At 45.8% G+C, this 60,948-nt stretch overlaps 2 protein-coding genes across 4 annotated transcripts; one reads left to right on the forward strand and one right to left on the reverse strand.

The window, feature by feature from the left end:
- Positions 1–22,374: 22,374 nt before the first annotated feature.
- CYS1 (cystin 1) lies at positions 22,375–41,558 on the forward strand. Its single transcript, XM_053285702.1, has 3 exons — positions 22,375–22,928; positions 39,219–39,265; positions 40,405–41,558. Exons 1-3 carry the CDS (start codon positions 22,557–22,559, stop codon positions 40,499–40,501), a joined length of 516 nt encoding a protein of 171 aa, XP_053141677.1. The 5' UTR covers positions 22,375–22,556; the 3' UTR covers positions 40,502–41,558.
- Positions 41,559–42,335: 777 nt separating this feature from the next.
- KLF11 (KLF transcription factor 11) lies at positions 42,336–55,876 on the reverse strand. 3 transcript variants are annotated; one of them, XM_053285700.1, is made up of 5 exons: positions 55,483–55,876; positions 50,824–51,084; positions 47,251–48,232; positions 45,765–45,949; positions 42,336–42,894 (listed from the first exon to the last, which is right to left on the reverse strand). In XM_053285700.1, exons 1-5 carry the CDS (start codon positions 55,525–55,527, stop codon positions 42,826–42,828), a joined length of 1,542 nt encoding a protein of 513 aa, XP_053141675.1. In that variant the 5' UTR covers positions 55,528–55,876; the 3' UTR covers positions 42,336–42,825. The 3 variants fall into 3 exon arrangements, with proteins under 3 accessions (XP_053141675.1, XP_053141676.1, XP_053141674.1); XM_053285701.1 differs by lacking the exon at positions 45,765–45,949 and having other exon boundaries at positions 55,483–55,871; XM_053285699.1 differs by having other exon boundaries at positions 42,755–45,949; positions 55,483–55,874.
- Between the last annotated feature and the right edge of the window lie 5,072 nt (positions 55,877–60,948).

The raw sequence follows: 60,948 nt of genomic DNA on the forward strand, positions 1-60,948 counted from the left end.
TTGTGTCTGTGCCTGTGTGCACTGTACACTCATCATGTCTGAATCGGGATCATGCTACCGAGTCAGGCAGGGGTGGCAGGGGTGTTCCTAGCTCAAGCTGTGGGAAAAGTGAAAAGAACAAGTGTGCCCCAGGGGAGCTAGGAAGAGCAGCCGCAGTGGACAGCAAGGTGGCACCTATTGTGGTGGGGGAGTGGCATTTGGCACACACACACACACACACACACACACCCATACCTCTCCCTTCATCCACACCTGAAGTGACTACCTCAGCCTGCCTCGTAGAAGGTCTGCCCCTGTTTACATAGCGGCAAGGCAGAATGTAGATACTGGCTTACATGATGAGGAAGGAAGAGCAGGAAAGTATTTATTTATTTGATTGATTGATTGATTGATTGATTGATTGATTGATTGATATACCGCCCTTCCAAAATGGCTCAGGGCGGTTAGGAGAGAATAAGAGCAGAAAAATTCACCCCAAAATTGATGATGATTATTATTATCAAGGTTGAAGAAGACACAGAATGAGATATGAAAATCTGATAAAAATAATTGATAAAAATTGATATTAATTATTATTATCAAGGTTGAAGAAGACACAGAAGAATGAGATAGGTAAGGCAATCAGATAAGAGAGACATGAAAGAATCAAAAGGGATGGAAGTGTCTTGGGCTTGGAAATAGACAAGAGTTTCTACAAAGAGTTGAAGGTGATGTGAAAGAGGGATTGCTGCTTGACTCTATTTCATCACACTTCCTTTTCTTGTGAATAACTTGTCACAGGTTTTTATATTTTTGCAAGAGGCAACAGGGGGACAAAAGAAATATGTGCATATCCATGGGATTCAAAACTTCTCTCAAACCAGTTCAACTTTCTAAAACAATTGTCTGTGTCTAGCCAGGGTGTGTACTTTCACAATAATCACTTGCAAATAAATCATCTAGGCTGCTTCTTGAAGTGGCAGAATGAAGTCCTTAACAGTCAGTCAATTTCTTGAGGTAACAAGGAGAATAATAATTATTATTATTATTATTATTATTATTATTATTATTATTATTACCTTTATATCTCGCTCTTCCTCAAAGGAACCCCGAGCGGTGTACTACATACTTAAGTTTCTCTTTCACAACAATTAGAGAATTAGTAAGTCAGAGATAAAAGTAAGGTCAAAAGGACACTTAATGGGCCTCAGAAGTAGTAATGAAAGTCAGTTCTCTGAAAATTAAAGCAGGCAATATTCATTTCAGTGCCTAATAGCTTATCAGTACACAAATCCTAAAGGACAAAGTCTGTGCGCTTTCCTTGGTCCACCATTACTTTGGTACCTCAACACAAAATGTTCAATTATGAAGCATCAGGAGATCCAGACTACCTGGTTGCATTATGAGATACTTCTCAAGCAGGAGCTTGTTATAATGGTTTTGCTGGTGTACAGAATATGCTAGTTAACACCAGATCAGATGGAGGGCAGAGCTCATCCAGGGTAAAAGGGGAATGATTCTCTTACATACTTATTTATTTATGACAATGCTGCCCCCTAGTGGAACAGAAAAAACCTTTCAATGATTTTTAAAACAAAAACAAAACACAACCCCAACCTCTGTGCAGGTGCTTTTTATTCTCTCTCTTGCACGCACGCACACACACACACACACACTCTTAACGGTTTATAAAGGCATGCTTAATACTACACTTTACAAGCCATTAAGAAGAGCCCCAGCCATTCCATCACCACTTACTGCTCTCATCCTACCACAAGGCTCAACTCAGATATTGCTTTCAAAAAGCAGAATACGAGTACAGATGAACCTCATGATTTGCGAGGGTTCTGTACCTACCTACAACCGCAGATAACGAAACAGATAATAACAAGACCTTGAGTCTATGGGAATTGGGGGGGATTAGGTTCCAGGGCCCTGAAAAATGACCCAAAAGTCACAAACATGAAAAAAGCAGAAATGAGGATGGAGTACACAGCACTGTGCCATGGCCACCTCAGCCGTCCCACTCTGCCACTCTCCAGCAGTAGTTCCCAGCTCCTCCAGTAATGGGTAATGGCGAAGTTTCCCCACCCCACAGTTGCAGTGCAACACTTAGCAGCACAAATCCCTGGCCTGGCTGGTTGGTAGGCTGGACAAAGAAGCAGCACAGAATTGGTTTAAGTTCAAGTAAACACACACACAGCGGGGTTCCTTCACTCCACTGCTGAAGTTGGCGGCACTCCATCTCCAGTCTTCTGCTGGCATCGCTTTCTGGTGATGATGGCCACTGCCACCACCCCACACAGGGGCAGAGCCACCATTGCGCAAACGGACTCAAAGAACCCGGGCTGCTCTCGTGTCCCAGCCAAACACCCACCCACCCCACGTCAGATGCCAGACGTGGGGGCCGTGGTTTAGCTCGCAAACGGGGCTGTGCGGCCCCATTTGCAAAAAAAATCCAGCGCAGCCTCGTTTGTGAAAATAATCAGCCAGCGCTGTGCTTGCAGGGAGAGCTGCTCCCGGCCACAAGGCAAACATGGTGCTGGCCAATCTTGCTCACACACAGGGCCCCATTTTCAGGGGGAAACTGGCCAGCGCCATGCTTGCAGCAAGGCTGGAGCGGCTCTCCCTGCCTTCCTTGAGCCACACTGTGGCTGGCCGATCTTGCTAGCCGATCTTGCTAGCAAGCGGGGCCACACAGCCCCATTTGTGAGCTAAACTACACCCCCCACTTCTGAAGTCAGACGCTGACACAGAGGGTGGAGTAGGGGGCTGTGGCAGCAGGCCTCCCTCCGCCACTGACTCCACAGTGTGGTGGTGGGTGTAGCTACCTTTGCAAAGTAGCTGGTGGTGGGGCTTTGCTTGATCTTGCTTTGCAGAGCCCAGTAGGTGTCCTTACAGGGTGCAAAAACAACCTCCAGCGGCCTTTGAAACTTGATGCTGCACTCCATCAGGGGATTATGTTCAAACGCTTTGTCCACCAAGGCAGTCCCCCCAGCTGCAGGATCGCAGAGAGCCCCTTTGCGGTGAAGGGCTTGGGCAGCATCTCTTCCTCTTTCTCCTCTTCTCCCTCACTCTCGGGAGATGCCTAGATCATCTTCTCCAGTTCTTCCTCTGTGAGCTCCTCCTGATGGGATTGGAAGAGTTCCTCCACCTCATGTGTCTCAATATCTCCCAGGCTTTGCACACCAACGGTGTGTGCATGGTTAGTGATCCACTGCACCTCGTCAGCCATAGGGGGAATAGTTGCAGTAGATGAAGAGATGAAGACTGTCCCAGGCCACAACTTCCACACTGCGTTCCATGCATGGGGCTCGATCTCTGAAAGGGATGCTGCAATGTTCTCTAGTCTGCGATGCTGTAGCTCCTCCAGCAATATTGAGCTAAATGGGCCAAATGGTCTGAACTGGTATAAGGCTTGTGTTCCTGTGTTCCACCGACCGACAGAGAGGGATCAGCCTCCATGATATCCAGCAGCCTCCCGAAGGTGTGGGGAGTGCAATATGACTTGAAGGTCGCTATCAGGCCTTGGTCCATCGGCTGGATCGATGAGGTGGTGTTGGGCAGCAAGAAGGCAATCTGCAGGTTCAGGTGTGCAAACTGCAGGCCCCCAGGATGGACAGGGGCATTGTTGAGCAGCAGGAAGACTCTGGAGGCCAGGTTCCTGGAGGCCAGGTATCTTGACTCTCATGCAGGAAGTAGTTGTTCACCTAGGCAGAGAACACACTCTCCTACTGGCTCTCCAGAAGATGGGAAGCTGGCTTTTATTCTTTCCTTTCGGGGCACAAAGGTTCTGTGCTTGGTGCAGGAACATGGGCTTGACCATGCTGCTGTGGCGGACTGGCCAGGGTGTCAGCTTGCCCAATGGCAAGTGGGCCCCTGATGAAGTGGGCCCCCTTAAACATTAGACAATATGTTAAAAATGTTCATGACCTTTTAGTTGTTTGAAAATATAATAGAAGTTCCAATATTATTACTGTATGCAACTAAAATTTACGTTGTATTACTATTTTAATCTAAAAAATAATAATAAAATCATTTTTCGAGGATACTTTATATTTAAGAATATTATGCCCAACCAGCCGGGGGCACCTGGCGGAGGGCAGCGGGCGCTGGCAAGCCTCCGGCAGCATGCCCACCGCGGCCCCCACCTGCCTCTGCAGCCTCCTGCAGCAGTAGCTGCCACCGCTGCCACCACCCCGCTGGCCATCATGGGCCTGATGCCGCTGAGCGACACCATGCAGCTGGCCCTCGAGCAGATCCTCCGTGAGTCGCTGCTCAGCCCCTGCGCCCTCGACCTGCGAGCTATTGCCCCTGCCCACATTGCACAGACAGCAAATATTTTCCATTGCGTCAGCCTCCTCAGTCCGCGTGTGCTTCGTCAGCTCTTCACCTTGTGCTTGCTGTGTTTTATGTGTTCTGTAAAAGGTATGTATTTAATTAATATTTTTAATGTACTGTGGCCCTAATATACTATGGAGACAAAGGGGGCCCACCCACAACTATTGGAATTGTTTCCTTTTGCTTCAAACTTTGATGTATTAAAGCTATTGCTTAATGATGGTGAGAATATGGATTGCAGTTGCAACAAGTGTAAAATTTGTAGCACTTGCCCGTCGTGTGTACTAAAAATTCTGGCATCCAACAGACTTCATGACAAGGCATATGATAACCTTTATGAACTTTATAAAGTCATCTGCACACTACCAGTTACTCAAGTCCAATGTGAGAGGACATTTTCGAAGCTAAAGATCATAAAGACAAGGCTAAGAAATTCACTGTCTGAGGAGAACTTGGAATCATACATGTTGCTATCCATTGAAAAGGAATTCTTAGATGAACTGGATGCCCCTTCAGGAGCTAAGACTGGCGCTGTGTTCGCAACGCAGCCCTGCAGGGAAGAGCTGCTCCTGGGCTGCGCTGTGAATGCAGCACCAGCCTTCGTCTAACTGCTGAAGGGGCCACACAGCCCCTTCAGCAATTAAGCTGCTGCTGAACTCCCGAACGGAGCCTCAAGGCTCCGTTCGGGAGCCAGACCACGCCCCCTGCGCCTGACGTCAGACGCGGGGGCGTGGCCAGGGGCGTAGCTATAATTGAACGAAAGGGTTCAAAGAACACGGGCCCCTAGCTCCTGAGGGCCTTCCAGATCCACCCCTCCCTATTTTCTTCATTATCTCCCTCACTCTGGAGGGGCCGCAAGAGAGAGGGATGAATACAGGCCCCCTCTCCCCTAGCTACGCCCCTGGGCGTGGCTATCCCCTGCATCTGATGTCAGATGCAGGGGGCGGGGCTATTGGGGTGCCTGCCGCAGCCGCACACAGGCCACCGGCGGGCTAGCTGCGCCCCTGCATGTACACATAATAGTTAGTTGTTTATTTACGATCTTAGATCAAACAGTGTACACATAATACTTTAGTCTGTCTATAATCTAAATCATTATCTGGGACTGGAAATGTCATTCACTGGAATCAGTGGCTTCCATCCTGACTAAATTACTCAAATTACTCTGCTCAGTACTACTCAGGACTTACTCTAAGGGATTACTGAATTTCAATAGGACTTCCTCTAGTAAATTTAGGCCAGATGTCAGCCAATGATACTAAACTTGGTGGAATCTGTGTGGGGATTCTATATATGGTATGGATCAGCTTTAACACATGGGATACCTTCCTTGCTGGCAGGGGGAAGATCTTCAGGGTCTTTCAAGGTCAGTTATTTTCCAGCTCTCTTCTTCTGAGTATGCCCTGTCACTAAGCAGTTTCCTCTTCTATTTAAAGCTTCTTTCCAAAAACATCTTACATCTTTAGTTAACAACAGGATAACTTATCTTCCTTTTTCCAGATGGTATGCCCCATTGACTTCAGAACAATTGATTCTTGTGGTGCAGTTGGAATCCCAGGTACGGAAAGGCCTCAAGTCCTTTTTATATCCTGCTAGCCTTGAATTCTGGTCCATCAGCCTGAAATAAAATACTTCATTATGCTTTATGCCTCTTCCTTCTCCCCCTGGTCACTTTTAGCCACTCTAGTGCTTCAAGCGTGGTGGCTGCATATCTGGCCAGCCAATGCTGTGCTAGAGAAGATCCCTTCTGCAACATATAAAGAGCTAGTGAGGTGCAGAGGTAGAATTGTTGGCTGAAGAGTGGGGAGAACTAGGTTCAAATCCCCTTGAAGCACAGTGCGTGACTTTGGGCCACTTACTTTCTCCCAGCCTAGCCTAAATATCAGACTAATGAAGCACATGGCTGCAATGCAGTTTTAGCCCTATGCTAGGTTTGTCTCAAGAGCCAAGCTATGGCTGGTTGTGGGACAAAAATACAGGTTTTGTTGCCTGGTCAATTACTGTAATAATGTAATCAGAAGTTTTGTTGATGATTATCTTTGGTTGGTTGATTTGTCTCTTCACTAAAATGCAGGGGTGTAGCTAGGGGAGAGGGGGCCCATGTTCACCCCTCTCTCTGGCAGCCCCTTGGGATGAGGGAGATAATGAAGAAGATAGGGAGGAGTGGAGCTGGGGGATCCTCAGGAGCTCAGGGGCCTGGGTTCTTTGAACCCATCTGCTCAATTATATCTACAGTACACCCTTGCTAGAATGTACACATGGAGTCTATGCGACTTAAACTACCATTATGTGTTACAAGTACCCAAAAGGCAACCAATACCATCCACATAGAATGATACAGTTGGAAGGTCTGATCCAGCCCCCACAGCTAATGTAGCAAAACCACAGCCAAAGCATCCACAGCAACACTTTTCTCCATCTCCAGCGTGGTGTGTGTTTGTTTGTTTTTTGTTTTGTTTTGTAATCCTGAAACAACAACCCTGTAAAGTAGGTCAATATTATACGGCAGAGGGGTGAGAGAGAGCGCTTTCTCCACAGCTGCCTTGTGAGTTTGTGGCCCAGGAGGGGTTTGAACTTTGAACTTGCTGACTAATAGCTAGTGTATTACTTTGCAGTCCTATGTAAACATACTCCTGTGTATGCCATTTGAAACCAATAGGCTTGGGGAACAGTAACTCACCATTATATACAGTAGCTCTACTAGGCACTGTGGAACACCAGTTAGTAAAGTCTTGCCTTTTAACCAATTAACTAGGAAGATGTATACAAAGTACTATGGGCACGTAAAAGTACAATATATGAGCACTAAGCCTAAGCATTTTTATTTCTGTACTCTCATTGTAATGCTGATCTCTGGCAAAATGTCAGCCCTGAAGTGTGGGGAGGGGGCAGAGAGTTTGGAGAGGAAGGAATACATGGTGAGGTACTAGAAATGGGGTAGAAGTAAACCAGAAATGGATTTTTGTGGGAGATGAACTAAGTTCTGCTTTTCCTTAATATGTTGACAAAAGAAGGTATGCACAGAACTTAATTTCTACAAAGAGATGTGCTAGGGATTGTTGGAGATGGAGTTCCAGTGCATCAACCTTTTGCACCAACTATCCTAATGACCACTAGGGGCACTGGGAGTAGAGGTAGTGAGTGAGGGTCTCCTTAACTGTTCTACCTGTCTATGATCCCTTCCGCACTTCCTGTGCTGAGTCACAATCCTTCCTTTCCTCCTAGAGAGCAGATGGAAACATCTATCTCCCTCCTTACCTATTCATTATGTAGTCCTTTAGATTAGGTTTAGGTCTTTCCTATTCAAGTTTACTTAACCAATAAATACTTAGTATTTAGTTCTACAAGGAACTCCATGTGTTTTCTCTAAATAGCTGCAACGACTAAACCATCCTCTGCTACCCACTCTGTAACTGGGGTGTGTGCTCATTCCTTAGTACTCTGCGATTTCTACCTACTAGGGTTAAAAATTAACAACTCCCAACAGGGATTAGGTCAGTGTGGCAGTAATACTGTATGTCCTTTATGTCTACATTCTTAATTACTGAGGGCATATGCAGAAAGGAAGGATATTTAAGCTGAGGCAAATCTACTTTCCATGTGCTGAAAGGGTCTTCCCTTCATCCCTGTTCCGGTCTCCAATATCATATTTACCTGAATAGAAGAAAACTCTGCATTTATGACAACCACTCCCCTTTAAAAATACAGGTTACATACAGGTTACACCTGTATTTACCTGAAAGGAACAGGACTCTGAATTTAAGATGACACACACCCCACCCATATCTCACATCAAAACACTCGGGGGGAAATTCATCCTGGATTCAGGTAAATATAGTATTAAGTTGGTTCATGTGGCAGAATACAAAAGAGCTACAACTGTTACATTCTACTCCCAAGCAGCTTTAAAAAGCCTAAAATACTTGTCAGACAAGTTGTTCTAGTAAGAACTAATCTGCCTACTTTCCTTTCCCTATCCCTACAACTGGACTATATTTGGTCCAGATTGGTTACACGGTTCACAAATTAGTCCATGTGCCTCAAACATTTACACATCTACCATCTACATTCTAGCTGTGGTGGCCCCTCCCTCCCCCAACTGAATAGGCTGAAGGAGAAATGGGCCTGAGATAAGGGTGAAGAAGATGATACTGTGAATAGAGGCAGCAAATCCAAGACCCATTCACATGTTATGTTCAACACTCATATAAGACTGTACAATAATGTAGGAAACATAGGAAGCTGCCATATACTGAGTCAGACCATTGGTCTATCTAGTTCAGTATTGTCTTCACAGACTGGCAGCTGCTCCTCCAAGGTTGCAGGCAGGGATCTCTCTCAGCCCTATCTTGGAGATGCCAGGGAGGGAACTTGGAACCTAGATGCTCTTCCCAGAGTGGCTCCATCCCCTGAGGGGAATATCTTCCAGTGCTCACACTTCCAGTCTCCCTTTCATATGCAACCAGGATGGACTCTGCTTAGCTAAGGGGACAAGTTATGTTTGCTACCACAAGACCAGCTAGACCAGCTCTGCCACTAGACCAACTCTCCTGCCATAGTATATACAGGTACAGTCATTCACATGCTATGTTGAACACAGGTATGGTATCATTCAATACCACGCATTTGAAGGGTCCGTATCCAGGTTCACTTTTAAAATGAACACAGGTACATTCACACAGACACATGTACAAGTGTACAGACATCTGTACAGTCATACAGCATGATGTCTAAATCGGGCTCTAGAGAGATAGACCCACTTAGTTTGAGAGCATCTAAATGGACATATTTCCATAGTCATTTTGACCATTTGGTGGGCAACATGCCAGTAAAAACAATATCTAACAGACTTTGAACTTTTGAAATAAATGTTGGTCTACTTTTTCAGACTGGGCATGCACCCGCACTTCTAGACGAAGTCCATTTGATATGAGAGGGCTGTGAATGTCAAGCACAATACCTCTTGCCACATACGATCTCTCATATATTTAAACAGTGGTAAAGTCAGTGGCTTGGCATGTGCAAACACGAGTTAATACTAGAAGACAGATTAATAAATAAACTCTGTTCAGTGAAGAGTGACAGTGTTCGAGGAACTCAGTAATATGAAAGCTATTCCCCACGGTCAGCTAATCTCATGTTCCAGTTACCTTTTTTCAGCAGGCTGGACATGCTGGGGATCAGCAAGTAAACCTTGGTGTCCAGGCTGAGCCATGGGCAGCAACCAGTAGGTGACATAAGGCTAGAAACTAGGACTAAGGAGTTATTCGCACTTGGCTTCAGGTTTCGGGGTATATGTTGAGCAAAGCCACTTAGAAATACACTTGCGGCATTGAGGGAAAGGCCCTCCCCTCTGCTCTCAGTTTTCTTTTTGAAACAAGTCCACATGGCATGCTCTGTGTTTTCCTTCCAGCTGATGGTGGGGGTGGGGGGAGAGTGAGCTCCTGCAGAGACAGATCTGCATTTCTGAAGAGAGCATGCCTCTTATCATGCTAATGATTCTACGTCAGTGCCTCTCCCATTAAATAAATAATGCCTCTCCCATCCCAGTGGCTCTCCCATCCCAATAAATTGTGGCTCGGAATGCTGGGAGTTGTAGTTCAGCAACATCTGGAGGGCCGCAGTTTGGGGATGCCTGTTCTATGTGGTGAGCTCTCATGAACAGCTGTGTGAAGTAATAGTTGACTCAGCACAATCATATATGCAGGTGCTGTTTCCTGGTCACCGGGACCTAGTGGCAGTACTGAAAATCAAGCCATACTGAAAATAAAACCACACTGGGCAAGATGTTCTTTCTTTTGCATGCACTGAATGGAGGATTTTCCAGCACCTAAAGCAGCCTGCAATAATAGTCCAGGCAATATCAGAATAAATTTATTTGGAGCCACAGATTGTAGACTACTTAAATACTCTCGTCTGTTTGGTAGCAGACAGATGTCAAAACATAATTCACCTCAGATAACTGCATCTGAGAAACTTGGCTCAGAATTGAGGCACATTGTTTCCAGAGGAGCAGGAGCTACAAGGTATCTGGAAAAGGCAGAGAGGAAAGTCTATATTATTCTTTTCCATGTTAATTCCCTTTGAGTTCTGAATTAAGAATAACTCAGAGGATCTGATATCCGTTTCTTTCATGGTCTAGGGTGCAATCCTCCCACTTCCAGTTTCAGAAGAGAGAAGGGTAATCAATTCCTGTTATTTAGTCTCTGTGTACATTCCAGAGAAAGCTAGTCAGCAAACAGCAGCCTCCGCTTGGCACAAGGGTTCACCCTGATGGAAAAGATTAAACAAACTTACCTCACTTTTTCTTGCTAGAAAGGCTGGAAGCTGTCCCTGTTCTATGGATGTGGCTCTATTTAGAGCGGAATGTGCCACACAAAAGGAATTTCCAGCAGGAGCCCTGAAGTGCCCTAGCAAACCTTGTTGCTGGGATAGAAACAGAAAAACTTGTTTTACAGGCTCGACAATCCATTGGGTCAAGCGAATACAGTACTGTATCTTACAAAGCAGAGGACATGAGGGTGCTAAAAACACATCTACGTGTGATAAATAGTGTGGAAATGTATCATTGGCCGCATATATAGGGACAAACTTAACAATATGCACAGCAGCGTCCACTGACCTTGGGTCAAATCCTGCAGTGTTAACAGAGACTTTAGACAGGATGGCAATTCTGCCATTCCAAGTTGCCAGATGAGTAATGATTTATGTCCCCCAGTTTCGATTTGCAGTAGTCAGGTGGCACGTTGTGTCTGGACTACCTGCTCTCATACCGTCTTGCTCACCCATGGGGGGTTTCCGCTCTGCTCCAGATCCCACTGTCATCTGAAGTGCAGTTGGACAGGAGTGTTCTCATTCATGGCACCAAGATGTTGAAACTCCCTGCCCCAGAAGCAGCCATCTAGCGAGTCCCTTTTAACCCTTCAAAGTTTGGTAAAGAACTTGCTGTTCAGGTGAGCGAACGTTTAACATCGTTTACTACGTCCTCCTGAGTGGATTTCTATGGCACTTTTGCTGACAGAGAGGAGATTCTCACGATTAGCAAAAAGCGGGCTAAGGGAGCCTAGCCGGCTTTTTGCTGATCGTCTGCTGCCATGGGAGCCTCGTGGCTCCCGGCAGCAAACCCTCCCAATTCCCCCTCCCCTTAGCCGAGGTTAGTGGAGCGAGCGCTCCGCTCCGCTAACCCCGTCTTTTTGACCGTGTATTGCCGTGCCGTGGCTCCGTGCCACGGCAACACATGAGGAGACCCCCGCCGGGAGGCTAAAACAAGCCTCCCGAGTCCCGACCCTGGGGGTCTCCCCAGGATGCCCCACGAGCTTGTGAGGGGCATCCTGGAACTTGCGGGAGCTGCGCAGACCCCGATCCCCACAGCCCCTGCTGGCTCCATGACGGAACCGGCAGTTGTGTGGGCAGCCAATTTGGCTGCCCAGGGCTTCCCTTCCAATCATCTGCAGGAAGAGCGGACTAAGCCTGCTCTCCCTGCAAACCCCCTAAAGGCGAGTCGCCTCTGAGACTTTTGGTGTTTTTGCCATGGGGGTGGTACTTTATGTTTTAGGATTTTTATTATGTTGGCTGCTTTATTTACTTTCTTTCTTTCTTATTTACTGACTGACTGACTGACTGCTACCTTGAGGGTCCTATGGCCAAATCACACACACACACACAGTTAAGACAAAACACACACACACACACACACACACACATGAATATGAGAGTGGGTTTGTGGATTTGTTTGTCCAAAAATGCAGTCATACTTCCCGATTACTTACAGATACCAAATTTTGCATACACAAAATCCTAACACTTAGAGTAGTCAAATGCACTATTCGTTACACCAGAATATGCTGGGTGAAAGATTTATTTATTTTTTAGCAGAAATGCTGAATATAATGATCATATTTTAACTGCTATTGTTCTCATCAGATTTTTAACACTCAATAATCAGATCAATAATTCAAAAATGGCATCATGCCCAAGAGAGGCAGAAGATCTTCCTCAGATTCAAATATACTACGATTCAAATTTACTGTGTGGTAATTATTCAATACAATAATGTCTGAAGTTGAAATCCTTCAAATTTAAAACTGTTAATTCACTTCCCCTTTGCAAGCTTAAAAAAAATATTCTATGACATATATTTCATTTCTTCAACTTTCCTGTAAGTTTAATTTATGCAAAATGACTTTGCCTAGTCATTGATGGGCTGCACTTCCTAGTCTTAAATAAATTAATAAACATTGTACAGTTTACTTTGTGTGCAAAGACGATGAGAGTAAGGTTGTCGTCCTATGCACACGTTCTGGGGAGTAAGCCCCATTGTTGTTGTAGTCATGGGTAAACCACCCAGAGATTGAAGTTTGGGACAGTATACAAATGTAACCAATAAATAAATATATTGAACTCTGTAAGATACACTTCTGAGGAAATGCACATACAACTGAGCTGCAATCATTCCACACAGAACTGTTCTTTATGGGCACAGTCCAGAGAAGGGTAGGTGTGCTTATGTCCCCCTGAAATTAAATGGACTTGGACTGCAAAGCTAAGCATGCTTGCAGTGAAGTCATTCCCACTGAACTCAGTAAATAGACATGCTTAGGACTGAAGCATGACTGACCTTGCCTGGATCAACGTCTGTAAGTTTTGCCCTCCAGGAAACCTTAGGAAATATTTATCCTGCTTGTGGTTCTACACAAGATCTCCCTACTCCCATATGAGCTTGTCCATTCATTCGACTGGAAATCCTGCTCCAAGTGCTGCCACCTCGAGAAGTGAGGTGGGTGGTGGTAACCTAACCTGGGACAAGAACCTTTGGGTGGTGGTACCTCCATATGGAATACTCTCCCCAGAGATATTTGCCTGATACCAACTTTATTATTCTATAAGCACCAGATAAAAACATTTATGTTCTCCCAAACCTTTGTTTTGTTTTGTTTTGTTTTTTGCTGCTTCTGGTCATATCTTGATATTTTGACTGCTGTTCTCACTTTGTTACATTTGTGTATTGCTATTTTTATTATTTTATAGCTGCTGTTTAATATTTCATTGCCATTTAGTGTTTTATTGTTGCTTTCCCCATGCTTTTAATTTGTTTTAAATGGTTTCACTATATTATGAGATAATGATGACCGTTTTGCAGGTACCTTGGAAGCCTTTGGCTGAAAGATGACCTAATAATCTCTTAAATAGAGTAAAATAAAATTAGTCCACTATAGCTTGCTTCACGTGAGACTGGCTCACTGCTAGTTCACATTAGCTATGCTGCATTTGTAAAGAGTCCTCTATTCCTTCTCTGCTCCCATTTTGACTTCAGTCTTGCCTTTCCTTGAATTTACATGTGTTGGACGCTGTGGGCTGTCTCTTGAGGTGTACAAATAGCATATTCCTGTCTGTTTAACATTATATCACAAATGCACTATTGTGCAACTGCTCAATGAAGGGGCGGGGGGCGGGGGGGAAGCAATGGCAGATTACCGCATAGGCAGTATAGGCAGCCGCCTAGGATGGCAAATCCTGGGGAGCAGCATCTTGGAGGGAAACTTAATTCTTTTCCCCACAACCTTTTAAAATGCCTCTGTGTAGTGGCAGAGGCTTTGCATGCCTCTTAAACCATAACAGGAGGTAAGGTTAGGCACTGGAGGATGGTGGCAAAAGAGGTCCTCACTCAAGCCTGGCTTAATACACAGAGTGGGTGATTTCGGACCTCTGCACACGTGCGCACATGCGCAGAGGCCTAAAACCACCCGCTCTGCGTCATCTGTGAGTAAGCCAGGCTTGAGTGTGGAGCTCTTTTGCCACCATCCTTCAGTGCCCAACCTCACCTTCTGTGGTGGTTTAGTGTTAGAGGTTGTTGATTTTTACCCACAATAGGTAAAACAGCAGAGCACTAAGGAATGAGCACACACTCCAGTTACAGAGTAGGTAGCAGAGGATGGTTTGGATATTGCAGCTATTTAGAGAAAACACATGGAGATCCTTGTATGACTAAACACTAAACATTTATTGGTTAAATACACTTAGATAGGAAAGACCTATATCTAATCTAAAGGACTACATAGTGGATAGGTAAGGAGAGAGAGAGAGAGATGTTTCCATCTGCTCTCTAGGAGGAAAGGAAGGATTGTGACTCAGCACAGGAAGTGCTACAGAGTCAGTTCAGGGGTCATAGAGTAGGGACAGATAGGGAGACCCTGACTCACTGTCTCTGCTCCCAATGCCCCTAGTGGTTATTAGGACAGTTGGTGCAAAAGGTCGAGGCACTGGAAGTTCATCTCCAACATTTAGGAGGTGGGCGGAGCCTCTGCAACCACACAGTGGCATTTTTAAAGGTAAAAAACAGAATTAAGTTTCCCTCCCTGCCAAGCCCTTACTCTTTTCCCTGGGGTGGCAGATCTTTTGCTGCCTATGGGCAGCAAAAAGATTAATCCACCTCTGGGGTGGGGGAGAGAGAGGAAGAGGTGGGGGTGGGACTGCTACTCAGACAAAGGAGAGCATAAATATAAGATTCCATTTTGCAGGTTATTTTAACATACTTATAGCCTGGCAGCTTGAAGCAGGGAGACTTGGCTCTCTTAGGACAGGTTTAGAAGAACACTTGAAAGTAAGTACAGGGGGAACCGGAGGTTCCCAGTAAGTGTGTTCTCCTAGCACTAGCTGGAAATAGCGCACATTTCATGTTATGTGAAGACACCACGAATGGATAATGTTGGGTCCCCTCTGTCAACCTGACATTCTTAACCAACATTTGAAGTTGTCTTGAGAATGTTGGGAGGCAGAAGGGACCTGACATTCTCCACTCAACACTGGCAGCTTTGGACAACACAAAATGTGTGCTTCTTCAAGCTCATACCAGGAGTGCATGCTTGCAGGAGCTCTAGTTCCCTTCGTACTTCTGGGAGCTTGTCTGAACCCACCCTCAAAATGGTGCAGACAAATTCTCTCATATGTTCAGCATGAACAGAGCAAAGAAAATGTATAAGAAAAGAATATCTCACATTGGCCTTGACACATTAATAAACTGCAAGTAAAGCCCAGGACAGTAATTCTGCAGGGAAGAGGTGTTTCTGTTTGTCAAAAGCTATATAAAAGAGTCTATGCCTTCCACCTTAAGAGAGATTCAAGGAAGAAAGCTTCCTTAAATATGTGTTTCCCCCATTAACATGTTATAAATGCCCTGTGAAGAAAGTATGGGCTAGCTCCTTGAAACAAATGATAATCTCTTAATAATCGAACCAAGGACGGCAAAATCTTCAATCCATCATCTATATCTCAAGCACACAAGAGTTTTGCCAGCATAAGCATGCTTCAGGAGCTTAAGCAAAATACACTAAATTAAAATTTATATATGGCAATTGTTCAGAACTACTTCTGCTTTTCTGCCAGGAGGTTCCATACAGCACAAATGAAGACACTCCTCCTCCTAGTGGTTTCATAATGAGGCCTCCCATCTTGTGAAACCACTCTTTCAGAAAGTAGGTGGGGAGGGGGAGGAACCTATCCAATTTGTCAGCACTAATGCTGGATACAAGCCACCTAATGGTGCAGCGGGGAAATGACTTGACTAGCAAGCCAAAGGTTGCTGGTTCGAATCCCCACTGGTATGTTTCCCAGACTATGGGAAAGTATCTGGTATGTTTCCCAGACTATGGGAAACACCTATATCAGGCAGCAGCGATATAGGAAGATGCTGAAAGGCATCATCTCACACTGCGCAGGAGGCGGCAATGGTAAATCCCTCCTGTATTCTACCAAAGAAAACCACAGGGCTCTGTGGGCGCCAGGAGTCGACAGTAACTCGATGGCATGCTTTACTTTTACTTTAATGCTGCATACTGTATGGAACTTTAAACAGAACTCAGTTTTTCCCCCTCTGAAAGAGCAAGTTTACCTTTCCCTTGCCTTTGCACTGCATTTAACAGATATTTGGCCCACAAACTATAAGTTGACTCAGTGATCTATCTGGTACCTTTCCCCATGTTTCAATGTGTTTTTTATTCTTCAAAGAGCCGGGTCTCATGATCAGTGAGACCCGCTTTCAGGAGCTGCGTGGGGAGAGTGGGCTAAGCCCGCTCTCCCCGCTCTCTCCACACACAAGCAGGGAGGGAGCCCTGAGCGGCCGAATCGGCCGCCCACACAATTGCTGGCTCCGTGACGGAACCAGCGGGGGCTGGGGAGCTCAGGGGCCACGCGGCCCCCAGAAGCTCCAGTATGCCCTGCACGAGCGCGCAGGGCATACTGGGGATACCCCCAGAGCCGAGAGGCAGCTTTCTGCCTCCCCTACAGGGGTCTGCTCATGAGTAGCTGCGGCACGGAGCCGCGCCACGGCTACTCACAATTGGAAAGCCCGGGTTTGCGGAGTGCTCGCTCCGCAAACCCGGGCTTTGGGGAGGGCTAAAAAAGCGTGCTAGCCGCTTGTAAGCCACCGGGCTTGCCTGCGAGCCTGGTGGTTTACACAATCAGCCAAAATCGGGCTAGGCTCTCCTAGCCCAATTTTGGCTGATGGTGAGAACAGCCCCAAAGTGTTGTTTCCTCATTTAAATGAACCACAAGTGCCAGTCAGTCAATGCCACAAAGAGCCTTGTTTTCCTTGAGTTTGAAGGACTAGGATCCCTGGCACAAGACTACAGTGACTCCTTTTTTTAATGTATATCTGTAGACACCTTAAATCATCCACAGAAACTATATTTTCGTCAATAAAAAGCCACTTTCAGCAATGTTTTACTTCCTAGCGTTTTGAAGCTTAAGGAAATGAAGTGAATCGAAATGTCTCTGAACTATAAATCTACACCCTCAGAATTGCAGATGTATGAGCTTTTTTGGTTTTATTTTTTATTTTTGGCTACACCTCACACATCTGGAGGATGAAACCCTGCACAATATAAAACAGGATACAATTCAGCAATCTAGTCTACCCTTTATAAATAAGCACAAAAGTTTGTTTTAAATTTTACTTCGTTCTTCACTCTCTTTTGAGATACAGCATGGTTGAACTTCTTAGCTTCTTTTTCATTGTCATGAATTCTAATTCTCACTTTATAAATGGGGAAAAGGCAAATATCTTCTATAGTTTCGAAGTACTCGTGCACCTTTGTTCATCCAATATATGAAGTGGTCTGAAAGACAGCTTTACAGGCCTTCCTTTATCTTCTCTAATGACAGGATATTCTCTCGATTGGATCAGGGGCAGGATGAGGTCATTTTGTACTGCTTCAGCAATAGAACAATTCTAATAATTTAACTGCAATGTTTGCAGCATTTTAAAATAAATATTGAGCTGTATCCAAATCCTGCCTTGTGACTGCACAATAGGAAGCAGTGTTCCCTCTAAGGCGTGCGCACGTGCGTGTGCTCACAAGTTTTTTGATGTCCGCTCAGTAAATTTTAGAGCCCACTCAGGTTGAATCAGGAAGGCCCCACTCTGAATACACATGCGCACGCACTGCCTTGATACTGCCACCCAGAACAAAACTCATTCCACACACAGATGAAAAAGATTAGAGAGAACACTGATGGGAAGGCACCATTTCTGATGGTTCCCCTTTTCTCTCCAGCCCCCTGCATCAACATCCCCAAATCGGATCCAGAGAATTGGGGTACCCTCAGGAGCAGGTATTTTGGGAGGTGCGGGAAACTGGAGAGAGGAGGAGGAATAGCTGCAACCATAGTGCAAGGTGGGGCTTTAACCACATATTGTCTCTCATGGTCCATACACTATTCTGTACACAGAGATGTGGGTAAGAAAAGTGGCCAAACATAAAACAGTTATAAAAATTAATATCTTAGCCACAACTCAATTATAATTAGGTGCAAGATTGTGAGTATTGTTTGTAATATTTTCAAAAGCAAAGAGCAATTCCTAAATTGCACAAGAGAATCTAATCCTTCTTACATGGAAGAACCCAGTCCATGTTAATAGTGAGGTGATTGCCACAAGCTATACTCTAGGTCAGAAAACAAACAAAAAAGGTATCCCTCTGCTCTATAACTTTATTTTTCTCAGTATTGTTGTTTATTGTCCACATATCTGTTCTAATCAAAGAGACGACTTCAAGAGGTATTGAGCATTTCATGCTACCTCATTTGCTTTCCCGGCTTTCAGTCACAGCATGTTAAGTTCTCATATAGCATTGCTCCCTAATTATGGTCTTTGCCATTCCTTTGTTTCCTCAGATTATTTTTTCTAGAATCACCCCTGCACTGGCCTTGAGCCAACACACTTTTAAGCATACAGGCTAAACACAATGGCTCAAGGAAATCCCCTTGAAAATTTAAAGGACTTTTAATTTCAATTTCAATGGGACTACCTCCAGTAAATTTAGTCAGGATGTCAGCCACTTACTACAGAGTTAAGACCCCCTGGACTTCTGTTCTGAAGGTAGACATGCATAGGACAGCACTATTAAACACTTGGTTCTGATCTGGATTATGGTCATGATATGCAGTTTAGTCCATATAATTTTTTTTTTGCAAGTGCATGCAGTCTTATGGACAAAAAAAGGTGCACTGGGGAAAGGTTATCTTCTCTCCCGCCTGAAGAGTCTGCACCATTTTTGAACAGTAATGAGTTACTTTGCTATACCAATCCAGCAGCTTTTTATTTTCGTTTTGGTAAGATGCCACATGTCTTTGTCCTATTTGCTGCAATATAGCTACTCTTACATAGCTGCATGAACATACTACTAGTAGTTATCCAGCAAAATTGAACTGTACAAAATTGCTGAAGGAAAAAACTTTATGAAAGTTATAGAGTGAATTTTCCTTGATTATTGGAAATACAACATAGCCTGACCAGTAATCTATAATGGTGACGTGGTAGGAAGGAGGCGATTGGCTGAGTTTGCAAGCAGAAGCACCTGATTGGGCTGTGGGGATTCCATATGCAGATAGGAAGAAGGAGCCTGTGAGAGCAGAAGCACCATGGTGATTGGGCAGTGGGGATTCTCTATGCAGATAAGGAGGAGGGGCCTGTGATGGTTAAGGTCAGTTGGAATGCAGCTGTTACTGGTCGGAAGATGTTCTGGATATAAAAGGACAGCAGGCGGGAGTCTGCAAAAAGACAGGTCCTGAGGGAGGAAAGAGCCCCTTCAGGAGGAGGAGGATGCCACTGTGCAAATGAACAAAATCTGTTGACTCAGGGAGGGAGGAGAGAAAAAGAAGGGAGGGGGAAGAGAGACAGAAGGCAAGGGGTGGGCCTGAGCCTGTCAGCAGCCAGACAGGGGAATGAGTGGCCATGGTGGCACTGGCAGCAAGGAAGGGTCCAGGCAACCACTGCTGCTGTTTGGGCTACTGAGGCCATTGTAAGAGGGAGGCAGGCAGCCAAGGGATGGACCTGGGCCTGTCAGTGGCCTGAGGGGAACCAGCGGCCATGGTGGCGGCGGCAGAGCAGCGAGGAACCAGCCCAGTCAAGCACTGCTGCTGCTCCTGAAGGGAGGAGCAGGAGTGGGGCTCGGGTGAGGGTGGGGAGGTCTCTGGGGATAGGGGGCTGCAGTTTGGCCAATAGGCGGCAGCAATGCTGCAGCCACGACCAAGAAGGGTGAGGGGGAGGGAAGCAACGGGATGGAGGAGGAGCAGGAGTGCAGCTCAGGTGAGGGTGGGGAGATCTCTGAGGTGAGGGGAGCAACCAAGTACTAATGTGCAGATGCTCTAGAACGTGCAAGAGTTCCAGCATTGAAGCGGAGAGAAATAGTGGCTGCGGTTAGGATGCAGAGGTGGAGGGCCGGCAGGCGAAGCCCCTCCAGCCAGAAGAGGTGGGTGGACGGCAGGCGAAGCCCCGCCGGCCAGGAAGAGGAGTCGGTGGTGGGGAGAAATAATGGCGATGGCGAGGAGGTGGGCAGACGGCAGGTGAAGCCCTACCAGCTGGGAGGAGAAGGTGGGAGGCGTTGGTGGGATTGCCTGGCCCTGACCCGCCCAATGGGGAGAGCTACGGGGGGGGGGAGCGAGTGGCAGGGGGAGAGCGAGCAAGCGGGAGAATGAGTGGCGGGGGAGAGCGAGTGAGTGAGCAAGCTGTGGGGGGAGAGTGAGCGGGCGGCGGGGGGAGAGCGGGCGGGCGGCGGGGGGAGAGCGGGCGGGCGGCGGGGGAGAGCGAGCGAGCGGTAGGGGGAGAGCGAGCGAGTGGCAGGGGGGAGCGAGCGAGTGGCAGGGGGGAGTGAGCGAGCGGGAGAATGAGTGGCGGGGGAGAGCGAGCGGCTGGGGAGAGCAAGCGGCGGGGGAGAGCGAGTAAGTGAGCAAGCTGTGGGGGGAGAGGGAGCGAGTGAGCGAGCTGCGGGGGGAGAGCGAGCGGGAGGCGGGGGAGAGTGGGCGGGCTGGCGGCGGGGGGAGAGCGAGCAAGCGGCGGGGGAGAGCGAGCGAGTGGCAGGGGGAGCGAGCGAGCGGGAGAATGAGTGGCGGGGGAGAGCGAGCGGCTGGGGAGAGCAAGCGGCGGGGGAGAGCGAGTAAGTGAGCAAGCTGTGGGGGGAGAGGGAGCGAGTGAGCGAGCTGCGGGGGGAGAGCGGGCGGCGGCGGAGAGCGGGCGAGCGGTGGGGGGAGAGCGGGCGAGCGGTAGGGGGAGAGCGAGCGAGGGGCGGGGGGAGAGCAGGCGGGTGGCGGGGGAGAGCGAGCGAGAGAGCTGCGGGGGGGAGCGAGCTGCAGGGGATGTCACAGGCTCAGTACACAACTGCACAGATGCTCTGTGCGGAGTCAGCTAGTTATAATTTTAAAAATGAGAAGAGGCCGAAGTACACAACTCTGCCTTGAAGTCACACCCCTTTACTGTAGCCCTGTTCTCATCAGACTGATGGTTCTATTTACAGCTATAAAGAAAAAAGTATTCTGTACATCCTTGAAGTCAGTATTCTCTTCAACAGAACATGTTACAGGACTGTGTACTACCACTAACATGACATACCTGGGCCAAACCATGCTTTGTTCCTGTACAATTTCCTCAGAAGTAAGTCCCACTGTGTTCAATATGCATAGTTTTGCAGCCTAGTACTGCGGTCCTGTGGGCACTTACTTGGGAGTAAGCTCCACTGAATTTGGCTTTGTGGGACTTGCTTTTGAGTAAACTTGCATGAGATGAGATCAGACTAATGAAAACTTTATTTCCAGGCCAATCAGCACCAGGGGAGGATCCACACGGAACTAATGGGAGCAGAAGATTAACTCCCCCTCCCCCTACACTGCAGTCCTGATCTCGCTATTAAAGTAACATTGTGCCGTAGAGTTGGTGTCAACTCCTGGCAACCACAGAGCCCTGTGGTTTTCTTTGGTAGTATGGGGGGGGGGGGTTACCATTGCCTACTCCCGTGCAATATGAGCTTATTTTTTAAAAAAAAAAATTTAAGCAGGCTAGTCTCAGTCATGTGCTTAAGGTAACTTCTAGTTGACCCTTAAGTCTTGACCCTTTTGCATTCTGTGCAGAAATTCCAGCCATCCGAAAAGGGAGCTAATATCTAGCTTGGTCATTTTGTGTAACCCGCCTTGGTAAATGTAATGATAGGTTGGCAGTGTTTGAAGACATTAAGGAGTTGAATTGTTATGCTGTTTTAAAGGAAATATATTTCGGGGCACCAGGGAATACAAAGAAAGGCTAAATTTCCCTCAACTGAACTGTGGTTTGGCTCTTTCTTATATTTTTCATTGGCATTTACTCAGGATCCTAGGAATCTGTTTACTTTGTCACAGTTTCTGCTTTCTACATGGTTTCTATTTTCTAGAATCTATCACAGATATGCTCGTGAGCATTGCCTTTTGCTATTTCCTTTTTTAAAAAACCGATTCTTTAAAAAATATTTATTCAGAGCGATTTTTGAAACCAGCCTCATTCAGAGGAAGAAGGTTACACCCATTTGGTTTCTTTCAAGGCTAAATTCTTGGAATTAGGAGAGAGAGAGCGCGCGCTCGCCAGAGAGGGAGAGAGAGACACACGGGGGAAATAAATGAATACATGAAAAGGAACTCTGCCGTTAAAAAAGTGTTTGTATAATGCACTGGAAAAATCCAGAGACTGATTTCCAGCTACTAGATCTTAAGTGAACGCGGGAGGGTGGGAGTGGGGTCTTAATTTTATAAGCAAGGGATTGAAACAAATCTAGCACAACAAGGAAGAGAGAGGAACCGAGATCCCACCATTGTGGTCTGCCTGCTAAGGCACAGCAACAGTTAGGCGTTGGAATCAGAACAGTCGCGGAGCTCGGAGGAGAGGAAGGGGCCGGGAGGAGCTGCTCTGCTGCTACTGCGGCTCTCCCCGCGCCGCTGGCATGGGCACCGGGAGCAGCAGGGCAAGGAAGACACGGAGCTGCAGCTGTAGCCCGCCGAGGCCCTGGAGAAGAAGTCCTCGATGGGGCAGCGGGAGCAGCAGCGCCCCCGCCGGCCAGGAAAAAGAGGCAGCCGCGCTTAGAGCCCCTTGCCACCAAGCCCCAGAAGACACCTCTCTGCCGCCGCCGCCGCCAGGGGAGCCAGACTCGGTCTTGGAGGAGCTAGTGGACCAATTGCTGGAGGAATGTAGGGACGAGGGGCTGCCCCGGCTGTCTCTCGCCGCGTCCCGCCACCCCGCGCGCCTTGCCGGAGATTGCCGCCCCAGTCTGGCAGGGGGCCCGGGTGCAGGAGACGGAGTCCACAGGGATCAGCAGGTAGGAGGAGCTGAACGCACTGGAAGGTGGACGTTTGGACGAGGAGGACTCCGCCTAACGGGTGGTGTTTTTACTTTATTTTTAAAAGAGACAGAGAGCGGGGGTGGAGGCCAGAGCGCCCACGAGGAACTCTCCCTGTCACACTGATCTTAGAGGTTCGGGGTAGGTTGTGGTTGGATTAACCCGGAGTCACAGAAAGGCACTCTGCACGTGCTCAGAAGCATCTTCTCATTCCAAACTTGAACTCTCTAACTGAGAAGAGTTTTCTGGGTTTTATCCCTCAGATTAAGCCCCTTTATTAGGGCTATTAAGCTTCCCCAATCGCCCTGCAGACTGTGTAGCTCAGGCATCTACCCCAGCTAGGGTTGCCTGGTAAGTTGTGTACAGTTACAGACACCCTTCAGTACACCAGGAGGGTCAAGGGGCTTGTAGCATTGATCACTCCTGGCACCTCTTGTTGATGATTACCTCATGTTGATAATTAAACACAGAGTTGAGAAACAGGTTGCTGAATGCCTAGTTGTCATTGTTGTCCCTTATTAGCCTATACAGCATTTTAGCTTTCAGAGGAAGATGACAAACAAAACAATAGCAATATGCATTACATCTGTACAAAAAAGCCATAACTTTTTTTACACCCACTTTCTGTTGCTCTTTGTTGCTTCTGTCAGGCCTCCCACCCCATTTTTCTTTGTAAATGGAAAGTGGGGGATGATGGGTTAAAATTTGCTGAGAGTGTGACATTTCATATTTATTTACTAAAACCAGGGCCGGATTAAGCTAGTGTGGGGCCTGTAGCATATGTTATGAAGGGGCCCCAAATTTAAAAAATGCACATAAATATTGAAACATAAATTATTTACTTGCATAGTAAAGTAATTCAATTATTTCATTTGCCTAGTGCGCCCCCACCAACCGCCCCATGCCTCCACTCAGCTGAGCCAGCCAGTCAACAAACTTTGCAAAACACACACACATACCCCCCCACACACACTTTTGTGACTCCTGACCGTGGGTTTTCCTTTGGAGTTATTTTCACAAAGAGAAAGGGGGTGGGGAACCAAACTCTGAATGTTTAAATTAAAAGGTTCTCAGGAATTCTGTACTTTGAGAAATCTGAACCTATTAGCAATTTTGGCACACAACAGTGGATGTTTGATTCCAATGTGTGCAGAACATATTGGATCCCAGCAGACATCACATTAAAAGGGCCATTTGACAATATTAAGAATATATGTTTAACCTCTTGTGCAAGCCTGACAGGAAAGCAGATGTATATTTAAAATAGTTGATGCATTGCAAATGAACATGATTATGATGAGGTGCATTAGCAACTTCCATGAAAACAGAAGTATCCAAAAGACAATCTTTTGGCAGGAGGCACAGCCTCTTTCAATCTAAATTACACTAACATGCTTAATATTAAAAGGAAGAAATGCACAAATCATTCAGTGCAACCCTAAGCATGTTTACTCAGAAGTAAGTCCCACTGAACTCAATGAGCCTTACTCTCTAGTAAGTGTGTTTAGGTTTGCAGCCTCCGTTTATCTTTGGACAATTTCAACGGGCATCCCAATGTAAAGCTAATGAAGTTGGCAACGCAGCAGTAGTTATTTCAGTTCTAGAGGAGAGGAAAGGAGCTCACCTTAAATTTGGCAGTTCCTTGAAAAGTAATGATCACAAATTCCCTCCCAACAACACTAGATACTAAAGGAGGATATAAGTGACCTTACCCAACAAGACCATAATATAATCTCCCTCCAAGCTACCCTCAATTGATCCACTAAACTTTGAGACTCCTCTGAGTTACTTCTGGCTTTCTTTTTCCTCTTAAAGGTACACATTCTCATTGTTTATCTTTACCCTCTCCCAGTCAGTCGGAAAACGCTGGCAACATTCAACTAGAATCTTCTTTAGCTTCCTTTCTTCCACCCGGCATTAATAGTTGGTTGTTTTTTAATCTAAACTGCTTTTATTTCTTTTACACTCTCTGTGTATGTTTTTAAAAACTTTTACAGTTTAAACAAATAAGGACCAACTCCCTGGCGATTAAGTTATCTTTGAGAACCCTTTGCAAGCTATCGGTTGCTATTGTTGTTCTTACTACTCCCCTCCTGTGCTGCTTAACGTAATAGATAACCCAATCAACACCATGGTGCCAGGAAGACCTTGCTTAAACGCCCTCGAGCCAGGCGAGAGAATGGGCAGCAGCAGGCAATGAGGAGAGTCAGCAGAGAGCACCAACTAGAGAGCAAAAGAAGGGGCAGACGTTCAAGCCAGGCGTGCGGGGCCCTAGAAAACGCGGGACCCCGTAGCAAATGCTACATTTGCTACTATGTTAATCCGGCCCTGGTGTTACCCTGCCTTTCAGCTCTGGAACTCCCAAGGTGGTTTACAATATAAGAATAATCCGTAACAGTTGAAACAACAATATGTTAGACTAGGACAATTCTAGCTATGCAGAACCAAATGTTTGTCAAAGCAGAAAAGGGTTTGCCGATCACCACCAAAAGGCAGGAAATGAGGGAGCTAGGCAACCCTATCTTGGGAAGGCATTTCAGAGTTTGGTGCCATGACAGAGAAGGCTGTATCCCTAGTGCCCAAACATACCTTTGCCAGGGTGGGGAACATAGATCAAGACCACCAATGCAGATCTGAGTGTGCTGGCAGGCTCATTTGGGTGAAAGTGGTCCTTTGGGTGCTGTATGTTAAACATATGCATGAATACTTTCAAGCAGGCCAGAACTGAGGCCAGTATCTGCTAACCTCTTGACCTGACCAAAGAAGAGTATCTCTTTCTAACTTCCTTAAAGCATATAGATTTATCAGTTGTTATGGCCTGGATGGGGTATATTTTCCCATCGTGCAACTGAAAGACTAGAGATTACTTGTAAGATTTGAGATGACATCAGGAAAGTTTAGACCAGGGGTTCCCAACCTGTGATCCCCCAGATGTTGCTGAACTACATCTCCCTTCATCCTCAGCCACAATTTACGGAGGACCACAGGTTGGGAACCCCTGGTCTAGACCATGGTTTCTCAAGTAGGGCCACCAGGGTTGTTGCTGCAGCCATCGTGCAAGTCCTGTGGCTACCTGTTGCCCATGGGAAGCACTGGTCTGGTCCTAACTACTCCATCCATATTTATATACTTTCTCCAAAGAGCTCAGGGTGTGGTACGTGCCCCCCCCTCCCATTTTAACTTCACACCATTTGCACTAGGTTAGGCTAAGCTGGCTTAAGGCCACCCAGGGTGTTTCATTGCCGGCTGGGGATTCGAATCTGGTCCTAGTTAACAGCTACCACATTGGTTCATTATACACCTCTCAGGCTCTGTCTTCTTATCCACTGAGTTCTTGTCCTTTTGAGTTGCAAAGATTGACTTACACTATGCAGTCCCACCCTTCCTCCAGAGAGGTCAGGGTGGTATATGTGTCTATACACACACTCTTTATCCACTCAGACACATAGACATTGTATCCTCACAAGGTTGTAGCTTGGGCTGCCTGAGAGTGGCCCAGCAAACTTCATAGATGAATGGGAATTTGATTCTAGGACTCCTACTCACTATATGAGTTGGCTCTCACCAGTGATATATTGCCAGTTCCTTAGGCTAGTCCTAATTTGGGGCTCTTATGGACGACACTCACTTAACAGAGTGAGTGTCTCTAGGGGTGTGCACGGAACCGCAGAGCTGGGGTCCGGCACTGTGGGGTGGGTTCCTTTAAGGGCGGGGAGGGTTTACTTACCCCTCCCGCCGCTTTCCCCCCTCCAGCGCTCGTATTTATTGTAATAATTGGGGCGGCAGGATACCTCCCTGCCGCCCCTTGTCCCTCTGCAATGCCGCCTCCAGGACGGGGTGGGCGCGCGCGCGGCACGGCTCTGCAAAGGCTGCGAACGAGAAGCCGGCACAGCACCGAGCCAGCCTCCGGCACCTCTCCACCCGGCAGCTCCCCCATCCTGAGCCGCCGCCAGCAGCCACTGAGAGGAGCTCTGCCAGGGAGGATGCGCCGCCGAGCACAGCCAGCCAGCTGGGCACCGCCTCCTCCGCGCAGAGGTGGCGGCAGCAGCCGCTGCCGCGCCCAGCCCACCCTCATTTCCAGCTTCCAGGCAACTTCCCCCCACATACAGCGTGGCTGCCTTCCTTCTCCTCCTCCCATCGGGCCACACTGTATGTGGGGGGAAGTCGCCTGGGAGCCAGAAGTGAGGGTGGGCTGGGCGCGGCTGCTGTTGCTGCCGCCGCCTCTGCGCGGAGGAGGTGGCGCTCGGCTAGCTGGCTGTGCTCGGCGGCGCGTCCTCCCTGGCGGAGCTCCTCTCAGTGGCTGCTGGCGGCAGCTCAGGATGGGGGAGCTGCCGGGTGGAGAGGTGCCGGAGGCCGGCTCGGTGCTGTGCCGGCTTCTTGTTCGCCGCCTTCGCAGAGCCGCGCCGTGCGTGCGCGCCCACCCCGTCCTGGAGGCGGCATTGCAGAGGGACAAGGGGCGGCAGGGAGGTATCCTGCCGCCCCAATTATTACAATAAATACGAGCGCTGGAGGGGGACAAGCGGCGGGAGGGGTAAGTAAACCCTCCCCACCCTTAAAGCTACCCCCTCCACCCGAACCGGCCAGGTCCGGACCGGTCCGGATGATCCGGAGGCCTTTACAATGGCCTCCGGACCGGTCCGGACCCATCCCTAAGTGTCTCTCCTCCAAGATACTTTGACTCAGAGCATGCAAGATATCTCATGACCCATGGCAAAATTACTACTTCTTTGAGCTATGTCAAAGCTCTTGCCCCTTCTGACCCTCCCCCCACCCATAGGGACCCTAGTAGCCAGTGGCCTGTCTTCCATGCTATTTAACATCTACATGAAACAACTGGGAGAGGTCATCCATAGGTTTGGGGTTGCACTCCCCCTGAAAGAACAAGTTTGGAGGTTCTCCTGGATTTGGCGAAGCTCCTGAAGGCTCAGTGGTGTCTAGGGCGTTTTCCGGACTATGAGATTTGTAATGGGTAAAGCGTTGGAAAATGTGATGGAATAGTGCAACAGTTTAAAACTAAGCATAAAGCATTATTCAATGCTTTGTTGTAGGCTGGGGGCCATTCATATTTTCTGTCTATTGCAACATGTTTTCAAGGCAGGACTGTGCATATTCTCCTTGAAACATGTTTATCTGCCCCTTCTCCTGCTCCACTTGGGCCAGTAGAGTTGTGGGGGCGGGGGTGATGTGAAAGTGTTTTTTTGTAACTTCTCAACTGCCTTGCGCAAATCCACCAGCAGGGGGAAGCGCTGTTCCAAAACAAAAATCTAACTTTGTCTTGCATCATTCCAGTTTTGTGCAAGCAATAACCATGGGTGGGGGGGATAAAAAATTTTAAAAGGGTGGGGTGGGTGGGGTATGTAAGGAGATCCTTTGTAGTGACAAAACAAGGGAACTGCTTATTGGGGCCAGGGAGCGAAAGGGAATCCTGTGGTGAGCCAGGAAGGGGGAAAGACAGGAACTGGCACGCCTGCAAATAGATAGATAGATAGATAGATAGATAGATAGATAGATAGATAGATAGATAGATAAGAGGGGAGGGGAGATGAGCACTCCTCCAATGAGGGCTGTGGGATTGCACAGAAGTAAATGAATCATGATTCAGTTCAGTTCAGGCTTCCTTTTAAGTAAGTGACTATTCTCTCTCCCTGCCCTTTACCTTGTAGTAAGCAATTGGGATTGCACAGAAGTAAATGATTTAGTTCAGTGGGTTTCCTCTTCAGTAAAAGTCTACAAGAAAGGGTTGGATTCAAAAATCTGCTCAGCTGCACTAGTATGAGTCTCTAGCCAAAGTAGCAAATTAAAATGGGACTGTACACAAAAACCCCTGTGGGGGGATGATGATGATGATGATACCCCTCCAGATCTCCTCCTTCCTTCTCCATCTCCCCTCCCCTTCTGTGTTGACAAGCTCAAGTTATAATGGAAGCAAGAGGAGGAGGGAGGTATGGGGTCCATACTGCAACACACTGCAACGCATAAACTCCATTGAAAACCTCCCTACCACAGAAAAATACAGCTACTTTCCTGCAACGCTATTACCACCAGTAGGGAGGGGCACTTATGGGACACGTGGCAGCGTGTAATCTGGAAAACACCCAGGAGTGCCTTCTACGAGCTTCAGCTGGTATGCCAGCTGTGAACCTACTTAGAGAAACCAAAACTGGCCACTGTCACTCACACATTGGTCCCATCCAGATTGGACTACTGCAACAAGCTCTACATGGGGCTGCCTTTGAAGACTGTTCAGAAGCTTCAGCTAGTCCAGGATTCAGCAAAGATGCTTGTGGGTGCTAGTCGCTACACAGGTATTACACCTATCTTGTGGCTGCTTCATTGGTTGCCATTTTGCTTGCAGACCAGATTCAAAGTGCTGGTTTTGACCTTTAAAGTCCAACACAGCTTCAGACCATGTAGTTTTGGGATCACATTCGCCCATATGAATCTGCCAGGGCCGTCAGATCATCCAACTGAGCCCTTCTTTCAGCCCTGCCATTGACACAAATCTGGTTGATGGAGACTGACACAGCTTTAACAGTAGTGGCCCCTTGTCTTTGGAATGCCCTCACAGAATGGCTTCATCAATCTCACTCTTTGCTTAATTTTTTAAAAGAACTCTAAAAACCCCTTTTAAAGAAGCTTTTAAAGACTGGCTGAGATTGTCATATAGTTTTAATCCTGGGCTGCTGTTCTGCTTCTATTATCTGCTCTGCTTCTATTATCTTCTTCTTCTTTTTGCATGAATTTTATGTTTTTATTGTAAGCCCCCTGGAGCAGTGATGCACTGGAGGGGCAGGATATAAATATTTTAAATGAATAAAAATTGTGAGCTAGATATTTGATGTATATTAGAGTGAATGCCAAAAACTTGTTGAACACTGATATTTATGAGTAATTGTTGAGATTTTAGGGAGGAGGAGGAGGGAGAAATGTTAGAAAACTTTGATGTATATAGATAAATGAGTATTCTTGGTTAATGCTCAAATTTAATAACAAATTTCATCATTTGCTGGTGAAAAATAACATTTATCTATCATGGTTGGTTAGCAAATGCTCAAAATATGCCCTCTGATACAAGCACCTTCCCTACCCAGTGAAAGGAGATCATAGTTGTATCAACTGTATCCTCCAAAATGCACTGATCAGGGGTGTAGCTATAATTGAACGAAAGAGTTCAAAGAACATGGGCCCCCAGCTCCTGAGGACCCTCCAGCTCAATCCCTCCCTATTTTCTTCATTATCTCCCTCACTGTGGGGTGCCGCTACAGAGAAAGATGAACACGGGCCCCCTCTCCCCTAGCTACGCCCTTGGCACTGATAATATAGGTGACAAATTGCCACTGCCTGGTCTCCTGTGGCAATTGAATTGCTTCAAGGCATAGAATTTTCATGTTTGTAGACTAGTAATTTTCATTGTCTTATTTGCAATGACATGATAACCGTTAATTTACCTTTACATTCTAGTTCTATGAACACAATATTTTGTGCAAATGATCCTTGGTAAGCTTTTATGAAACAGTGCCACCTTGTGACCAATGGTGCCAGAAGTTAGTGTTTTATTAGTCCACTTTTGGTTGTGTTCTATATTGCATACTACAAATCTGCATGCTTTTTTGTGGTTTTATATAAGTGCATTTTTAAAATCTGGAAACCAGGACCTACCATATGACTTGGACGTATCTCAGTCTGCAGCTTTGCTGAAACCAAGCATATGTGGTCCTGATCGGCCCCTTGAATGCAAGATTGGAAGCTCTGCAATAAATACATGTTTTGAGCAACTGTTGCAAACTAAGGGTACATATGACCCACCAGGGACTTCTGCACAAATCCCACTAAAATGAATGGAAGCTCTGCCACAGCATCAGCAGTGAATTGTGCCCTATTGTTGTGTTTCTGGTGCAGATGTAATGCTGGATCCCTCTTGACTGCCGTTAAGAGTGCATTTAGCAAAAACAAGTGTGCAGGTAGTATTCTGGGGAAATGGCGACATACACAAGCAGAGGTGGAAACTGGCCTTTGCTAAATCACAATCAAGAGAGCAGCAGCAAGCCACAGGAGTGGGTATTTCTTCCTTAGAGCAAGTTATCCCCTCTTGCCTTAACTGTGGTTAAAGGAGAATGTGACAAAACGCTTCATGTTTGTCCCCCACTTTTTGAACAGAATGTGCTTATATATTCATAGGCTGAGATGAGGAACATTTCTCAAAGTAGTCCCATTGAAGCTGGGGGGATACAATGCCCAATCCGTCATTTTTGAATTTCAATGGGACTTCACTGAGTAATTTCCTCCTAATGTCAGCCATATTAGTTATTAACATAAACTCTATTTCTAGCCTTAACGTTCTCCGAGCCACTCTTCTTTTTCTCTTCTCCACCTCATTTGACTGCCTTACTCTACCTCTTGAAGTGGACCACTTCAAAACCTCTAAGCCAGTCAAGAGGCTATGGGTTTGCCCTCCTGGAAGGAGGCAAGTTTCCTGCCCTGGACAGGATAATTTCAAACAGGGTTAAGGCACAAACCTTAACCCTGAGCACTTGTTAGGCTCTCTCAGCCTATTTCAAGTTTTTTTAGCAAGGGAGAGAGTGCTGCATACAGTGTCCCAGGTACACAACCACATACCCCACCCCTAGTGCTCTAGGCCTCTGCATCTGCAAACATTATCAGCGTATTTAGTGCAGGGGTGAGGTTTGAGTGTGTCAGCGGCGGGGCTTGGGAGCACGCTCGTGAGAAGCTGTACACAGGCATAGCACCCCTCCTTTTAACACCCAAAGAGGGCTCATGTCACCAGGGTTTCTTAAGAGACTCCACACCCTGGTTTCAAATCCTGAGAAACCTGGTTAAGGCTGGGCTCGGTGCATCTCTTAGGACCAAAGTAGAAGCAGCAGCAGGCAGTTCTTCCATGTCACAAATAGATCTGCTGCTGAATCCCTGTGATCCAGGGTGGGTGGTAATTCAAGCACACTAGCGGGTGAGTGGGATGTGTGCATGCTGAACACTTTTCCAGCCTGCACATTCCCTCCAAAACCAATTCTCCTCCGCAGTTTTTCTCCTGATAAGATTGGATGTACAGGTGAAACTCGGAAAATTAGAAGATCGTGCAAAAGTCCATTGATTTCAGTAATGCAAATTAAAAGGTGAAACTGATATATGAGATAGACGCATTACATGCAAAGCGAGATAAGTCAAGCCTTAATTTGTTATAATTGTGATGATCATGGCGTACAGCTCATGAGAACCCCAAATCCACAATCCCAGAAAATTAGAATATTACATGAAACCAGTAAAACAAGGATTGTAGAATAGAACAATATCGGACCTCTGAAAAGTATAAGCATGCATATGTATTCAGTACTTGGTTTGGGCCCCTTTTGCAGCAATTACTGCCTCAGTGCGGCGTGGCATGGATGCTGTCAGCCTGTGGCACTGCTGAGGTGTTATGGAAGACCAGGATGCTTCAATAGCGGCCTTCAGCTCTTCTGCATTGTTTGGTCTCATGTCTCTCATCCTTCTCTTGGCAATGCCCCATAGATTCTCTATGGGGTTCAGGTCAGGTGAGTTTGCTGGCCAATCAAGCACAGTAATCCCATGGTCATTGAACCAGGTTTTGGTACTTTTGGCAGTGTGGGCAGGTGCCAAGTCCTGCTGGAAAATGAAGTCAGCATCCCCATACAGCTCGTCTGCGGAAGGAAGCATGAAGTGCTCCAAAATCTCCTGATAGACGGCTGCGTTGACCCTGGACTTAATGAAGCACAGTGGACCAACACCAGCAGATGACATGGCTCCCCAAATCAACACAGACTGTGGAAACTTCACACTGGACTTCAAGCATCTTGTATTGTGTGCCTCTCCATTCTTCCTCCAGACTCTGGGTCCTTGGTTTCCAAATGAGATGCAAAAGTTGCTCTCATCAGAAAAGAGGACTTTGGACCACTGAGCAACAGACCAGTTCTTTTTTTCTTGAGCCCAGGTAAGACGCTTCTGACGTTTGTTGTTCAGGAGCGGCTTGACAAGAGGAATACGACATTTGAAGCCCATGTCCAGGATCCGTCTGTGTGTGGTGGCTCTTGATGCACTAACTCCAGCCTCAGTCCACTCCTTGTGAAAGTCCCCAACACTTCTGAATGGCCTTTTCCTGACAATCCTCTCCAGGCTGCGGTCATCCCTGCTGCTTGTGCACCTTTTTCTTCCACACTTTCCCCTTCCACATAACTTTCTATTGATGTGCTTTGATACAGCACTTTGGGAACATCCAACTTCTTTTGCAATTACCTTTTGAGGCTTTCCCTCCTTATGGAGGGTGTCAATGATGGTTTTCTGCACAACTGTCAAGTCAGCAGTCTTTCCCATGATTGTGATTCCTAATGAACCAGACTGAGAGACCATTTAAAGGCTCAGGAACCCTTTGCAGGTGTTATGGATTGATTAGCTGATTGGAGTGGGACATCTGGAGCCTAGACTGTTGAACCTTTTCACAATATTTTAATTTTCTGGGATTGTGGATTTGGGGTTCTCATGAGCTGTACGCCATGATCATCACAATTATAACAAATTAAGGCTTGACTTATCTCGCTTTGCATGTAATGCGTCTATCTCATATATCAGTTTCACCTTTTAATTTGCATTACTGAAATTAATGAACTTTTGCACAATATTTTAATTTTTCAAGTTTCACCTGTAAAACCCTAAGAGAAAAAGGTATTTGGAGTGCGTACTCAGATGTGCACTTGCACACAAACGGGGAAGGTCCCACTCTTGCCCTCTCATGCTGCTGCTACACTTTAAATTCCTCCATGGCTTTATAGTAATTTGACATGATCCATATCAAGTTAGGCCATCGTCATGTCTAACTTGGCTTCTAACTGGAGCTAGGGGCAGAAGGACATTTGCAACCTTTTCCCAGCATCCCAACTTTCATTAAGAAAATAGTGTGCCTTGGCTTTGTGTCTGAGTCACAAATGCTAATATGTATACTATATATGCATAATTACTGCTCTCCTGCATTTTCCTAGAGAAATGTATTTGACAGCAAGATAAATGGCACATTTTCTTCAAGTTTGTTCCAGTAGATGTTGCACACAGGCGTGCTTGCTCCCAGCAGCTGAAATGCTGCATGGCTAGAATGTCAACAACCCTGTCTCCACTCTATCCATACAGTTAAAACTCATTCTTTGACGTGGTCTCTGTCTTCTACACATATGGGCTATGCACCTGCGCAGGGACTTCGTCGGAATCTAACAAGCTCGATTTCTCCTGCTTTGGGCAGGAACTCCTCCCCCAGCGGCTATATACGGCTGTGCCACTCCTCATCCCCTCAGTCTTTTTTCATCCGCGCTTCAGCAGACATCGTGGAGTCTTCAGCTCGGCAATGAGTAGGATCACACTAACCTTTATTGGTTTTTCTTCTGTTTCTCCTTTCCTAAATTCTTTTTCTTCGTTTTTGTGTAGTTGCGTTTTTTCTTTGGTGTTTTGTTTCAACGGTTTTCCTTTCCCGGAGCTCCAGGCCTGGCTGGGACGGAGCGTGGTGGCCTGCCGGCCTTTGGTGTGTATGCTGGGCACAAAGAACTTTAAGAAGTGTGTCCATTGAGGTTCGAAGATCCCTTCCCCCGATATGCACACTGAGTGTTGAGACCTGTCCGCATTGCCAGAAGTTTACTAAACAGGCTCACAGAAATAGGGCTTCTCACTTGCACTCAGCCCTGTGGGAGTTGGCTCTCCATTCTTCAGAAGTCTCGTCTTTGAAATGGTCATTGAGAATGGCTGCATCGATACCATCGGACCGTGTGGCGTCTGCTACTGCGGAGACCAGAGATCAGGCCCCGGTACCAGTATCAACGCCTTCGAATGCTCGGCCTTCGATGGACTCGAGTGAAAGGACGCACTCAGAGGAGCTCCCTTCATATCAGCCCCCTATGATACCAAAGGCCTCCCTGAACTCATCGGGATCGGCATCGAAGGTCAAGAAGAAGAACCTTAAACTACATAAACAACCGCCAGCTGGTCAGCATCTGCCTCCAGTTCCCAAAAAGAAGAAATCAGAAGACGTCCCGTGGTGACCGTGGTGAGGCGTTTCCCTCGATACCACTGCTACATCAAGATATCATACCAACCCGGGGGTTGTCATCGGATCCCCCAGCTTCGGTACCGGACAGTCCCAATGACACACCGGGCTCCCCTTTGGGTTTGATGCCCGCATCTCAGGACCTGTCGGTCTCTCTGGACCCTGTGTCTGACAGCGGTGATGGCTCTCATGACTCTGAGGTTGTATCCCTGGGGTCATCCCCACTCGATATCCAATTGGATTCTAAGCCGGTCTCCCCATCAGAGGATCTCAAGCTCTACATGGCCTATGTGGCCCATATGGCTTCGGCCATGGGTATGAACTTGGGTAGCCAGCAGAAACGTGAGCTGGACCCCTTGTTTAGCTTGATTGACTCTGAGGCCAAGGTGCCTGCTGCCTTGCCCTTCAACCCGGCCTTATTAAAGGTTGTAAAAGCCCACTGGAAGAAACCTATCTCAACCAAATAGGCGTCTAGAGAACTTCTACAGCATGCAGTTCCAGGATGACATGGCCTTTTTGAAAAGCCACCCCACTCCAAACTCTTATCGTCTAGGAGGCGTACTTACAGAGGACCAGTGGTCACAGCCAGTCGGCACCGAGCGATAAGGAAGGCAAGAAATTGGACTCCTTCAAGAGAAGACTTTATTCAGCTGTAGCCTTACACTTGTGTGTGGCCAATTATCAGGCCTATAATGCCCGATATAACCACTTTCTGTAGGAAAAAGTGGGTCCTTTCTTGGATCTCCTCCCGCAGGACAAAAGGGATTCCAAAAAGGCTTTTTTCAAGGAAGCTAAGAAAGAATTTTACTCAGCTCGACATTCAGTGGAGTGTGCTGTTAAGATGATGGCCACATCTGTGGCACTTAAGACGCCACGCTTGGCTTCGATCATCCAGCCTGCACTGTGAGGCCCCTGCAAGGGTGGAGGACCTGCCCTTTGAGGGCTCTAGCCTCTTCTCCAAACAAACTGATGACATGCTCCAGAAAGTCCAGAAGCTGCAGAGCACTGCATGTTCAATGTCATATGCTTCGCCAACTTCAAAACCACAGAAAACTGCACGGTGGTCCCCTCATCGGGCTCAGAGGCCCCAGCCCACCATCAGCTGCCTTCAGAATGGTCCTTTGGGGGCAACAAGTTCTCACTCAGATACAAGTCAGGAGGCCAGTCCAATAAGCCGGCTTTCCAGAAACAGTGCCCGAGTGTTACCCAGAAGAAACAATGACTCGGGGCACTTTGGGGGGCACCTGGCCCCGTTCACGGCACATTGGGACAAGGTGACTATGGACCAGTGGGTCCTTACAGTTATCCATTTGGGCTATGCCCTGGAGTTTTGCCGGTCACATCCAGGTTCTGGGATTGTGGTGACTCCCTGCACCCTGGAGTTGGACCTGGAGGTTGCTGCTCTCCTGGAAAAGGACATGATTGAGAGAGTCACCAACCCCGACAGCCCCAGATCTACTCCCGGTAATTCCTTATGCCAGAACTGGATGGCAGTCAGCACCCTATTCTAGATCTCAGGGCTCTAAACAAACATTTGGCATACAAACAGTTCCGAATGCTTTCAGTACCAACCATTATGGCCATTCTGGACAGAAACATGTGCATTGTCTCACTGGAGCTCAAGGATGCATACTATCATGTTTCAATCCGCCCACAACTTTGGCGATTACTGAGGTTCCAGATAGGGGGGATTCCCTATCAATTCAAGGCCTTGCCCTTTGGTCTCACCACCGCACCGAGGGTCTTTACGAAGTGCCTGGCCCCGCTGGTGGCGCTCCTGCAGGAGTGAGGTATACAGGTGCTGCCATATGTAGACGATTGGCTGATCATGGTGAGCACCAGACGGGCAGTTTTAGACGCCCTCAAGATGGTGATTGATACCTTGGAGGAACTGAGTTTCCAGATAAACTTCAAAAAACTTAGCTGGAACCCACCCAGCAAATCTAGTTCATTGGGTTGATATTCGACACAACCTTGGAGAATGTCTTCCTCCCGGTGGGCCATATGGTGACTCTCCGGAGGCCCACAGACCGTGCGCTGCATACATCGCCTGTTGGGCCACATGGCATCAAGCACATACGTCCTCCCTCAAGCGCATCTTCAGATGTGCATCATTCAAAGATGGTTTTTGGACATGTTCGATGCTTTTCGGGATCCGGGCCATCTAGAATGCTCACCCCCTCCTTGGGTAAGGGCGACGGTGCAGTGGTGGACAGAGTTTCAGCACCTAAATGTTGGTACTCCTTTCCAAACACCTCCAGCCAGCAGGATTTTTATGACAGACGCATTGGAGCTCGGCTGGGGAGCTCACCTGGATGGGTTTAGTCTGAGTGGATATTGGTCCCCCGCTGAGCGGACTCAGCACATCAGCTATTTGGAGCTGTTGGCCATTTTCAATGCTCTCAAAGGCTTCCTGCCCCTACTGGGGGGGTCGTTTGGTGCTGATACAGAAAGACAATACGATGGTGAAAGCCTATATCAATCATCAGGGAGACACGTCCTCCAGGAGCCTTTTGTTTCTAGCTCTGGACCTGTGGCATTGGTGGCTGGCACATGGGGTATCACCTCAGGCGGTCCATATCCAAGGTGTGCTGAATGTTCAGGCAGACACTCTGAGCAGAATGACTGTGGTCTTCCATGAGTGTGAGCTACGTCGGGTTTTTCTGCGGGACATATTTGTAAATTGGGGGGTTCCAACTCTGGACCTGTTTCCTTCCCAGGACAATACACAGTGTGCCCTCTACTGCTCCAGGGGAGGAGAGGGCAAGGGTTCTCTGGGAGATGCCTTTGTCTGGTCTTGGACGGGCCCTCTTCTATATGTGTGCCCGCTGTTTCCTCTCATCCCGAGGGTCTTGCGCAAACTGAGGGAGGATCGGGCCAAGGCAATCAGCATGTTCTCCCTCTGACCAGCCTTCTTGGTTTAAAAATCTTGTGGTTAAAAGCTTCCTGAAAGGTTTGACACACTTGTTCCCGGATGATCCGGTCATGTCACCGGTCTAGGACCTATCTGTAGTATTGGCTGGTCTTCTACGGCCGCCCTTTGAGCCTCTAGCCTCTATTGGCCCTCGTCTCTTGACCTAGAAAGTCACCTTTTTGGTGGCCGCCACTTCCACCAGGAGGGTGAGTGAGTTGAGGGCCCTGAGGGCCGATCACCCGTACCTGCAGTTCCATAAAGAGGTGGTTGTACTCAGGACAGATGTCAAATTCCTTCCAAAGGTGGTGGCCATGTTTCACCGTTCATCCCCACTCACTTTACCTGTGTTCTTTCCAAATCCTTCATCGGATGCAGAGAAATGGCTACACCGTTTGGATGTTTGAAGGGCCATGTCCTTCTACATTCAGAGATCTGCTGAGTGGAGAAAGTCTCCCTCCTTGTTTGTTCTATATGATGGGCCGCATAAAGGGCTCCAAGTCTCGGCCCAATCTATGTCCAGATGGATAGTCTCCACTATTGAACTTTGTTATCAGCTGGCCCATAAGCAGTTGCCTCCTACTGTGAAGGCACATTCTGGTAGGTCCATGGTGGCCTCTGTGGCCTTTGACCGTGTGGTCCTGTTGAACACTATATGTCAGGCAGCTACTTAGGCTTCACTCCATGCATTCCTTAAGCATTATGCTATTGATGTTAGGGCACGTAATGATGCTGTATTTGGCAGGAGTGTCCTGCAACCTATTTTCAGTTGATTTCGCTTGTCGTGAAATAAATTCTTTCTGGCTGTTTACGTGTTGCCTCTGTTTCTTCCCTCCTCCTTGGGTGCTTGCTTGTTATGCGCCCATATGTGTAGAAGACAGAGAGCACGTCGAAGAACTACAGGTTACTTGCCTCTAACGTTGGTTCTTCTAGTGGTCATCTGTACTTCTACATGTCCTCCCGTCCTCCCCGCGGAGTTCACTGAAGCTGGACTGTGTGACTGAGGGGATGAGGAGTGGCACAGCCGTATATAGCGGCTGGGGGCAGAGTTCCCACCCAAAGCAGGAGATATCGAGCATGTTAGATTCCGATGAGGTATCTGTGCAGGCGCATAGCCCATATGTGTAGAAGTACAGATGACCACTAGAAGAACCAATGTTACAGGTGAGTAACCTGTAGTTTTGCATTCACCAAAGGAAGACAAAATTACTGCAGCTGTGCATTTTACTAATATGGTTTTATCTAGATTGCATTGTGGTAAAGTACTTAATGCTATAATGCTGTCATATTCGTTTATTTTTAGGACTCATTCACAAGATCCACACCAGAGAGCAGTAACTTTGCTAACCAGTAAGTTTTCTTCGTATAAATTACAGTAATCCCAGTAGTATCATACTACTCCACATACTACTAGTATGTGGAACTTCACTACCATCCTCTGTGGAAAGGCACAAACCTTTCATTTTCACGCAGGGGTGTTGCTATAATTGAACAAGGGGAGGGGGAACAAATGTCCCTAGCCCCAAAGTGGGGGGCCCTGGCTGGATGATAGCTCACTCTTCACCCTCCCCAACTTATTTTATATCACCTTTCTGCCTTGACAAAGGCACCCAAAGCAGTTTACTCTAACTTAGTGGCACACTGTTGAATCCTGATTCAAGGACTCCGCTTCAAGCAAGAACCATTTCCAGTTAGTATATACGTAGATAATAGTTATGTTAACAAATATAGTCTATTTCTGAGCCAGGGGAATGCAGACAGGCAAGTGAAAATGTGTGGGGAGGGGAGTGTGTGATATTATTTGACACATGATCCCAGAACCTGAGTTAACAGAGCACTTGTCTCCATTAACCTCGGCTAGAAGCTGGGCGTGAAAGCCGGGTTTAGTGTGGTGGTGGCAGCAGGATCCACATGGATCCTGGCGGTTCTCACAGGAAACCAAGCCCAGGCTTGGCTGAGCGTGAGAACAGCCTCCCTGTGTGACTTTCCCATCCTCATGTTTCCTTTTCAGAAGCACTTCCTGTGTCCCAGTTTAAATTTAAAATAGCAGTTAAAGGCAGGTCATAATGTATTCTAATCTTTAAAATCAGTTTAGGGATTAGTCCCAGGAGCTATTCAAAGAAGAAACAGAAAGAAAATAGCATTTGTTAAACAGGGGAAAATAGACCCCTGCTAACTGGGCAAAGAGGCACCTTTTTAATGTGGTGATTCTCTTCATTTAGCAGGAGGAGAACAACTGGACCTATCCACCCCCAGCACAGTACCCCTCCAGTGACTGTTGCTGGTGTCTGTCTTACAGTCTGTTTTTGGATTGTGAGCCCTTTGGGGACGGGGAGCCATCTCATTTATTTATTTATAATTTCTCTGTGTAAACAGCTTTGGAAACTTTTGTTGAAAAGCGGTATATAAATATTTGTTGTTGTTGTAGAGTTGTGCCTCACCTTGAGTTTTCTCTTCTATTAAGAATGTTTTCTTGCATTAACTTGCAGGCTCCCACTCAAGAAGCCTGAGCGGCAGGCCAAAATAGCCTACGATTACTCTGAGGAGGAGCTGATGGCAACCATTGAGCAAGAGTACTGCCGCTGAAACCAGTCGCAGCTGTCCCAACAGAAGTGTAAACAAGCTCACTTGGGTGCAAGATAGTTAAACTGCTGTATTGCTCTGTAATTTGTCAACTCTGAAATTTTACTCCTCATCCAAGGCTAGCTGGAAATTTGCAAAGCTCACACAGGCCTCTGTGAAATTGCAAAGACCTATGTGTTGCCATTTCCATTGGGTATGTTCCGAGAGAGATCAGTGTGCCGCTTCCAACTGGCCCCAATACACCCTGGATCACCCTGAGCCTTCTACACTCGGCCTCTTGGTGCTTATCCTGCCTTCCTAGTACCAGGCCCTGATAGTCTTATCCGTGGTCCAGCTTGTGTGAGTTAGGCTGAAGTGCTTCCTGCCATTCCAGCCTCCGATTCCACTGATGCTGCCAGAGAATTGCTGCCATCTAGTCTGTACCAGCATTTCATCACACAAATATGGTCTCTGGTGTTACCAAGGACAGCTCTACAATGGTCTCATGAAGAACAAAATTGACTAGGGAAACCATCTTAGTCTTTCACATTTCTTGCTGTCAAGACCACTTCCTTGCAATGAGAGTTAATGCTGTTAAGGAGCAGCAGCTTTCAAATCAGTAGTGCACTTTTAGTATTTGAGAGAAATCCATGGGTAAATCTCCAGTACTTCAGTGAAATTATCCTTCCTTTTGTTTATCATAGAGGACTCAATATATCCAGACTTATAAAGAAGTCCAATACTCACAGTGTAACATTATGCTCTCTCCTTCTGGTTTCTGCTTCGAACTGTTGCTGGTGCAAGATATAATTTATATAGTTGTTCAAAGGGGGGGGGCGGGGAATCAACCTGTGGCACACACATGCAAGAGGAAATCTGATGGGATTAGACAAGTCTAAAATACAAACACTAATAGAGATATTAGCATATCATTTAAATGATTTGTATTCACAGTACAACTCACTCAGAGACCATATGACCATACTGTGTAGGTTTTAACTTTGGACAGTACTTTACTTCCTGTTCTGCTTTTAATATTTATACAAGTTGTGCAACCTTAATAAAACAAAAATTAAGTGTTCATGTTTGTGCAACAAAGTTTGGTTGATATCTTTATACTCTTGGAGATATTTGAGGATTGTCAAAACATTCAGGGCTGGCGTGCACTATCCAGGAAATAAGTTGGGCGTGTATACACACAGATACCTAAAAACAAAATGTGGTTCAGCACTGAGAGCACACAATACAAAAGCCCCTTTTCCTCCTTGTTGGTACTTTTTTTTTTTTTTTAAGTAGACGTTCTCTACAAAATCAGCCTTCCTCCATAAGAGCAAGTTAATAGACATACCCAGTTTTGTAAATAGTCATCAATTCTATAGAATATGTGGATTTCTTCAGTAGCTATCACCTTTACCTTTGATCTGGAAATCATTTATTGGAGATGCCAAGCAACTGTCATTTGCCAGAACATTTACCTTTCCCTCATATTAATGGCCCATCCATCCCACTAAATTAGCATCCTAAATTGGTTCAGCACTGAAACCCCTTTTTGTTTATGAGTTGTCTGTTCTAATTGTTTCCTACTTCTTCAAGTTGTAAATAACCTTTTGCCAATGTGACTGCTCTTAAAGGAGCTTTCTGAATGTTCCAAATGTGCTTATTAAAAAACTAATAATATTTTGTATTTATATAGCACTTTCTGAGATAGATAGCCATTCAGAAACAGTGCAACTGTACAGGAAGAACTTCCAGAGGGGTAGCTGTGTTATATCCTGTTCATCTTTTCTTTTTTGTGATGAAACAAAAAAAAATGAACATCAAGCTGAGGGACTGGGGGAAGAACTACAGCAAAACCATATATGCAAATATCCATTTTACTAGAAGAGGAATTACAAAGGAGCCCTTTGAGAAATACAAACAATATTTGCATACACACACACAAGGATTTCACAATAAATGCTGAACAGAAACTAACAAGGTTTATTCATATAAAATCTTAGGCACAATATTTTACTACACGGAACATATTTTCCCATAATCTTAAGTCAACTAATAATGAGGACCAGAAATCAGGCAACTTAAAGTCGATATCTGGCTCTCAAGTTACACAAGGGGAATCTTAATTTCAGGTAACAATTGATCATCTTCAATGGAGTTGCTGTCGACAACCGTGAACTCCTGCCTGCCTCATGCACAGGAATGATGTGTTTTCAAGCTAGTCAAACTTTTGCAGTTCAGTTATATCCACTGTATTTATGCCACTTCGCTTATCTTCTCATAAGCTCTTTTAGCACACTGAAGAGTGTAATATTTCCTTTCAATTAACTGAACATAAAAAGGGAATCTATTTACACAGACCGTATGCCTGCTGACTTGCTTCTGAGGAGTGTTATCCCACTGCTGTGCTGGCATTTGAACTACCAAGTTAGAAATATATATTTATATAGCAGAATTAAAGCAGCATGTACACATGTATGCAGTTTTTGTTTGTTTTCGCTACCAACCTCAGAATGGAGAAACAAAGGAGCCCCTCAAATACCTGGCAGGCCATAATTTTTGGTTGGTGGGCTGCATTTGGCTTGGTGGGTCACAAAGTAGGGAAGCCTGGTTTAACCTCATTCCAAAGGAATCCAGCTTGCAATACTCAAAAATGGGAATTCAGGTCATTGCGAAAGATTCTTATCAACTGAAGACTACACTTAATCCATATATTAATGGTAAATTGCTGCTGTTTGGGGGGTGGGGGAGGAAGAAAATGGCAGCTTCCGTTATAATCAACATTATGCAAAGTAGTTCATTCAGAATCAGCAGGAAAATGCCATGGATGGGCATAATAATGGCACTGCCAACTCACAAAACTGATGTCACACCAATAAGGCTATAGAGATCCTGTGCCTTTAACAGCAGCCTGACCTTCAGAATTTAATAGATGACACTTTCCTTGGCATGAATGATGGGAAAAGCTTCACTTACTAGATTTCTACATGCCAGGCAGCTGCTAGGGGCACAACAGCAGGGCCAATACATATACTGGTAGCCCTACACACTAGCAATGCCTGTGCATCACTCCGGAACTAATGGCAGATGCACGAGAGCCAGTCCATAGAATTAGGGATTCCAGATTGCTATTCTCAAACCACATACTCCAAAGTTATTTCCAGTAAACTCCTATTATCAGTGAAAATGCCCTCAGATGGCTCAAAAATTAATAGATAAATCTATGGCAACTGGCTTAATAATAAAGACATCCAATTGATATAACAACTAAGAGGGGCTATCTAGTGTCAGGTACTAATAAAGCATCAGATATTGTACCACATATGAAGAAATCACGCTTTTACATCAGAACAATCTTCTCAGCTTGATTAAATATATATATGAAAAATTTAGCAAATCATTTGAGGTGGCGGCTAAACACCCCACATGTCTCCCATAACTTCGTTCTCTTCATTGTGGTCTCCTAAAGACAGTTAAGAAACAGCAGTCTTACAATTAGCAGTGTTGTCCTTCGTTTTTACTAATCTGTGCTGTGGAAAAGACCATGAGAACAGCATCCTTGTTTTTATCAAGCAGTTTTGTTCCAAAGCTAAGAGCTTTTGAGGCTATTCTGACGGAGGAGAATGGATGGAAATAATTTTTTACCAGGATCTGCAGTACTTGAGAGGTATTTATACCTCTAATTTTAAAGCACAAGTACTACAAGAGAGAGCTGTAATTGACTCACTGTTGAATGCCAAATATCCTTTTACACTGTTCATCTTCCACGGAATGCTCAAATTAGAGTGCTGAAGATTTTGTTCAGTTGACATAATGCAACTACTGCATTTTCAGCTTTTACCTCAAATCAGAATCACCTCCCCTTTACATGGATCAATACAGTATAGTTGGGTTTTTCTTTTTTCTTGTTCCCAACAGCTGAGGGCACAATTCAACCAACATTAATCCCCAGTGGGTTAAAGAGAGAGAGAGATTTAAGCATGCACTTAATTCTCTCGTTGAAATCAACGCACCAGGAATGTGCTTGACTTTGGCAGGATTTTGCTGTAAGATGCTTGTGACAGACATGTCTCAAGCCTGTAAAATTATCTGTGCTAAATCCAATACTGTGTTTCAAGTTCTAAACATAGGGGCACTCTAGCAAATCTTCTTGTTTCAAAAGAAATATGAACATAAATCTTAATGACCAGGTCCATCAATGTTTACCCAACTCAAGTGAGACTCGTAGACTGCAGGGATACAGCCAGAATTCTGGAATGTTGTCTCTAAGGGCTAATTTAGACACAATGATAGTCACTTGTGTCCCCAGCACTAAACCATAACCTAAGTGGGAGCTCCATACAAGTGTCACATGCACTAGTCCATATGCATGCAAATGCTGTACGTCTTGACTAACAGCAGGCTTAGTACATGTAAAATGGTGCCCAGGACAAAACCTTTTAAGTGCAACGCTGGCCATGTGAACCATGACATGGGCACATGCTTTTTGGCAGTGCTGCTTGTAGCCAGCATTGTATCTAAAGAGGTTCTGAGCTAGTTGCATGTAGAAATCATCCCTACGGTATCTATGCACCTGTCTTCAGGTAAGGGAAAGAATGGCTATGCTTTAAAATGTGATGCAGCAGGCAATTCTAAACTGGATTCAGTTGCTGGATTAAGGTTCAGAAACTGAGATTTTATATCACCAGAATAAATTAACATGGATTGTGTTCAGAAGAAAAAGTAGTTTCCAGATAGTGGTCGTAACCTTCCATGCCACTTTGCAAGATCAGGCTGCAGCTGAACAAATACAAGATCCATTTAGTATAAAAACATACTATAAAGTTTACGGGGTGGGTGGGGGGGAAGAGTCACCCTGATTCACTTTCTATCAACCATTAAAATTGGGATATGTTTCCCCCCCAAAACCCCAGTCAATTACCAACTTTCTTCCAAAAAGTTTTGATTTCTTGAAGTGCTGGTGAATGCCCCTAAGTACGGGAAAAACGAAAAGGATTACGGAAATAAAATGTAACTCGATCATTTAAATAGGGCTTAAACCAAAGGAGGGGGGGAGGGGAAAGAGGCAAAGTCCCCCCGCCATATAAAAAGCAATCATTAACAGAAATAAAGAAATCAGTCAAAGATGGTTGTGTGAACCACCATAGTCTGCCTGAATGTCTGTTTTCAAATAGGTCTATTAGCCAGAAGACAACATAGGCAGAAGCATGCTCAAAGCAGCCTCACTTCTAGGCTTCTCCATCGTTGCAATCCTATTCAATTTGCCAACCTCTGTCTGCCAGCTAGGTACCTTCTTTGTGGTCATGTGACGACGGGTGTGTTTCGTCAGGTGATCGCTACGCATGAAACGGCGGTCACAAACTGGGCAGGCAAACTTCTTTTCCCCTGTGTGAGTTCTGCGATGGCGAGAAAGTTCATCGGAGCGGGCAAATTTTTTATCACAGCCTTCCCAACTACAGGTGAAGGGTTTTTCTCCTGGAACAGGGCAGGAAAAAAGGAACCCAAGAAGACAGCTGGTGTTAACAATGGTGCCATAACAAACTTTACAGTTTTGAGTTTGAGTCAAGCACTCTATAGCTGGCTTAAGTGAACTAATGCTGAAGTCTTATGAGCACCTTGTAAAAGTCATAGGAAGTACATCCTAGAGAAGGGAGACTTCTCTCGGATGGAAAAGCCACCCAAAACAGCTGTGTAGAGAAAATCAGTCTCCTTTATTTCTGACACATTTAAGGTCACAGACATAATGGTAAACCATGGTTTATTTAGTAATTAAGTGGTTCATTGGGGCCAATCAACAGGGATTTGAAACCCTAGTTTGAAGCAATTTGCAAACCACTTTGGAATGCACTCCCTGCTGAAATAAGAGCCTCCCCATCTCTGGCAGCTTTTAAAGAGATCCTCAAGAGACATTTACTCATCCAAGCTTTTAACCAGATTTGTAGAGTTCTGGCTTGTTTTAAACTGTTTTTAATGTTTTAATTTTTTGTTATGTAATGCGAGTTTGGGATGGGATACAAATATACTAAATAAACCACTATTTGTGCTAACTGTAGTCTCCCATTATGTCTGAATGCACAGGTAGGTGATAGACTGCAGTTAAGGCCATTGGTCCACCTCGAGAGGGATGCTGCATCATGGAAATTGAAGTGAATTTATGAAGCTGAGTCCTAAGCAAACTAGACACAAGAACAGACAGCAGACAGTTCCAAACCATAGTTTGCCTGATGTACTCTTGGTGTCATTTCATAACTGCCCCATAAAACTAGCTAAGGGCTAATATTTTTGGTTCTACGGTGGCTAGCCCGCCTAAATACATCAGGAAAGTTATGGCTAGCACAAGTTTTGCAGTGCATCTACACATTTTGCACTACATCTGAACCCATCTACTCCAACAGTTTTTTTTACAATTAAATGGCCAGGATGCTTACTCCCCCAAAAGAAAAGTAACTGGACGCCTATGGTGTTTTGTCTCATAATGCCACCCTTCTACCCAAGCACATTCCTCTAAAGTTACTGCATATCTTGGCTCCATTTACTGCAGAGAGCTTGTTCTTATCTAACAGTTAAGGCAGCAGACTTGCCCAAACTCATTTTGGAATAATGACCGCAACCAACATTGCTCTCTGCGTGCAATGAAGAACACTCCCTGTTCCACCAAGCAAGCAAGATTTGCCGGCATTTCAGTCTCATGTTCAACAACTGCAAAGCCTTAACATTCAGTTATGTTGTTAGACAACCACAGAAAGTGTAATGTATTCACTCTCTGCCATACGTACCAGTATGAGTGCGGAGATGGGCTTTGAGGTGAGAGCTTTTGAAGTACGTTTTTCTGCAGCCCGGAAAGTTACACACATAATTCCTTCTCCGAGAAAAGTCCATTAAAGGTGCACTGCTCTGACCAGAGGCAATGAAAACGGGAGCAGGGGCCAGAGGCAATAACTTGGTGTTCCCAACAGACATCACAGTTTGTTGGCATGGTGGTGCCTGTGCAACAGCAGCCTGTGGAAGAACCAACATAACAGTCCCCTGAGGCACAGAAGGTCCCATGAGAACCGGCTGGGAAACTGGGGCTGTGTGGGGTAAGATGGGTTTGACCGTTGTTGCCGTCTGAGGAGAGGGCTTTAGAAAGGCAGGAACCATACCTCTTTGTCCATCCAAGGGGATCATTTGGCAGAACACCTGGGGATTTGGAAGGTGGGCAGGTAGAAGCGGGGTACTCTTTTGCTGGGCATCATTTTCACAATTCTTTGAAAGAGGAGTTTGCCGCAAAGAAAGCTGCATTTCATGTCCTTTAATGGTGGCTTTAGAACTACTTGAGCTGCGCAAATATGATTCACACACTGGTGAAATGTCACAAATTAAGCGGTCAGCAATGTTGGCTTCCTGGGAATGTCTCTGGTCGTGTGCCTCGCTCCGGTCTGCAGAACTACTGCTGCTCAATGTCGCTTCTGCTTTTTCTTGCACAGCAGGAATGCGGGAGTAACCAGACCTGTTGCCTGTGTGACGGATCACACTAGTTGCCATGGCTCTGCAAAGCTGAGGAACAGGTTGCTCAGCTCTCACTGGCTTCTGGCTGGACTGCCTCTCCATATTGGGGACACACAGCTGGGCTGCAGCAAGAGCACAGCTTGCAGGAGTGAATTGGCAGGTAGATGCATTTGCCTTAATTGTCCTAGATTTTGAATAAGTGACTTGTGATGAGACCAGCGCTGTCGTAGATGGCTCAACAAAATCAGGACTATAGGGTGGCGTCATACACTATGATTTTTTTAGAAAGAGAAAAGGTGTTTTTAAAAAATATAAATCAACACACTGCTGTGAAATGCAAGCTTATGCATGCCGATTCAGATGTAAGACCCACTGAGTTCAATGGTGCTTACTGCTAGATAATTATCAAGGGGTCTACAGCCATAGACATGGCAATTCCTAGTACCGGTACTTACAATGCTGCACAGCCAGTGCTGTTGCAACCCCCTAGCTACATTTTTGTTTTATTTTATTTGCCACAGTATTTTTAGAAAATGATGAACGGAGATTTTCCTTTTGAGCCTGACAGACTAAATTACTCATGAGTAGTTCCACTGAAATTAACAGGACAAGTTTGTCATGACTAACATTTCCCACTAATGTGTACTGGACTACTCATAAGTAATTTAGTCTGACTATCAGTGTTAGCCAGAGAGATCAAGAATTCTAGTTACTAACATAGCTGGGAGAGCCCATTCCACAACTGAATCCTAACCACTTTTACCGAAAACAAATTATTTTCACCTGGAAGCAAGTCTCACTGATTTTTGTTAGGACTGTCATCTGATGAAAAATCCAAGTCGATTAATCATATGAGTTTTAGTCAATGTAACTGATTGATCTATTACATTTGCATCTGGGTAAAAAGAATAGCTCTGAAGCAAGAACCCCCCTTTGAGGCTATTCTCACGATGGGGGGAAACTGGGCTAAGGGCTAATTTTTTTGGTTCCACAGTGGCTAGACAACCTAAATACCCATGCCCTTAAACAAGGTTAACGGATTGAGCACTCCGTTAACCTTGTTTGCTTGATTGTGTGCCAGCCATGACACACTCGGGGGGGGGGACCCCAGGAACTGGTGGGGGCACACAGCAGCACTCCCTGACCCCCAGAGCTCCCGAGAAAGCCGTGGCCAGGTGCCCATTAGGCCAAACTGCTCGTGTGCAGGGAGAGCAAGCTAAGCTGCTCTCCCCACAGAGCCCAGCTAGGCTCTACACACTAAATGTGTATAGAGCCTCTTCTATTTTTAGATTATTCATCCATGTGTCATAGTAGGCAAAATGTGAACTAAAAGATGGAATGCCTCTTGCTTCTTGCCACCTGCAATTTTTGGTTGTTGTTTTTAACAAAAGTATTTAATATTATATATAATATTATGCTGCCCAATTAAATATCAGTTTAGTTAATTCGTTCTTGTAATAGCTTAATCTAACCAAGTAATGGATTAAACATTACTGCCCTCCTTTCAACAGTACTTATTTCCAAGTTAAGTATACTTAGAATGACACAACTGAGGTTTCTTTTATTTCTCCACTACCAAGTATTTTGCTGATAGTTCGTGTCTCTACTGGTGCAGCAGAAAGTGTCTGCTGCCAAGGCAAAGTGAGAGATATAACTTCATTCCACTACACCCTCAACATGCTTCCACTATTTTCTCACCAGAATATCCAATATATGATTCCTTTACAAACAACTGACTTAAACAGTTACCTATCGTCTTATAGGAGTTCAGAACTTTTGACAGCAAATGGGATTATATACTACAGGTAGACTGTCAAAGTAGAAGTATTGCATTCTCATGTTAACAAAGCACAATTCTGTAACTGTGTAGTGACCAGTTTAAACTCAAAACATTCTGAAGTGCATTATAACAACATTATTCCCAATTCTCCAGGTTCGCATTTATATTAGAGCCACATAATCCAGCATAAGATTAAGAGCCCTATTTTATTCATTTAAGCACATCTTTCTATATTGCAGTCAATATCTGAAGATACACATAATGGAGAACCACTTCAGTATCCGTTGTTCTCCTGCTTAAACAGAACAGGACAATTCAAACAAACCACTTTTGAAACAAATGTAACCATCAAACCAATCAGATTTCCCCAAGTTATCATTTAGGTACATGTGACAACAGTGTTTCTGTATAGGTTTCAGGAAGTGTTTCACACCTGGCTTTTAGTTTGCATCTCCTCCAGAACATAGGTGTGCATTCATATATCAGACAAATTTACCCCAAAGTCCCTGTGAGCTATCGGGAAGCACTTCACACACAATTCGGGTTTTTCATTGTGTAGCCCGATTTATATCCAGGGTAGAAAAATCCACTTTTTGTGTCTGTTTTGGGGTCAACTTTGAACTCGTAGGAAAGCCTCACAGTAAATCCGCGGTAAAGCTTGCTGTCTGGGAAAGCTCCAGGAAATCACACAGATAGGTGAAATACAGCAGGGATTCTTAACCTTGGGCCCCCAGATGTTGATGGACTACAACTCCCATCATGCCCAGCCACAACGGACATGGCTGTGGATGATGGGAGTTGTAGTCCATCAACATCTGGGGGCCCAAGGTTAAGAAACCCTGAAATACAGCAAGACAAAACAATCTGGGGCACATCTTTATCTAAACTGAAATTGCTATACTTGTAAACAGAAATGTATGGTCAGTATCAGAAGCAACTTGCTGCTTTTGAGGGTTTCCTGAATAATAATACAGATCCCTCAAGCTAAATGAGTGAAACCCAATTAGCAAACTGAATTGGGACTTTAAAAAATCTATATTCATTCCATGCACATTCATTTTGCTTTGAGTTTTTTCCTTACCAGTGTGGATAAAAAGTTATAATCCTTAGGCAGTTCAGATGCAGGTTCAGTATGCATGGCAAAATCTCCTGAATCCGAGACAGGTGTAAGAGGTCTTATCTTTAATAGGTCACCTTTCTGTGATCTTTGACCCCAGGAGCTCATACAAACAAGTGCCTCAACTGCTTCTATGTCATTCTGTTCCAAGGTGCTACAAGAAGACCTTTCGCTGTCATGACGCTGTCGTTCTCGTATAGATTCATAGATGTCCACAATGTCAACCTAGAGGGAAGCGAGCCATCACTTGTAAGTCAGTCAGAAAACACAGCTAACATGCCTATTGTCTACCTATACAATTATATACATCCATGTCCCAATCTAGCTAAGGAGATCTGCACTCACAGACAGCCATAACTCAATGACAGACCACACGCCTTGCATGAAGAGAGTCCCAGGTTTGATTCCTAACATCCACTGTTAAAACTACCTCTATTAGCATTGCTGAGAAAGGACTTCTGAAGAGCTGCTGTCCACCATAGTACAGAGTGCCAGATGAGGTGGACCAATGGTCCAACTCAGTTTAAGGCAGCATAGGCAGAACTACATAGGTATTACTTGTGAGATGAGCAAGAAATTGTTTTCCTGCACTGTACTGTTTTCAATAGGACATGCATTCACACACACATTTTCCATTCACCTGCCTGTAAAGATAGTTACTCAGTAATTCTTTGTTAATGTACAACAAGGCTGTATCAGAACCCAAATAACTGTTTAGCCATCAGCTTCATTTTCCCCATATAAAACCTACTCCTTTCTCCAAATTGCACATCCTGAGCCACTAATTCAACACAGTATGTGCATATTATGGATTGTATCCAAACCCTCCTTCTGCGAGCAGAGGAACTTCCAATCATGTCAGGAGGGGAATGTTTTACTGACCCACATTCCTTCCCCAGACCTGCATACCACATACCACCCTGTTCTTGAGTATCTCTCAACTTTTAGGAACAGATTTTTTAATTATTATTTTTGGCGGGGTGCGGGGAGATGCAGGAGGCTGCTTTGTCAGTTGCAAGTTCTGCTGCTCATACAAGGCAGAGTTTGGCTACAATTGTAGATCACATAAAGTATAATTACATTCTTTAATTTTATAAAATAATTTTAGTTATTTTATGTAAGCATAATGATACAGATCTCAATCACAATATTCCAAATTTTAAGTGAATAAGGAGGACTATGTTATGACTATTTGTTATAAACATTAACAAATAGTGGCCACATTACAGAGCTCTGGGTGCTTTATCCTGCACTGGAAAGAGACTGCTTACACCTATAACAATAAATATACTTGCTCCCTTCTTACACCATTTCAGCAGTAGTTTGGGTCATGCCATCACATTTTAACAGGCATGAATAAGCTACCTGTAGCAAATAATTACAATGTAAATGCCTTCTACTATGGTTCCAACCAGTGTTCTCTCTAATAGGGACTGCCAGATGTTGCCGACTACAACTCCCATAGTCCCTAAGCAAAAGTCATTGCAGATGGGGATTCTGGGAGTTGTAGTCAAAAACATTTGGAAATCCCTGATAGAGGGAACATTGGTAGGGATGTGCATGGAACCAGCTCGGAGGCCCTTTATGGGCCTCTCAACTGGTTCAACCGGCGGGTGGTTCCGCCAGTTTGAAGGTGGTGGGGTGCAGCTTTAAGAGCGGGGGAGGGTGCACTTACCCCCCCTCCGCTTTTCCCCTGCCGGCATCTGATTTTAGTAAAGCCTATCAGGGCACAAGCGTGCCTCCCTGTTGCCCCATTGCCCCTTTTTACCAGAACTACTTGGAAGTATTTGGTGTACCTGTGCATGCTGGCACATGCATGCACACATCGGGGCCGCATGCACGGGCCCGATGTGCGCACGGGCAGGCCCAACATGTGCGCACCTGCATGCCAAACACTTCCAGGTAGTTCTGGGAAATGGGGGAAATGGGGCGGCAGGGAGGTACGCTACCGCCTCAACAGGCTTTACTAAAATCAGACACTGGTGGGGGGAAAGTGGCAAGAGGGGAAAGTGCACCTCCCCCCACCCTTAAAGCTGCACCCCCCCCTTCAAGACTCCCCCGCCTGGTTCTGTGCACATCCCTAGACACTGGTTCCAATGCAGAGCTTCACAAGTACACAGGATTCAACTCACTATTAACTGAACACCTCAAAACTCTCAATCAAGTCACTCAGAAACTGAGATTCAGAAGGAAAAATTAGTCAGCCTCGTAGGCAGAATCCTTATAATGCCTATAAGATGCCTATAATGCCTAAATTGAATTAATTAAATTTATTATTATTAATAATAATAATAGAGATAACTGTGTTCTATTTGCTGTCCACAAATGCATCATATGCAGATATTTAATAAATAAAGCATCCTACACCCAGAAGCACACAAGTAAACTCCATTGTAACCAATGAAACTTGCACACATCACTAGTTAAAACAGTTGCCTGTGACACTACGTAATTTATAGATTTGGACCACAAGTGGGTTCCATAATTACTTGCTTCATAATAAATGAAGCGACAGAAAGTACCTTTTCAGATGGTTAATCCAACATGAAATTTGAAACTAACCAAACAGATCAGTATGTTCATAGACAATTAAACAGAAAGGGTTTGATGGGAAGGGTAAAATCAGCAGTCACAAAATTGATCTAATTAAGGACAGAATTCTTAATACTCAGTCTAGTGCTAGACTAGGACTGGGGAGACCCGAGTTCAAATCCCCATTCAGCCATGAAACTAGCTGGGTGACTCTGGGCCAGTCACTTCTCTCTCAGCCCAACCTACTTCACAGGGTTGTTGTGAGGAGAAACTCAAGTATGTAGTACACCGCTCTGGGCTCCTTGGAGGAAGAGTGGGATATAAATGTATAAATAATAACTACTACTACTACTACTACTACGGAGACAGAGATCAAAAGATATTCATGGAAAAGATCCCAGATATCAGGGAATGGCAACTTTTCTTTTTTAAAGGAAGAGGGCTCCTACGTTTGCTTACAATTTATGTACGTTCTTTACTTTGGAAGGAAAATGAAATCTAGAGTAAGTTAATAAGCTTTAAGAGAGAGAAAACAAGGTTTAAGAAGCCTGGACTTGACTTCTAGACAGACACGCAACAGCATAACTTAGCCTGGTAGCATGTCCTTAAATCACCTCCTTTCACCCAGACACTGCAGAGGCAAGCCGGATGAGCTGGCATTCAACACAAGCAGCTACCACAAATCTACAGCAGTACAAAAGAGACTGGAAATTTCCCACCCCTTCTTTGTACAGAGGATTCTGGACTACTACTACTACGCAAGTCTGATTATTTATTACCATTTCTTCCCCACCCTGTCAACATGCACACTTCTTTATTCTCAGCTTCATTACTTGGCTTTTTTCCCCCCAAGGGTTGAAAAAACAGACATGCAGATAAGCAAAATAAGAAGACTGTGTCAATTGGATGGAAAACGCAAAGCACCACCTTCTGAGGGGAAGGAAGGGGGTGGAAAGATTTCTTCCCACCTCATGGGACCAGCACAACCGCCCACTCCAAATATAGCTCAGAGATGGGGTGGAGGGAAGGAGTGGGGCGACGTCATGCTTCAAAATAGCCATGTGAGCGAGTGGGTGGTGGTCTCTGGAGGAGCCAGTGCTGGGATGCACTGTGAGGCGTGATATCCATAAGACTGCCCGGGATAGAAGGCAGGGCTCACATGAGAGGAGGGCATGGCACATTCAAAAACGATATACATTGACGAAAGGGGAAAATTCTTCCCAAATCTTAAGGCTATAGCCTTCCCAAGCTATGGCAGCTGGGAGAAAGGTAGCTTACTGCTAGCAACCTTTACCCTACCACTTACGGTAATCTCTGGGGTATGAATCCATGCTATCACCAGGCAACTGTGGACCACAGCCGATTGAGATCGCTCATGCTGAAGCACATAATTCTGTGTGCGTCAGTGAGTACCACTCACAGAGTAAGACATCACCACCTAGAACAAGTCAAACAGCAATCTTGCTCACATTGACTGGCAAGCAAGACCCACTGAACAAAGTGGGGCTTACTTCAGAGTAAACATTCATAGGATCAGGGTGGGGTCCACACATGACAGATGGTCACTGCATCCCACACTCTGCATTTGCCCAGTCCCAGTCTTCAGAAGTGAGTTTTAAGAGAGAGCATAAATATTAAATACTCTAGATACTTATAAATGTCATTAGCAGGCAGTTAAAAGAAGATCCAAGGAAGCGTTAAAGTGAAGTGGCTTTATTAGAATTATCATTCGCGAATTAGCTGCCCCCCAACAAATAAAAGCAAGGTTGGACTCCAAAGCGACACCGAAGCAGGGAGAGATGCCCACATCGCTCGTGCCCATCACCGTGGCGTCTTGGCAACCCTCTGATTACATTAACAAAAAAGATCAAGGTTCGTCGTTTGCTCCCCCCCCCGCCCCACATTGTTCATCCGTTTCCCCCCTCTGCAAGACAGGCACACCGCTCAAGTATCTTGCACCTTGGAAAGTGATGAAGATGGGGTTAGAGGCGCTGAGGGGAAAATAAACTCAACCTGGGAAGTGGCAGGAGAGTACCCCACCTCTGCCCCTATATTTCCCACCCCCAGCCCCGAGCAGCAGGTCGTACTCACAGGGGGGGCATCTCCCATCTCATCGCCGCAGGGCGAGGTGTGCATGGTGAAAGCTCCTGCAGGCAGCAGCGATGTGACAAAGCCAGCAACAACCAGAACCGCCTACTCCTCCTCCGCCTTCCTCTTTCCTCCCCTCCTTCGAAGGAGGCGAGCAGCCAAAACACAGAGGGAAACACACCAAAACACTCCATCCACCAAAGCAGCTGGGAGGGAGGAGGGGGGAAAGGGAAGGGAAAAAAGCCCCTCACCAATCACAGGCTGGGTTCCTTCGCCGCCCGCCAATGGGCTGCCTCGGGCGGCGTGATTGCCTCGTGCAGCTAGGCTGATGGCAGGAAAGGCCCCTCGTGGGCACGTTTCGTAGCGGCGGCGGCCGCCGAGTCTACGAGGCTAACCACCCTCTGGAAACTAGGGGAAAGGTCGGCGGGCGCGAGAAGAGCGGGAAGGCGGGGCCCAGCTGAAGGGGGAGGGGGGAGCGCGGGTGGGCGTGCTCACAGAGACGGAGACGTGGATTGAGACAGGCTGCGAGAGTTGACATCACCACCCCCACCCCTTCCCAGCAACAACGGAGACTCCTTTTCCAAGCCCCACCCTAGAGTGAGCTCGTGCAGGGCGTGAGGCATTCTTCTTCCTTGCCGCGCGCTTGCTGGCATTTGAGTGGCAGGCAGCAGCCACGCAGAGGGGCTTCTACGGCTCTGGTCCCTTTAAGGATAGGTAGTGTGGTACGGGCCTTCTCCTGAGTTTAAAAGAATTTCAAAAAGTGATTATATAATCTGCCTCTCTTTTATCTAAGAAGAGAAAGAGGGGAAAGTAGAAAGGTCCTGTTTTAGTAAGAAGTAAAGCCCATCCTAGTTAGCAAGTACAAAGTCATGAGAAATTTATTTATACTGCTGTTTAAATATTACCAACGCATATATTTTTAAAATGTAACCTAGTGTAATGCTGGGCCACTGTGATTCATGCTTGGCACTAACTTTATTTCAATGTATTTATTATCTTCCAACACCTGGACAGACTAAGCTGGCTCAAGGCCACCCAGGGAGTTTCATTGCCTGCTGGGGATTCGAATCTAGTTCTAGTTCAACAGCTACATTCCACAGGTTCATTATACACCCCTCAGGCTTCGTCTTCTTATCCATTGTCCTTTTGGGTTCCAAAGACTGACTCACACTATACTGTCCAATCCTTCCTCCAGGGAGCTCAGGGTGGTATACATGGTCATTCCCTGCCCCACCCCCCCGACACACACACTTTATCCTAACTTAAGTATGTAGTACACCTGGACTAGGACCAGGGAGACCCGAGTTCAAATCCCCATTCAGCCATGAAACTAGCTGGGTGACTCTGGGCCAGTCACTTCTCTCTCAGCCTAACCTACTTCACAGGGTTGTTGTGAAAGAGAAACTCAAGTATGTAGTACACCGCTCTGGGCTCCTTGGAGGAAGAGCGGGATATAAATGTAATAATAATAATAATTAATTAATGTAATAATAATAATCATCATCCTCTCTCAGACACAGACACTGTATCCTCACAGCAACCTTGTGAGGTAGGTTGGGCTGTCTGAGAATGGCCTAGCAAACTTCACAAATGAGTGGGAACTTGAATCTAGGTCTCCTACTTCTCACTATACCAGTTGGCTCTCACCAACCAGCTCCAAGCAGTTTGGGAGGGAAATGATCGGCCTGATAGATGACATTTACCAGGGAATTGACAGAGGGAGTGTGACTCTACTGGTTCTTTTGGCTCTCTCAGTGGTGTTCGATACCATCAACCATGGTATTCTTCTGGGGGAGTTGGGGATAGGGGGCACTGCTTTGCTGTGCTTCCGCTCCTATATGGTAGATTCCAGATGGTGGAGCTTGGTGACGGTTGCTTCTTAAAACAGGAGCTGTTATATGGAGTCCCTCAGAGCTCCATTCTGTCACCAATGCTTTTTAATATCAACATGAAATAGCTGGGTGAGGTCATCAGGAGATCTGGTGCTGGGTGTTATCAGTATGCTGATGACACCCAAATCTATTTCTCTTTCTCATCTTCATCATCATGAAATGGCATTCATTCCCTAAATGTCTGCCTATGGGCAGTAATAGGCTGGATGAGGGATAACCAATTGAAACTGAATCCAGGCAAGATGGTGGTGCACATTGAAGGGGTTCAGAACTTGAGCGATGAGTTAGATCTTCTTGTGTTGGATGGGGTTACACTACCCCAGAAGGAACAGGTGCACAGCTTGGGTGTACTCCTGGACCCAGACCTTACCCTGGTATCTCAGGTGGAGGCTAGGGCCAGGAGTTCTTTCTACCAGCTTTGGCAGCTGCGTCCATTCCTTTAAGAGGACTATCACAAAAGAGTTGTGCATCAGCTGGTAACCTCCAGGCTTGACTATTGCAATGCACTCTACGTGGGGCTGCCTTCATATGTAGTTCGGAAACTTCAGTTAGTTCAAAATGCAGCAGCCAGACTGGTCTCTGGGGTAACCCGGAAAGATCATATTATGCCTGTTCTCAAACGGTTGCATTGGCTGCCCCAGATAGTGATACAGTTGCTTGTATCTGAGCAAAATACAAAGTATTGGTTATTACCTTTAAAGCCCTGAACAGCTTAGGTCCGGGTTACCTTGGAGAGTGCCTTCTTCTGCATGATTCCCACCACACGTTAAGGTCATTTGAGGAGGCCCGTCTCCAGTTACCACCAACACATCTGGTGGTGACTCAGAGATGGGCCTTCTCTGTAGCTACTCCTGGACCATGGAATGCACTCCTGGCAGAAGTCCGTAACTTGAGTTCATTGTTGCTTCAGGAGAGCCCTTAAAACCTATCTGTTTGGCCCGGCCTTCCAGGGTTTTTTAACTGTTTTAATCGTTAATGGTTTTATACTGTTTTTAAATTGTTTTGTAATTATTGTTTTTAAAGTTCTGATTAGTGGGTTTTATTTTTGTTGCTGTGCCATTGGATGTAATAAATATTACCAGTTCCTTAGGCTAGCCCTAATTCGGGGCTCTTATGGATGACACTCACTTAACAGAGTGAGTGTCTTTCCTCCAAGCTACTTTGATTCAGAATATGCAAGATATCTCATGGCAAAACTACAACTGAGCTATGTCAAAGCTATTGCCCCTTCTGGTCCTTCTCCCCACCCACGGGGACCCTAGTGGCAATCTCAGCAGCCCGTACTGTTTGAAGCTTGTGCTGTTGAATGCCAGCTCAGTAAATGGGAAGACCTTGGCCATCCAGGAGGTCTCCATCCAGGAGACTATCCCGGATTAGCATGCTGACCTGGCATGTATCACAGAGACCTGGATGGAGGAAAGAGGTGGTATAAACCTCCCCCAGTTGTGCCCACCAGGTTTCCGTGTTCAGCACCCACCAAGGTGGGATGGGCAGCAAGGTAGGCTCACCCTGATTCACTGGGAGACCATCCCCCTCACCAAATGCACCATCCGCTATTCTAATCATCTAGAGTGTCTGCATGTGGTTTTTGGATATTGAGACAAAGTTAGGGTTTTGTAAGTGTATCGTCCACTCTGCTGCCTAATAATCACCCTGCACAAGCTGCTTGAGATGGTCTCAGCTGTGGTGTTAAGGACCCCAAGGTTTTTGGTCTTAGGGGACTTCAGTGTCCACACTGGGAGCACCTTGTCTGGAGTGGCTCAGGATTTCTTGTCTTCCTTTAATTTAATTTAATTTAATTTAATTTAATTTAATTTAATTTAATTTAATTTATTATATTTGTACACCACCCCAAACTTCCATCTCAACCATGGGCTTGTCTCAACTCATTTCTGGTACCACTCATATTGCGGGTCATACACTTGACTTGGTCTTTTGGTCGTCATTGGATAGTGGTGCTCCTGAGTTGCCCAAGAGGCCTTAGTGCCATTGTCATGGAAGTTATGGCAATAGTGCCATAGCCATGGATCACTACCTGGTGAAGATTGGATTGAGGGTTGACCTAGATTAGAACATCTCTGCAGGGATGGTGGAGGACCAGTTAGGATGGTCTGCCCCAGGAGACTTATGATCCTAAAGGATTCCTGACAGCTCTGGGGGAGAGAGAATAGACGACCATTGACTCCCTAGTCTTCTTCTGGAATGAGATGGGCCAGACAATTGACACACTTGTGTCTAAGCTCCCTCTTCCGACCCACTGAGCCCAAGAAACCCCTTAGTATACAGGGGAACTGCGGGCAGTGAAGCAAGCTGAAAGATGGCTTGAGCATCATTGGCGGAAATCTTGGAGTGAACATGACTGAACACAGTCTAGAGCCTATATTAGAACCAACTCTGTGACAATGATGAAGGTGACTAAATATATCATCAAATTTATCCAGCACCATTGCATCTGTTCAGCGTTGTCCAGCAGAGCTGTTTCAAGTGGTTTGGGGGCTCTTGCATGAGGTCCCCATGGGCTGTCAGAATGAATCCTCCTCAACCCACTGTGACCAATTGCTTTATATTTTGCAGATAAAACTGCTCATATCCATGCCAGTTTGGATGCTAAGGTTTTTGCAGAGCCAAGGCTGAATGCTCCCAATGCACCATCTGGTCTCGTCGTTATGGATGGGGCTCTGATTGTGCTGCCTGAAGATGTGGACAGGTTGCTTGGAAATCTGGGACCAACCATTTGCATGTTTGACCCTTGCCCTTCATCACTATTAAGTAGTATAGAAGTAAGTGGGCTGGGACATGCACAAATGTAGTTCAGAATGTCTGAATTCCTCAAGGCAAAACTCACAAACATATACAGAATGTGTTATTCAGAAAAAAATAATTCATACATACAAGAAAATAAAACACACATATGCATTCTTAGCTAATTTGTGGACAGCTAATCATACAGAATAAAATACTTACAAAGTATCCTTTATACACATGAGTATGGGAAAGCCAAGTATCTTCTCTGCCTTAGCCAAGACTAAAGGTATGCTCTCACAATTACCTTCTCTGTGGCAAAAGCTTGGGATATTGAAATTCCAAACAGGCTACGAAAACCACCAACATTATCTCTTGCAGTAAGAGAGAAAACAATTTAAAAAACAACAACAACCATTGAGACAAAACCTCTGTGAGTGCATGGCATGAAAAAATAATCTGCAAATACCCTGACTAGTGATTAATAATTCCCTAGAGGAATTTCCCATCTTCTGTTATAGAATTCTAATACAAGCTTCCTGCAAAACAGTTAGATCCCTCTTCTCAGAGCCCACGTGAATAAAGTGGGTCATCAGTGTTGTAGAGGCAGTAGGCCTCGAATGCTTATAGAATGCAGAGAGAAAGTGCAAAGAGACCTTTGACAAGAGGGACTTCAAAAGAGCAGTGCATGACTTGAAGGGAAGGGTTGCACAGAGATCAACTCTCTTCTATAGCATCTTGATTGTCTCAGATGGCTCCTGAATTAGGAGATGTTGTTGGGGGGAATAGTACAGTTTATGGAGAAGGGTGTGGTAGTGTTGGAGCTAAAACAGGT

This window comes from Hemicordylus capensis, chromosome 1 (genome assembly GCF_027244095.1).
Source record: "Hemicordylus capensis ecotype Gifberg chromosome 1, rHemCap1.1.pri, whole genome shotgun sequence".
Taxonomy (NCBI): domain Eukaryota; kingdom Metazoa; phylum Chordata; class Lepidosauria; order Squamata; family Cordylidae; genus Hemicordylus; species Hemicordylus capensis.

Excerpts from the sequence above, each read along its gene's own strand:
- KLF11 (XM_053285699.1), bottom strand. The coding sequence starts at position 55,527 with ATGCACACCTCGCCCTGCGGCGATGAGATGGGAGATGCCCCCCCT. Across the intron at positions 48,233-50,823 it reads ATAACTTTTTATCCACACTG|TGTATGACGCCACCCTATAG; the intron begins GTAAGGAAAAAA and ends AAAAAATCATAG. Across the intron at positions 45,950-47,250 it reads CCATCTCCGCACTCATACTG|GAGAAAAACCCTTCACCTGT; the intron begins GTACGTATGGCA and ends GCCCTGTTCCAG.
- CYS1 (XM_053285702.1), top strand. The coding sequence starts at position 22,557 with ATGGGCACCGGGAGCAGCAGGGCAAGGAAGACACGGAGCTGCAGCTGT. Across the intron at positions 22,929-39,218 it reads GAGTCCACAGGGATCAGCAG|GACTCATTCACAAGATCCAC; the intron begins GTAGGAGGAGCT and ends GTTTATTTTTAG. Across the intron at positions 39,266-40,404 it reads AGCAGTAACTTTGCTAACCA|GCTCCCACTCAAGAAGCCTG; the intron begins GTAAGTTTTCTT and ends ATTAACTTGCAG.